General features: G+C 42.4%; 2 protein-coding genes across 2 annotated transcripts in view; one reads left to right on the top strand and one right to left on the bottom strand.

The window, feature by feature from the left end:
• Positions 1–34840: 34840 nt before the first annotated feature.
• Positions 34841–47816, top strand: LOC139473894 (uncharacterized). Its single transcript, XM_071256689.1, has 12 exons — positions 34841–35209; positions 36369–36528; positions 37948–38118; positions 38789–38880; positions 39107–39333; positions 41798–42051; positions 42195–42417; positions 42803–42898; positions 43116–43327; positions 45067–45267; positions 45728–45902; positions 46818–47816. The coding sequence occupies exons 1-12, from the start codon at positions 34920–34922 to the stop codon at positions 46931–46933; spliced, it is 2217 nt and encodes a 738-aa protein (XP_071112790.1). The 5' UTR covers positions 34841–34919; the 3' UTR covers positions 46934–47816.
• Positions 47817–53934: 6118 nt separating this feature from the next.
• Positions 53935–67442, bottom strand: part of LOC139474109 (uncharacterized) — a 15799-nt gene continuing 2291 nt past the window's right edge. The window contains exons 3-12 of the mRNA XM_071256978.1: positions 66640–66810; positions 65816–65907; positions 65357–65583; positions 64705–64958; positions 64341–64563; positions 63909–64004; positions 63491–63702; positions 61201–61401; positions 60372–60546; positions 53935–54514 (exon numbers count right to left, since the gene is read on the bottom strand). Coding sequence (XP_071113079.1) covers positions 54399–54514; positions 60372–60546; positions 61201–61401; positions 63491–63702; positions 63909–64004; positions 64341–64563; positions 64705–64958; positions 65357–65583; positions 65816–65907; positions 66640–66810 — 1767 coding nt within the window. The 3' untranslated portion in view covers positions 53935–54398. The remainder of the gene's footprint in view (positions 54515–60371; positions 60547–61200; positions 61402–63490; positions 63703–63908; positions 64005–64340; positions 64564–64704; positions 64959–65356; positions 65584–65815; positions 65908–66639; positions 66811–67442) is intronic.

Below are 67442 nucleotides of genomic sequence, written 5' to 3' on the forward strand. Positions count from 1 at the left end.
TGATAGCAAGATGGGCATACCTTTTCATAGTTCTTTTTGTGGTCGAGTCTAAGGCGTGAGATGGCTGTTTCAACTTTCCTACATTTGAATATTAGTATGGCTTAAAGGGGATCTTGGGTTCATCCGCTTTGTCTGGAGCTAGCTTCAGCAGTCTGCCTGCTTTTTCATTTCCATGAACAGCTGTGTGACGTGGGATCCAACACAGCTCCACCTGGTGCCCTTGGTCCGATAGTGTGTATATTCATATAGAATATTATTGACTGTGTTTGGTCTTGAGTTTGAGTTTCTACATCTGATGGCTTGAAGTGCACTTGCCTTTGCTTCCCGTAGTTCCAGTTTGAGTGCATGATGAACTGCCTCCAATTCAGCAGTGAATACTGACTGACCATCAGGTAGTCAAACTGAATGTGGATATGGATCCTGTAACCAGAACTGATGTTGCTAGGATTCTTGGATCCATCATTGTATATATGGGCCCAGTTGTCCCAAATGGTGTTTTTAGTATTTTAGTGATAGCGACTGATCATAGAAGGGTTGGATTTTCCTTTTTAGTGACTACGTATGTTAAAACAGTGTCAAATTAGGGAATATTTAAAGTCCAGGGAGGGTGTAAACCTTTGCAGTGACTTTCTGGTGGCAAACAATTATGACTTTGGATGAGTTCATATACTGATATCCCATATGGCTTCATCTGAGGGGTGTTTCAGTCTTACCATATCTTTGTCACTAAAGGGTTTGATGCTCGTCCCTAGAACGATAATATTACCTGCTCTCTTCTTAGTTCTGTTTCTACTTGCAGTGCTTCTAGTCATGTACCTGTTGCTGCACCTGTGGTTAGCATTAGGACTTTGTATTGTATTCTGTCGAGGTGGCTCAAGACAGTATTTGATACTGACTGAAAGACCTCACAGTCTATATTTGAAGTGATTTGTAGACGTCCAGTTGAATGTCCCTCGAGGTACCCTTAGATGTGCCTAATGCGATGTGCCGACAATACTTTCAGATCTTTATGACATCTGTTTTCCACATATTCTGTATGTTTGCTCCAAGTGAGGTATTGATCTAGGATCACCCCTAGAAATGTTGCGGATTTTCGAATTTTATTGGTTTGCCTTTCATGAAGACATGGGGTATCACAGCATCATTTCCCCTGCGTTTGAAAAGACCCCCACCTTAGTTAGTATCTATATCCTTCTCCAATATATTTTCTCTATACAGGCAAGTCTCGTTAATCCAACAATCGGCTTTATCCGACACTAATGATGGGAACCGATTAAATCAGTGCTATTCAGACCCGTTAATCCGACAGTCTCGCACTTCGACTCCGACACACCTAATTTGCAACGAATTACCGAAATCTCTGGATTTATCAGTCTCGTTAATCCGACACAGTGATCAGTGTACTCCCCCGTCATGTGCCCGCGTATACACAGCCTGTGTTTTGATGCGAGACGAGACGGCTAGTAGCTGCATATTGAAACAGCTGCAGAAATAAACTTGCTTAACAACAAACAATTAATGTTTCAAATAAACAAAACAGGATTAATCACATACTTAGATTAGCTCATTCTCATTATATTCAGATAAAAAGTTATCGCTTCCGCTGACGACATCCCTGTACAGGTCACGTCAGAACGACCTTTCGTGAACTTTGACCGACCAATTAAGTAACTAACAGGAAGTCGACATTAGCCAGTAAGAAAGCAGCTTTCTTGAGCTCTGCGGTACTAGTTGAAAAGTTGTCCGATTTTCGATCACGAATGTTGATACTACTTAATTACGATTGTCCGACACACTCGTTAATCTGACATAATCTTATGCAACCAACCATGTCAGATTAACGGGACTTGACTGTATATAATTCTCTAACGTTCATGCATATATAATCCATTAGTTGTTGTAGTTAAAATAACTGACCACTGCTTGATCTTATGTCAAGTTATCCATGTCATTTATCCCAGCTTGTCCTCCAATAATGAATCCTCTTGGGCTGTTCCAGTATAATAACAGGTAAACCTGTTTGAACTAACTGTATATGTTTTGGCATGTAAAGGTTTTGGCATGTAGATGTTTGGGGAGATAACCAGGCGTGGTGTTCTCACTGTGCCGGCAGCTATTGTTTAGGGTAATTTAGCTAATCTACCCTTTAACAATAGAAGTATTAAAATGGGGATTATCGTCCGGCAAGTTCTGGACCAATGGAAAAGGTCGAGAGCTTCGACTTCCTGCTGGAGGATTGTGAAAAAACGTTGGTAGGTGGACTGTGTCTTGTTTGGTAGAAGAGCGTAGACTAATGGAAACATCTTTCCTTCTACAAAAGTATGAACAGTGTAAAGTTGATGGAACACCAGACAGTGACAATGGTCACAGTTTACTGACCTGTCTGATGATTGGCACGACTGACAATTGGGGCATCTATCAATTGGGAGTGAACCCTACATGTTTGAAGTCAATAGGTGTCACCCACTGCTGACACCACGTCGCGATAAGTGCCCTCACGTAAAAGTGTGTTTTTTTTAACATTTATTTTTTAAATTTTTATTTTTTTTATGGACAATTATATAAAAAATACATTGATTTCGTGGCACTTGAATGGCTAGTAAGCAACCGCGTTTGTGTTTTGCGTTAATGTTTCATAAACCGAGAACTAATTAGGTCACGGCATCACTCTTTCCTGACTTGTCTTTCAGTATTGGTGAGTCAGTTGTGTTTAACACCGCTTTTAACAGTATTCCAGTTATATCACGGCGTGTCAGCTTAATGTGGGAGGAAAGCCCGAAGTGATGCAGGTCTCAGACGTTTACCACTTCGGTAAAACCCACGAGCACGGGTATGGTGCTGACAAACCTAGAAACATAATTGGGGCGAACCGGATTTGAAACCAAAATCATAGGTTTCTGGCGTTTCCAAGTGACGCAACTCTGCACAGCGAATCGCGGCGCTTTAGACGACTGGGCCACCCGTGCCCCCTTTCAGTATTGGTAGTTGGTATTGTTGTCTGCAGTTTTTGTGTGTCAATGATTAAATAAGCAGAATGTGAAGTTATTATTTGTTGACATATTAATTCGTAAGAATTGGCTTGAATATGCTTTGCGTTTATGGAGTTATATACATTAAAACCATTCTTGCTTGACAACGGTTAAAGGAACTATACCGAAACGTTGCCTTTACAGTAATTGTTGTTATCCATAAATTGTGTTTACTTTGTCAACTTCTAAGTAATGCCTATCAAACAATTAAAACCAGGGTGCACACTTTGCGTAAGTCCGTGTAAAGACACACTTTTAATCCCACTTCAGTTCAAAGGGGGACTATGCGTCAAGGTGTGGAATCTGTATCTAGCCTGCATCTACACACATTAAAGAGGGTGTTCTCAGACATTGGTGTTCTGTAATTAAGGTAATGATTAATTGCTGGTTGTGTCAAGACCAGGTGCACTGCCATTTCTATGTTGTATTAGCATCATCAAACTAACAGTAAATAGTATATAGTAGTATACAAGATGCTTGTTTTACGGCTGTTTTTGATATCTTAGGCGTGAGCATTTTTAACGTTTTTTGTGTTCTGTAATTAGGGTAATTACACTCTTAAAAAAAGGAAAATAAACATACATAAAGTTGATGACTCCGGACCCGGTTGTTTTTGTTTGGTAGAAATATAATTCTATTTCTTAAGTAATCATTACATTTCATTAAATTTTCGAGTAAACATGCAGATTGCCCGAAACGTAATGTTGTGACGTCGCGACGGAGCAATTCGCCCAAACGCAGCTGCAATGTCATAAACGTGCAGCATGCAATTTTCTGAACTGTCGTGACAATTCTTCTGTCAGCAAGGTTCAAAACGCCAGGACAATGACTGCTGACACGCACATAAGAATTTCAGGAACTGTTTGTGGCGCTGGAGCAGGAGTGGCAGAACATCCCCCGGGCCTTTTTTCGGACTTTGATCGCGTCTACTGGGGTTCACTGCCATGGGGTGCCAGCAGTTCAAGGGGGCCATAAACGTTACTGACATTCCACCTTCCCCGGACGTCGTCGCACCTGTTTTTGTTAAGTGCATATTATACAGCAATAATTTACCAATACATTCCGCTATTTATAATATTCATAAAATCTAAACTCGAAAAAAACCCAGTTGCAATTCTGATGTATAGTTTCTTTTTAAGAGTATATTAATTGCTAATTTCATATACATCATACACGATTGATGAACTTGAATCAGATTTGCTTATACATCAAATCGTCTCGTACCGCTGTGAACAATGACTTAATCTATTCCAGTGGTTAGATACTATAGCGTACAGATTGGGCAAGGTCTATAAATATTGAACAATGGATACCTTAAATCACTTGAACATGCTGAACATGCTGAATCATGATTTCTAAGTCAACGCTTGTTTACAAGTACAACTAGCCGTTCCCCAGAGACTTAACTGATTCAACCCTGCAGGTTTCCATGTTCAAATGCACGAACTTGGCCTCGAACGTTATTCCGATCACGTCAAATGATTCATCTCCCGTTTCAAGCATGTGATGTCATATATTACTCATCCATGTACAATGTACATATACTGAGTCAAATTAAAAACTTCACATTTTTGAAAGTAATCCCATATATGATATACAACGGACAAATGTATCAGAGATGGTAATTTTTAATCATTAATGTCCAAAGAAGGATTTTATTTAAGGGTGGTAACCATAATTTGTTCCAAGCACCTACTGTATTCGGTAATAACATCAACAGTTTGAATCAAAAGTCCCAAGCACGAGAATCTGATGGCACACAAGTTCAGTAGCGTGTATGGCCACCATGTGCCACACAACGCCTCCGCATGGACCTTGTGATGCTTGTGAACACATGATTGGGAAGACGACGCCATTGTTGCTGCAAAAGGGTGCCAAGATCTTGCAAATTCTGTGGTTGGTTCTGGAGAGTGCGCAGACTTCTGCCAAGAGCATCTCAGACGTGTTCGATGGGATTGAGGTCGGGAGACCTTGACGGCCAGTCCATGACGTTGACGCCCGCATTCTGAAGGAAATTCCTTTTCAAAATTGCTGTGTGGGGTCTGGCATTGTCGTGTTGGAAGATCAAACCGGGTCCATGTGCTGCCACAAAAGGCAGAAGTTCTGGTGCCAGTACCTGGTCGCAGTAAGCAGCAGCGTTGAGGTTGCCACGGATGACAAGAAGCCTGGAACGTGCATTGCCACAGAAAGTACCCCACACCATGACACTTCCGCCTCGAAATCTGTCAACTTCCTGTACACAACACTGAGCGTAACGTTCATGACGGCGCCTCCACACCCTCACCCTACCATCAGCAAATCGAAGATTAAATCGGGATTCATCACTGAAGACGATTTGATTCCAATTCCTCTGAGTCCATCGTAAGTGTCGCTGTGCCCACAATTGACTTTGACGTCTGTGTAATTGAGTCAGAATCGGCCCGCAGTATGGCCGTCGTGATTGAAGGTGAGCAGTTCTCAGACGGTTTCGAACAGTTTGCGCACTCAGTCTACCCCTAAACAGTTCATTTCTGGTTGATGTAGCCGTCAAAAATCGGTTACGGAGGTGACGTAAGACAATCTGACGATCCTCTGCATGTGACGTCACACGTGGTCGACCAGCGATCAGCGGTGGTACCCGTGTGCTGAAGACGCGTCTGTAAAATTAATCATAAACAGTCCGTCGACTACAACCCATCATCCTTGCGACTTCAGCTACGGACGTTCCCGTCTGCAACATGCCGATGGCACGTTCACGTTGCACATTTGAAAGGCGTGGCATGACAAATGGCCGTAAAGACTTTTGTTTTCTTGTGTTTTTCTTTTTTTTTTGTTATTGACTGCTAACAAGTATGGCTGAAAACACGTGCGGTATTATGGCCACGTGACCAGTTGCACGTGAAAAACCACTTTTGCCACTATAGTGCTGTGCACATGATTTTGATCGATTCACCTGCACAAAAACGGGTGTTATCTGAAGACAATACGTGGCCATTACTGTTTAAATACACAATAAGGGCCCACAATGATAACTGGTCAAAATGTTAAAATTTTAGGATTGTGAAGTTTTTAATTTGGTTCGGTATATTATTGAAGGTAGTACAACGAGAGAGGTGTATCAGTCAATTCTCCACCCCCACCTGGATACAGACACGCATACACTGAAATACATCTGTCGACTGTCCTGGGTATTATATTACATGGGACTGTTTATACCCTGGACCCTTTCCCAGGCACAGCCCCGTTTCGGAAGTGGCGTTACCATCTCAATCTCACCTATCAGTTGAACCAACAACCATTTCAAAAATTCTGCATAGATTCAGATTCAAAACCACGGCCTCGCACGAGCAAGCCTTCAGTGTATACTCTCCATACACGTAGGGGGTCCGAACTATAACACAGGGGCAAAACGACACCATTCACCTTGTTTTAATTCTGTCCATTCACTAAAACGTATCGTGTCAAATAGGTTACAAGATCAGTATTTACTAATATGGTCATCTGAAATGTTTGATTCATGAAATGTTGTAAGTTTGAAATATTTTAATCCGAACTAGTAGCTGAACAGTATGTAATGGTTCTCACTATTTCAGTTCAGAACGTCTTGTGATAGGCTTCAAGTTGAAGTGGGTTTCTGGAGCCAAGTAAGACAATGTCATTTATGTCAGTTGATTTTTTGTTTAACGCCGCACTCAGCAATATTCCAGCTGTATGACGACGGTCTGTATAAATAATCGAGTCTGGACCAGACAATCCAGTGATTAATATCATGAGCACCGATCCGCGCAATTGGGATCGATGACATGCATCATCCAAGTCAGCGAGGTAATTTATGTAATGGTAGTGATGTTGGTATTTTATGTAATAGTAGTGATGTTGGTAATTTATGTAATGGTAGTGATGTTGGTAATTTATGTAATAGTAGTGATGTTGGTAATTTATGTAATAGTAGTGATTTTGGTGATGAATTTCATGCACTTTTCAATTGTAATTATCTAAAAAGCTATAGAATTGATTTGCCACCTAGCTAAGCCAAATGTGTTAGATTTCCACAGTGTGTTTCATAGTACAAAAATAAATGTGTTAAACGAATTACCTAATGTTTTGTTCAGTTGTGCGAAACATACAAGTCCTATGTAAAAAATCAACATATATTCACTGTATTGCTTGCCGCCTCCGTGGTCTTGTGGTAGAGCGTCCGCCCGGAAAGCGGAAGGTCCGGGGTTCGATCCCCAGCCGCGTCATACCAAAAGACGTTAAAAGATGGTACTTGTTGTTACCCTGTCTGGCGCTCGACATTAAGGGGCTAAAACAAGGACTGGTCGGCTCGGAGTCAGTATACTGTGTCTGAGTGGGGTATTCATGTTAAACTGCGGCATGGTATCTCAGTGAGCTAGCACTATAAATCGGCATCAGTCAGGACTAGTACAAGCAGCCACAGACACACATGTGCATGCACGTCGCTACATAAGTGCAATAATCTTGGACGCGACGTTAAACTCAATTTCACCTCACCTCACCTCACTGTATTGCTGAAAATTGTTGTAAATTGTAAGTAATCTTAAGTATATATTGTATGATCTTCATCTACCATCTGTGGCCAGAAAAACAAATAAATATATGTATTACAAGCTGAAGAAAGTTTATACAGATTATACCCTAATCCCCTAATCCTCTATGGCCAAACTTTGGCACAGTGGGGGTTGACCAAGCCGACCTGGGCCAGGATACTCCCTCAAATTGTCACAGGGAGACAATACTCCCTCAAATTGTCACAGGGAGACTTATATACGGACCATTCCACTCCCTGTCAAGAAATGTTTGATCAATCGTTGGGGCATGACCCATTATTGATCAAGTCATCCCAAACGTTCATTTTTAACGACACACCCAAATCATATTTCTTGGTTGTTTGCACCGTCACAGGACACCCCCAACATGGCCTGTAGACTGTCATGTTACACGTTGTCCTTCCCTTTTCTTGTCCATCCATCACCAGCACTCAACACCTCTTTGTATTTCTGTTACCATGTTACATTCGAATGTGCTTCTCTTTAGGGACCTACCATTTGGGATTTCATCGAAAAAGTGAATTGTCCCCGAAAAGTCTTGAAAAGCACGATTATGCTTCATACTGTTGAAAAAAGAAGTTACCTTCCACAAAACCTACATTTTTCTTAAAAAATGAATTCTCATAGTTTTAAACTAAAAAATGTCTTGGTTCCTCTGTATCAATGTGCCTGTATGTCACGAGGTCTATATTTCATGTAGGGAGCACGGGTGGCCCAGTCGTCTAAGGCGCCGCGATTCGCTGCGCTGAGTTGCGCCCCTTGGGCACGCCAGAAACCTATGATTGTGGGTTCGAATCCCGGTTCGCTCCGTTTATGTTTCTAGGTTTGTCAGCACCATACCCGTGCTCGTAGGTTTCACCGAAGTGGTAAACGTCTGAGACCTGCATCGCTTCGGGCTTTCCTCCCACATCCCACATTAAGCTGACACGCCGTGATATAACTGGAATACTGTTAAAAAGCGGCGTTAAACCCAACTCACTCACTCACTCACTATATTTTATGTCGTATACCATTGTGCCTTTTTATCTACCGTGAGAGTAGCGGATGAAGACGTCTTCCGATGATGTTCCATTCAATGAGGAAAATATCAGGGGCTTCGTTTGCAAAACAAATGTAACCATTGTCCATTGCCTACACTGTCTGCATCATTGGTGTCGTGCTGAGATGTGGCGATCAGCCAGACGCTGGACCGGATGGTACAGTGTTTTTCAACAGCTGACGTCATTACGGTCGTAGTCTTCACGACAATGGATGCGACAACATCGGATGTCCACCCACACGTGCAAAGGCCCGCCACAGTTGGTGTACTTAAAGAGTTGTGTTATCAAACGATAACCACATGCTCAGTGGTAGTAGGATGGTACGCTATATTATCGCGATAGTTAATTTGATGATCTATCGTAATGGCGAATGCTTACCAACATATTAAGTATGTCTTACGCAAAATATTTCTTGTTTTTTGTTCAACTTTCATGACACATCAATTAGGATATATCGATGTTGATTTGCTTTACCGAGTTGGGTAAACAAAGTACCGGTCATAGCGACTCAAGGGCAGGTAACTCTATATTATCGTGGTATCACTATTTTACGGTGTGATACGTGTGGTTTATGTGGTTAACGTCACTTCCTGCTTTGGATTGGGCATAATAAGTATACATACGGCCTAGGTTGGGTCAAGGGACATCGTTCAAACAAATGGGTTCTTTTTGAACCAATATCGAACGATGGTAGGTGTAATTTCCACGCCAGAATGATATGGTTAATGTCTGAGGCCTGAATTACTTCCTCCCGCTTTCCTCCCACATTAAGCTGATGTAGCAGAATTAGGTGTGTGCATCGATAAATGATGTCAAAAACACAGCTACGGGTGTGATTCGTTTATTAGATGACGAGTGGTATACCCTTTCTTTCACACCCAGAAGTATGGCCTCTAGGTGTAGGTGACACTTTTGTCTGTCACGACTACATGGCCAGGGCTACAGTGACATCAAAGTACCTTGACTTTACAAAATTTGTAAAATGTGTCCACTTGCTGTCGCCTGTCAGTGACTTGTCTGTGTAGTGACTGAGGTGCAAGTGAGGGTTAAAAAGCATGCAAAGCTGACCCTAAGGAAAACAATAGGGTCAACCACTCAACCAGAACATTTGCCCTGGCTGACACAAAGGAGCTGATAGGGTAATGACTGGACCAAGCATAACTAAGTTAAAAGGTGTTGTATCAAATCTTCATTAAAATCCCTAAAACCCATACTGCAAACTAATACTAAATACTAAATACTAATATTAATAATAATACTAATGCCAATACTAACTACAGTATGTATTATTTACACTATATACTAATACTGACACAAATAACTAATGCTAATATTAATACTAATACTAACTACACTATGTATTATATACAATATATACTACTGGTATATTACTGGTTAGTTGACAGTTAAACAAAACCTGTAACTGCCACACTGACACGCCGTGATATACTACAAAACTGTTCACGTCAGCGTTAAAACCAACTCACAAACTCACTACACATAGCAAATGTCTCGCATCTGATTTGTCCATTCGTGTATATCAGCCTTTTTAACTATCCCACATTTTTAAACGGTTCAGTTTTGTTCAAACAACAATGCCCACCAAGGGACGGATCGTCTATTGTTGTCCATAATGCATTTTTATGGATGAATATGCATTAGGTCTCGGTCTATGCATGAACAATAGTCTACACTACATTTACTGCGTAAATAGACTGTCTGCATCCTGTACCAGTGAATAATACCACTACCAGCTGTAGCCGTCATAAACACCGATTTATTAGGATATTTAACTGACTGAAATAGATGTTCAAGGTTCACAACAAATAAAATTTGTGTTTCTGGGAATCTTTTTTTTCCAAAAAGACATTTCAAGGTCTCACTGTTTAGAGGGGTCGGTGAGGTGGCCTTGTGGCTATAGCCGGGCTCCTTTCGTCACATGGATATACGGCGTAAAAGTAATTTCTAATAATACAGAAATATTGCTAAACATGTGTAGTAGCCTACTTATTCACTAATATAATTGTTCAGAGTGTTCTCTAACCGCCCCTTGTCAGTATGAAATGCTGTCTAAGTGACCCAACAGGGTTTTCCACCAGAGCTCAATTTTCATCCCGCTTGAGAAAAATTGTCGATTCTGATTGGTCAATCAGAGGTATCAAATCACATTAACCACCTCTGATTGAAACAGATGATTTGACGGTCGCATCACCGTGGAAGCTAATATTGCAATAAGGTCTGTCAATGCCGGTATGCATTCTTAAGTGATAGTATGTGCAGTTTTAAGTTGTAGCATGCAGATTCACTGTTCCTACAATATTCAAAGTGTGCTTGGCAGTAGACTTATGGCCAAAAATCACGATATAAATCGACTATGAGAGTGTATTTCGCATACGGTTCCAAATATATTTTAGTCCGGTTAAATCTACAGGTAATCGTGATCAGGGCAAATATCAAACAGATTTTTGTTTACGTATAATATCACCACACGATATTTCAAATTATTCCAGAATACACGAATTATTGGGTATAATATTTCACAGATTCTAGCAACACCGTAAAATCATGTTATCATGGAAACGCGACTTCCGCTTTAATTTTTGTAAAGTTAATACGGCACCATGATTTGTTAATCCGGAATTTGCATAATCCGAACGATTTTTCAGGGAACGGAATCGTCCGGACTACCGGGGTTAGTTTATATGGAGGATCATCCCGCCCTACCTGATATTATCTCCGCTTACTTCATGGCTGGCTATCAACATACGCTGTTGTCACGACCGAGTGAAGGAATAAAATTATAGGACTGGCTGCACTTATTTCCATGAAGTTATCACATGCGCGGGTGTCATGCAGTACAACCGACCACCTATTAAATTCACTGCAAATGGCAAAATTAACTAAAAATGTTTTAATTTATGATCCGATTTCAAGGTGCACTACCAGCGTTATATGCATCTTCGAATACATCCGGGCTCTGTTACACGTACAATCAGTACAAATGTGTCACGAAGGACGATTGTCAGTGTGTTTTCATTTGAAATACTGATGATAGGACTGTGTGACTTAGTACAAACGTGTCATGAAGGACGATTGTCAGCGTGTTTTCATTTGAAATACTGATGATAGGACTGTGTGACTTAGTACAAACGTGTCATGAAGGACGATTGTCAGCGTGTTTTCATTTGAAATACTGATGATAGGACTGTGTGACTTAGTACAAACGTGTCATGAAGGACGATTGTCAGTGTGTTTTCATTTGAAATACTGATGATAGGACTTTGTGACTTAGTACAAACGTGTCATGAAGGACGATTGTCAGCGTGTTTACATTTGAAATACTGATGATAGGACTGTGTGACTTAGTACAAACGTGTCACGAAGGTCGATTGTCAGCGTGTTTTCATTTGAAATACTGATGATAGGACTGTGTGATTTAGTACAAACGTGTCATGAAGGACGATTGTCAGTGTGTTTTCATTTGAAATACTGATGATAGGACTGTGTGACTTAGTACAAACGTGTCACGAAGGACGATTGTCAGTGTGTTTTCATTTGAAATACTGACAATAGGACTGTGTGACTTAGTACAAATGTGTCACGAAGGACGTTTGTCAGCGTGTTATATTCCAGCAATATCACGGCGGGGGACACCAGAAATGGGCTTCACACATTGTTCTCATGTCGGGAATCGAACCCGGGAAACTAGCTGATACGCTTCCAATATGGATTCTTCACAATGTAGGCTGAGATGACCAATTGGATTAAAGTGAGCCGAGTGCCCTTTTCTAACAACTGTTTTCTTACCCGAAAAACCTGGTGCAAAATAGGTGCAAAAAAGCCTAATTTTATACATTTTACATAACGTAGTAGCTTAAAGTGGCTGTAAAGTATTATGAGATAAAATTGATACAAGTTTCGCTATACTGACTAATAAGTAGAAACAAAATATTTCTAAATGAGTACTATTAAAAAGCTTGTAACGTAGATCAGAATAGAAGCAGCAGTCAATTATAAAGTGGTGTCCATCTTCTGTTTCATCATGTGACATTGCTGACCATGTGTGGCGAAGGTCACAAATCAGATGAAGCTAAGCAACGTCTGTTTCGGAGAGGAGTTGGATGGTTGACCGGGTTCGACAGCTTGGCTCCTGAGAGTTTCTAGGGCTTCGGTCCTGCCCCACACTGAAGGACATGTAGCACATGTGGTGTCTCCTTGGGCAAGTGACTTTGTTCGAAATGTGCCTCTATTCATCCAGCATTGAAATGATTACCAGGTGTAATGAGATGGGAATGAGCCTGTTAACCTTCTAGAGCCCTACAAGGCAGATTAGGTTGTATACTCCCAAGGGAGCTGAGAATGAAAATCGGGTGCACACAGATTCAATGACCGGGGTAATAATGTTAGCGCTTCGAGCACGCACCGAGTGTATTGAGGCTAGCGCAATTTAATTACCCACGTTGTTATTATTTACAGATTAAAATTTAAAAAAACCGCAGCAAAGATTGTTTGGGTGATCCTGGCACAGTCAGGCTTGTTAGGCTCATCATCAGCTCAGGGCCCTTGCCCCCTCTTCACGCAACCCAGACAGCGAATGGGACTCCTCCCAGGAAGCGCTGCCTTGTCAAACCCACCGAGAACTTCTTGGAGAATGTGAAGACTCACCAACACTGCAGCCTTCTGCATTACCCAGATTGTCAGAAGGGCTATATTCCTGATAGCAAACCCGGGTACTCTCCCAATGTCATTTAACAGATTGGGAATTACCAAACCTAAGTCACCGAGAACAATGGGGAGTCGTACAACTATTCTAACCCGGATCTTCACGGGTCGTAACCCAGTTGAAAACAAGGCCATCGTCCCACAATTCCATAATATATTTAAAGGTAATACCCTGCACACAAGGGTATTTATATTAAATCGATGTTTCTCATTTCTCATTGCTAGAATATAGTAGCTAAATACAGCCCAGTATTATGCACAAAAAGTGTATCAGTTGATTTTATTAGCTGGATAAATGTTTCAGTTGTTGGAATGTCTGTGTGATATGGCTGTAAATACAGCTTTTTTAGACGAGTCTTGTGTTCACCTATCGTCAGATGATATTAATCTTCCAATAAGTATTTAATGTGAAGTTGACACGATATACAGCTTTTCCATTCGAAGAGAGGTCGGTCACATGACCGCGAAACTGAACTTCATAAGTGTATGAACGACACATGTTGACGTTCATAAGTTTTTCACGAGACTGTGTTCTTGAAATGCCGTAAACTCTGACGGACTACTTCCACATTCCCGGGGAAACCCCACTTGGAATTCCCTAGCATGAATAAATACAGAAACGTTGTTTCTCATCATTTGGACCCTTTGATCTTAAACTTAGCGGGGGGCACGGGTCGCCCATTCGTCTGAGGCGCCGCGATTCGCTGTGCAGAGTTGCCTCCCTTGGGCAAGCCAGAAGCCTATGATTGTGGGTTCGAATCCCGGTTCTTCCCGATTATGTTTCTAGGTTTATCATCACCATACCCGTGCTCGTAGGTTTCACCGAAGTGGTAAACGTCTGAGACCTTCATCACTTGGGGCTTTCCTCCCACATTAAGCTGACACGCCGCGATATAAGTGGAATACTGTTAAAAGCGGCGTTAAACCAACCTCACTCACTCACTTGAACTTAGCGTTTTAGCAAACATTGGGATAAGTCAGTGAAGTTGATTGCATCCTCGTTCAAGGATATCCCCGCTATAACCTATCCGAGAGAAGAAAACGGAGAAAAACACATCCAATCTATCGTGGAATCAACTCAATCCGTGTCTAGACTACACTGACAGTCTACAACAATCTATGAATTTACCTTAGTATCTATTTGACACATCTTTACAATCACCTGTCAATAACCGACCAGTTGATCAGTGATGACAAACACATTAACCGTCACAGGTTCATTAACAACTTCAGAATTCTCTCCCGTCACGTTTATCGTGTCGGCCATTTTGACGTCTTGTACTTGATGCCATCATCTGTTCAGCCTCCTTAAACCTTAACTGGATTCCATTTATACTCTAATATAAACTGAACGACTGCACACAAACGCAAAAACGAGAATGACATTTCTCATGGCATAGGCACAGTATCCCTACATTCAGAGACTGGGACATGTCACAGATAAACTACTAAAATGATACAATACATTACGATACTTATTCACGGCATGCATATATGTATATATAGCGCTCAGCGCCGACTGTGGCACGTTTGATAGAGATTATACTATGTCAAAATTCTTTGCTCATGTTCTTCATTATGAAAAGTAAACAGTTCTTATATTAAGTGGTAATACTTTTCGTAACAAGTTAATTTTCTTAGATTACGAAAAGAGTTAAAATTTGAATGCTATTTTCATTGGGAATAATATCATGCTTGTTTGAAGATCAAAATGCTTTGCATTCCTGTTTGACCCCCATGCCCCTCCCCCCCCCCCCCCCCCCCCCCCGTGGTAAATTCACGTTTTAGGTTATAGAAGTCCCAATTGCGCGGATCGACGCTCAAGTTATCATTCACTAGATTGTCCGGTGCAGACTCGATTATTTACAGACCGCCGTCATATAGCTGGAATATTGCTGAGTGCGGCGTTAAACAACAAACAAAACAAAAACAAACAAAACATGGTGAAACACGCAATGCCGACCAAAAACTATGTAAGAAATGATATTAATAATTATTATGATTTTATTTCCGGTGAATTTGTGTGGTACTATGACTAACACCAGCCACAAAACCGCGCTAATGGAAAAGTGATATTTGATATTTGCGTTTATATCATTTACGGCACTTGAGCACTTATTAATACTAGTCCGGACTGATGCCGATTTATAGTGCTAGCCCAATGAGATACCATGCCGCAGTTTAACATGAATACCCCACTCAGACACAGTATACTGACTCCGAGCCGACCAGTCCTTGTTTTAGCCGCTTAATGCCGAGCGCCAGACAGGGTAACAACAAGTACCATCTATTAACGTCTTTTGGTATGACGCGGCCGGGGATCGAACCCCGAACCTTCCGCTCTCCGGGCGGACGCTCTACCACTAGACCACGGAGGCGGTCTCTACACAATTGGGATACGGTGACATGCATCAACCAAATCAGCGAGCCTGACCTCCCGATCCCGTTAGTCGCTGCTTACGACAAGTGTGGGTTGCTGAAAACCACTAGGTCGAAAGGAGCAGGCAGACCTTGATTACGAAGATGAAATCATTGTGGTCTTAACGTCATATAAAATCTTATGTCTATAAATCTCATATTGTTCTATTTATCTCATCACCATATAACGGACTCAGAAAAACCTTTCTTTGTTTTCGATATGAGATTTTTAATGAAAGATCACTTTCGATAAAAAATAAAGTAAATAGAGTTAAGGCATTTGGAGGTAAGTGATAAAGGAGATTGTTCGTAGATTTAAAAAAATATTTTATGATTGCGCTGTAAATCCACCATTGGTAGACTTTTCTTACGGGACTGCTACATGAATCATTGCATGATTTAATGGCAAACGACCCAGGTCGGTGGATGAAGAATCCCTGACGTGGCCCCGACATCGTGGCAAGTGTATGTTCTGAAATGTTCTAAAATAGACTTCGTCATGAGATTTGTTTGTGGGCGTATTGTGAAGATTATCGCACTTATGTGGAGACATGCATGCTCTAATGTGTGCAGCTGCCTGTACTAGTCCAGACTTACCCCGGTTGCATAGTGGCAGGCCCTCTGAGATACCAAGGCACAATTTAACATGAATACCCCGGACACATGATACTGACTCATTCATTGTTTTATCCCCTTATTTCCGAGCGCCAGGCAGGGTAACAACAAGTGCCATCTTTTTAGCGTCTATTGGTATGACGCCCAGGAGATCGAACCAGTGACCTCACGGACAGACGCTCTACAAGACGGGCGGAGACGATCCAAACAGATACATGACACAGGGGAAGGGTCTACCCTGTCCACAACGTCGTCGTGTACTGGAAACACAATGTTAATTACGTCACTGAGTAACTGAGGTAAAGTAATTTCGTCTACCCTGTTGCCTTGGTACTCTTGTAAAGGTTACGTTTCTTCTGATTTTTGGATTTGGTAGCAAAAATTTAGACCACCATCCGTAGCCTAGCTTCTCATTCAACACCATGACCTCGATCCTTGCGTAACGTAGCTACACATTCGACGCCATAAACTCGACCCTTCCGTAACCTTGCTACGCATTCGACGCCATGAACTCGACCCTTCCGTAACCTTGCTACACATTCGTCACAATGACCTAGACCCTTGCGTAACCTAGCTACACATTCGACACCATGACCTCGACCCTTCCGTAACCTTGCTACACATTCGTCACAATCACCTCGACCCTTCCGTAACCTAGCTACACATTCGTCACAATGACCCCGACCCTTTCCGTAACCTAGCTACACATTCGTCACCATGAACTCGACCCTTCCGTAACCTAGCTGCACATTCGACGCCATGAACTCGACCCTTCCGTAACCTAGCTGCACATTCGACACCATGAACTCGACCCTTCCGTAACCTAGCTGCACATTCGTCACCATGAACTCGACCCTTCCGTAACCTAGCTACACATTCGACACCATGAACTCGACCCTTCCGTAACCTAGCTGCACATTCGTCACCATGAACTCGACCCTTCCGTAACCTAGCTACACATTCGTCACCATGAACTCGACCCTTCCGTAACCTAGCTGCACATTCGTCACCATGAAGTCGACCCTTCCGTAACCTAGCTACACATTCGTCACCATGAACTCGACCCTTCCGTAACCTAGCTGCACATTCGACGCCATGAACTCGACCCTTCCGTAACCTAGCTGCACATTCGACACCATGAACTCGACCCTTCCGTAACCTAGTTGCACATTCGTCACCATGAACTCGACCCTTCCGTAACCTAGCTACACATTCGACACCATGAACTCGACCCTTCCGTAACCTAGCTGCACATTCGTCACCATGAACTCGACCCTTCCGTAGCCTAGCTACACATTCGTCACCATGAACTCGACCCTTCCGTAACCTAGCTACACATTCGTCACCATGAAGTCGACCCTTCCGTAACCTAGCTGCACATTCGTCACCATGAAGTCGACCCTTCCGTAACCTAGCTACACATTCGTCACCATGAACTCGACCCTTCCGTAACCTAGCTGCACATTCGTCTCCATGAACTCGACCCTTCCGTAACCTAGCTGCACATTCGTCACCATGAACTCGACCCTTCCGTAACCTAGCTGCACATTCGTCTCCATGAACTCGACCCTTCCGTAACCTAGCTACACATTCGACACCATGAACTCGACCCTTTCCGCAACTCGACCCTCTAGCTGCTGGTACCATATCTTTCGTTCATCGTATATCACCAGCAGTTATATATCACTACAAGGGGCTACAAACTGACCGTAAAGAAAGTGTGTCAATGTGCGCTGTATTACTTACAGCGCGCTTAGGGACCGGTCATTTATTACAGGGTGGGGAGTGTCAGAGGCTTTTGATGCATGAATGTACTGAAAATAATGACCCCCTTTGCTTGTTTTATTTATGGAATTCCCTCCCCATGTCCTTGTCCATTTTGCTCAAAACTATCCTTGGAAAGACAAAATGCAAAATCACTTTATATTTTACGCGCACTCAGTAATATTCCAGCTATATGGCGGCGGTATGTAAATAATCGAGTGTGGACCAGACAATCCAGTGATTGATATCATGAGCATCGATACAATGACATGCATCAACCAAGTCAGCGAGCCTGACCACCCGATCCCGCGAGTCGCCTTTTACGACAAGTATAGTCGCCTTTTACGGCAAGCATGGGTTGCGGAAGACCCCGGATCTTCACGGGTCGGCAGCTTAATGGATCGGGTCGAATGATGTGTTATCTTGCCCTGACTGATCGTTATTCGTGTTATCGATCCCTGGATTGTCTGGTCGAGACGAGATCAGTTACAGACTGCCGTCAAATATAGCTGGAATATTGCTGAGTTTAACCGCTCAGAACAAAGAAGCAAATAACAAAACAAAAAACAACAACATAAAAATCATTCTAGCAGTTAGCGATTACCCTACGTCCACAGAGACAATGTTTCAAATCCTCACAAAGTATGAGCTACGGCGTCTGGCCCTGCACTGGAGATGGTCCCAGAGCCTGGAGTAGTCTCCCTTTAACGTGCACTGTTCCATCTGTCATAGCACCGAGGTAACCTTGAGCCCACGTGGTAGAGGCATTGTGTTACCTGTGTGTAGATAAGTGTAAGTATCTATTGTGGGACGGTCCTCGTGTCAACTGAGTACCCGTGGTCTCCCAGCGTATGTGGGTCAGGGTGATGTCAACAGACACTGTATGAGGAACACACACAGGTCGTGTGATGCGCTTGTATTCATTTATACACGTCACGAAAGCTGGCTGGTACAACATATAGTCGGGCAGGATGGAGATGGATGATTGGAAGACGCGGGACCACTGTGTGCTGATTAATATGGATCTTACTACTACTACTACTACTACTACTACTACTACTACTACTATGACTACGACTACGACTACTACTACGACTACTATTGCTTCTACTACTACGACTACTACTATTACTACTTCTACTACTACTTCTACTACTACTACTACTACTACTACTATGTATGGGGGCGGTGGGGTAGCCTAGTGGTTCAAGCGTTCGCTCATCACGCCGAACGCCCGGGTTCGATTCCCCACATGGGTACAATATATAAAGCCCATTTCTGGTGTCCCCCGCCGTGATATTGCTCGAATATTGCTAAAAGCGGCGTAAAGCCATACTCACTCACTCACTACACATAATACCACCTCTGTACAGCCTTAAACAACAAACACACAAACAAACAAACGTCGAGTACCATATTTCTATACTTGTTCTGCTTTTAGTAATATTATGACCCTTGTCCCTCCCAGATTGGGGGGGGGGGGGGGGGGGGGGGGGGGGGGGGGGACCTGCGATTCGTGGTGCAGAGTTGCGTCTCTTGGGCACGCCAGAAACATATGATTGTTGGTTCGAATCCCGGTTGGCCATACTCACTATGTGTTGCCTATATGAAGCAATGCCCAATGTGCACCTGCTATTGCTCACACAACGTCACGAGGAGTCCCATATAGCTAAACACTATCAGCGTACTGCATGGGTCGCGTGAACAGCGTGGATCGTAGTTACATACCACCAGAATCTCCGTTATCTTGTGAGCTGGACGTGTGTTGTAACACGCTGGTGAACACGTTCGTACAGCAGAGAGTCTCTAATTGCATAATCCACATGGCTCAATTAAATAAACGGAACAAATCCCTTACAAAAAGATTAAGGAATCTCCATTGCACGATCCGGACAATATCATGAGTTGGGTTTAACGCCGATTTTATCAGTATTCCAGTTACATCACGGCGTGTCAGCTTAATGTGAGAGGAAAGCCCGAAGTGATGCAGGTCTTAGACGTTTACCACTTCGGTGAAACCAACGAGCACAGGTATGGTGCTGACAAACCTAGAAACATAATCGGGGCGAACCGGGATTCGAAATCATAGGCTTCTGGCGTGCCCAAGGGACGCAACTCTGCACAGCGAATCGCGGCGCCTTAGACAACTTGGCCACCCGTGCCCCCGACAATATCATGAGCATGTGTTTATAAATCACAAATAGTGATGACACCAGGTGTTCGGGGAAACGTGAAGGTATCGTGAAGATTATTCCACACGAAACAGCAGTGTCACTTCGAATAGTCTTTAAGTTACGGTGGGTAGTGGGGCAGATCAAGCATTTGTAACCGGGGAGGGGGTCCCAAATATATAATTTCTCTCTCAGTCAACATTTTACTTTTGGTATTCACATGGGTGGGTTGGTGGAGAAGACACGGGTAGAACGCTTTGTGCTAAACATCCCTGGTGGCATAATATTAAGTTGCGTACTTACCAGGGAACCAAGAATGAAAATCTTACCTCAACTCACCTCACCTCGTCACAGTTATTAAAATCTTCTTTATGTTTTTTTAAAGTAATCAGATGGGAAGCATTTCAGTGTTTCAGAATAATTTTGAGTTCACTTAAATTCGACTTTTCAGCATAACCTGCAAACCCTTCCTCTCACATCAGGGACTGTAAACTATCACACGGGAGTGGAGTGCTCATATTGGGGACGGGGTAGATGGGGGTCGGCGGAATTGATCACAATGATATCGGGGATGGGGGGTAGGAGATGTGAGGGTGTGTGCGTCAGCAAAATAGGTCACAGTCCACCACCACAACACTTATTCACACATTTTACCCGTACCCACGACTTGAACATAATTTTTAAAAAAGATTGACCGGTCAAGTTTCCCCAGTATACGACACATTATTGTACTTGTGCGTGCGCTTTATACAGTTCTTCTTACGAGATGAGATATTTTAATGACGCTTCGTCATTCTGATTGTTTTACGGCACTAACACGGTATTACTATATTTATAAGTTAGGCTGGGAACTCGAGATTGGGCATCCCTCGTGGACCTTCTGAGAAAGTATGCATTATTCGTGAACATTTTAAAAATGTAAGGTAAAAATTGTGTAACTTATGCGGCCTTCAACAAAAGAGTGAGCGATTCGGGTTTAACGCCGCTTTTAACATTATTCCAGTTATATCACGGCGCGTCAGCTTAATGTGGGAGGAAACCCACGAGCACGGGTAAGGTGCTGACAAACTTAACATAATCGGGTCGAAACGGGATTCGAACCCACATTCATAGGTTTCAGGCGTGCCCAAGAAAGGCGAACTGCGAATTGTGGCGTCTTATACGACCCCCCAACCCACCCCAATCGTGATGGCATTGTTCCTTGTGCACAGATAGCTCCTCCGGAACGAAAGGTCCTGAAATTAATGAAACCTTGTTCCTATAAAGCTGGGCCTGGTTGAGTCTTCTTGTGGACTCTGTTCCGATTAATCTATATTTAGCCGCTAGTCATGCTGAGATTCCCTTTCATTTTTGTCAGTTATCTTCACAAAGTGCAGGTTAAAACAGGCAATACTTTTACTTCAGCTTTTCTATTTCAAATGGAAAAACGGACCGCCCCCGTGGTTTAGTGGGAGAGCGTCCGCCCGGAGAGCGATCCCCAGCCGCGTCATACCAAAAGACGTTAAAAGATGGTACTTGTTGTTAACCTGTCTGGCGCTCGGCATCAAGGGGCTAAAACAAGGACTGGTTGGCACGGAGTCAGTATACTGTGTCTGAGTGGGGTATTCATGTTAAACTGCGGCATGGTATCTCATTGTGCTAGCACTATATATCGGCATCAGTCCGGACTAGTATAAGCAGCCTCACACACACTTGCATGCACGTCGCTATATAAGTGCAATAATCTCAGACTCGACGTTAAACCCAATTTAACATCACATCACATCAAATGGAATAACAATAAAGATAAATCTGATTTTACACCTTACAAAGTAAACATTCCGTCATAAAACTGAGACACTTACAATTGCAATCGCGGATACCGGAATGTTAACAATGATATATTCTTATAACTCACATATCGGATATTAACACACTTCCGTGACCTGCCCGGCACGTGGGAGTCGTGCCTACTGTCTAGTCTAGACTTGCTCGCAGACTTCATTTCAGTAACTAACGATAATTTTCAGAATTTCTACTATTACCAGTTATAAGGTCACGTGGGTTGAGGTGAAGAGAGGTGAAATGCATTTGTGTATATGTGCGTTCGTGCGTGCGTGCGTGTGCTAGTCTGGAGAAATAGCGGTTGTCATTGTCCTGGCCGACTGAGATAGCATGCTGCAGAGTGAACATAAATACCTCACTGGGACACAGTCTTCGGACTATTTTAATCATTCATCCTTAACGTTTCATATACCAGACCCGTGAAGATCCGGGGTAGAATAGGTATTCAGCAACCCATGCTTGCCGTAAAAGGCGATTATGCTTGTCGTAAAAGGCGACTAACGGGATCGGGTGGTCAAGCTCGCTGACTTGGTTGATGCAGGTCATCGATCCCAATTGCGTGGGAGGCGGCAAGCAATACAGTGAATATATGTTGATTTTTTACATAGGACTTGTATGTTTCGCACAACTGAACAAAACATTAGGTAATTCGTTTAACACATTTATTTTTGTACTATGAAACATACTGTGGAAATCTAACACATTTGGCTTAGCTAGGTGGCAAATCAATTCTATAGCTTTTTAGATAATTACAATTGAAAAGTGAATGAAATTCATCACCAAAATCACTACTATTACATAAATTACCAACATCACTACTATTACATAAATTACCAACATCACTACCATTACATAAATTACCAACATCACTACTATTACATAAAATACCAACATCACTACCATTACATAAATTACCTCGCTGACTTGGATGATGCATGTCATCGATCCCAGTTGCGTGGATCGATGCTCATGATATCAATCACTGGATTGTCTGGTCCAGACTCGATTATTTACAGACCGCCGTCATATAGCTGGAATATTGCTGAGTGTGTAAAACAACAAACCAACCAAACCAAATCATATACCTATGAAATATAAGGGCTATACAGGCCATACCAACAATATTAAGAGAGTATTTACGAAACAATGACCTTGTCTGCAAGTTTCAATATGGCGTTCCTTCGCTCCTCTTTCTTTCTTGTCATCATATTCCTCACAATTACAGCAAAATGGCGACTATCCGTTCTGGAAAGTTTCCCCGCTATGAAAAGAAAGAGTGGACGACTTGGTGAACCGGGACTGATAACGTATAATTCCTCGTAGCTCGTTGATAGTTTTCTAATGGTAAAATTTAAAAGTTACTTCTTGCCGAGAAATAATAACATGTCAAGTTTCCGGTTGGGATTTTAAATGGGGACCAGATATTTTATTCAGCTACAGCTGCAAAAGCAGATATTTAAAAAACAAATTAAAACCATGAGCCTAAACATTTATTTTACAAAAACAACTCGCAAGAATGAATGTCCAGTGGTTTACAATTTCTTTTTTTTTTCAGTCTGAAGCACAATTATTTTTTTCTAGCATGTGTTTGAAATTTTGTTTTCAATAAAATCATGCACATTTGGCAATATGTGTTCTTTTCGAGAACACCTGGTATCATCACTGTTTGATAGTGAAGTATAAACATATGCTTATGCTATAGTCTGAATCGTTCAGTGGACACTATTCTACCAAAGATTTCTTAAGACGATCGACATGATTTTTTCACTTTCATTTTCATAGAGTAGGATTTTTTTAAAACAAAATTAACTAATGTATGCTCTCACCTATCAGCTTATTTTTAATGAAGTCATCCAATCCACAACAATATTATTATTTGTGATAATTTAAGTACCAGAAGTAGAGGTGAGGTGAGGTGAAAAGGGGTTTAATGTCGCGTCCAAGATTATTGCACTTATAAAGCGACGTGCGTGCACATGTGTGTGTGTGTGTGGCTGCTTGTACTAGTCCGGACTGATGCCGATTTATAGTGCTAGCTCACTGCCGCAGTTTAACATGAATACCCTTCGCAGACACAGTATACTGACCCCGAGCCGACCAGTCCTTGTTTTAGCCCCTTGATGCCGAGCGCCAGACAGGTTAACAACAAGTACCATATATTAACGTCTTTTTGCTTAGCTCTTAGCAACACACAAGCTGCCAATGTGTATCACAAGTTAGGGTGAAGGTCTCTAAGTTTGCGCAAGTGTGATATTTCACTACCTTTTGCAAATTAACACGATTTGTCATACAAATTTGTGAAATTTTTGCTATTGTTTTTGACATTTTCGTTTTTGTTTTTGACATCTTTTAACGTCTTTTGGTATGACGCGGCTAGGGATCGAACTCCGGACCTTCCGCTCTCCGGGCGGACGCTCTACACTAGACCACGGAGGCGGTTCACCAGAAGTAGAATATTGTTCAGAATTTATTTTCGAACTTACTGTGTATACCCACCTGATATTTCATTGCAGGTTACCACCCGAGGCAGTAGGATGACCTGAATGCCCGCCTCCAAGAAATGGCGCATATTTGAACAACCTCAAATGTACAACAGCCTCAAGTTCAACATGGCAGTCCCGGGGTCTTTCGTCTTGGCCAACACCTGTTGTTATCGACTCCAAGATGTCACTGTTTATTATTTAGTAATAAATCGATATGTTCATTGTGTTGTTTGTGTTCCAAGAAAATATATCTAGCCACCAGTCCAGTTGGATTGCGGTTTTGATTAATGCCCGCTTTGTTCCGAAAATGCTGGCTAAAATATGCTCCACTTTCATGTTCGTTTTCCTATCACAAATGGAAGAAATTTAAAATACATGACATGAAAAACCTTCCAAAATCTGATCTTTCGAAATAACCTATTCTTTTATATAACTACAGGATACTGAGTACTGGAAACGAGGTTACCGCGGAATTAACTGGAATTTACTGGAACACATATAACGGATACTGGCATACTTTTGTACTTTCCGGCACGTGGGAATAGTGCCCACTGTCTAATGTAGACTTGCTTACAGACCTCATTTAACGACCATTTTCTGAAGTTCTGCCATTACCAGTTTTAAGGTGACGTGGGGTAAGGTGGAGAGAGGTGATATGCATTTGTTGGGTTTAACGTCGCCTACAAGATTATTACACATATATATCGAGGTTTTCAAAATTTATGTCTTTACTAGTTATGAGAACATGCATTGGTATCCAAAACAAATTGCAGAACCACCCATCACAAATGCTTGTTTATGATTTATCGATGATCTGATTCAGCAGTCAAAACAATCTCTCCAATAAATGCTACGCCGAGCTGTAAAGCTGATGGTTACAGTACGGATTGTCTTCCAGAAAGCCATTGGTTACAGTAGGAGTTGTCCTTCCATAAAGCCGTGGGTTACAATGGGAGTTGTCCTTCCATAAAGCCGTGGGTTACAATAGGAGTTGTCCTTCCATAAAACTGTGGGTTACAGGAGGAGTTGTCCTTCCACAAAGCCGTGGGTTACAATAGGAGTTGTCCTTCCACAAAGCCGTGGGTTACAGTAGGAGTTGGCCTTCCATAAAGCCGTGGGTTACAATAGAAGTTGTCCTTCCATAAAGCCGTGGGTTACAATGGGAGTTGTCCTTCTATAAAGCCGTGGGTTACAATAGGAGTTGTCCTTCCATGAAGACGTGGGTTACAGGAGGAGTTGTCCTTCCGTAAAGCCCTGGGTTACAATAGAAGTTGTCCTTCCATAAAGCCGTGGGTTACAATGGGAGTTGTCCTTCCAGAAAGCCATGTGCTACAATAGGAGTTGTCCTTCCATAAAGCTGTTAGTTACAATAGGAGCTGTCCTTCCAGAAAGCCGTGGGTTACAGTAGGAGTTGTCCTTCCAGAAAGCCGTGGGTTACAGTAGAAGTTGTCCTTCCTTAAAGCCGTGGGTTACAGTAGGAGTTGTCCTTCCTTAAAGCCGTGGGTTACAGTAGGAGTTGTCCTTCCATAAAACTGTGGGTTACAGGAGGAGTTGTCCTTCCACAAAGCCGCGGGTTACAATAGGAGTTGTCCTTCCACAAAGCCGTGGGTTACAGTAGGAGTTTGCCTTCCATAAAGCCGTGGGTTACAATGGGAGTTGTCCTTCTATAAAGCCGTGGGTTACAATAGGAGTTGTCCTTCCATGAAGACGTGGGTTACAGGAGGAGTTGTCCTTCCGTAAAGCCGTGGGTTACAATAGAAGTTGTCCTTCGATAAAGCCGTCGGTTACAATGGGAGTTGTCCTTCTATAAAGCCCTGGGTTACAATAGGAGTTGTCCTTCTATAATGCCGTGGGTTACAATAGGAGTTGTCCTTCGATAAAGCCGTGGGTTACAATAGGAGTTGTCCTTCCATAAAGCCGTGGGTTACAAGAGGAGTTGTCCTTCCATAAAGCCGTGGGTTACAGTAGGAGTTGTCCTTCCAGAAAGCAGTGGGTTACAGTAGGAGTTGTCCTTCCACAAAGCCGTGGGTTACAGTAGGAGTTGTCCTTCCATAAAGCCGTGGGTTACAGTAGGAGTTGTCCTTCCATAAAGCCGTGGGTTACAGTAGAAGTTGTCCTTCCACAAAGCCGTCGGATATAATGGGAGTTGTCCATCCACAAAGCCGTGGGTTACAGTGGGAGTTGTCCTTCCATAAAGCTGTTGGTTACAGTATGAGCTGTCCTTCCAGAAAGCCGTGGGTTACAGTAGGAGTTGTCCTTCCAGATAGCCGTGGGTTACAGTAGGAGTTGTCCTTCCATAAAGCCGTGGGTTACAACGGGAGTTGTCCTTCCATAAAACTGTGGGTAACAATAGGAGTTGTCCTTCCAGAAAGCCGTGTGCTACAATAGGAGTTGTCGTTCCAGAAGGCCGTGGGTTACAGTAGGAGTTGTCCTTCCATAAAGCCGTGGGTTACAATCGGAGTTGTCGTTCCAGAAAGCCGTGGATTACAGTAGGAGTTGTCCTTCCAGAAAGCCGTGGGTTACAGGAGGAGTTGTCCTTCCATAAAACTGTGGGTTACAGGAGGAGTTGTCCTTCCAGACAGCCGTGGGTTACAATGGGAGTTGTCCTTCCATAATGTGAGATGTGAGATGAGAGAGGCACTAAATCCCTTCTAGAACGTTCTATACAGTGCTGGATTAATCTAGTTGTTCCAGAAGTCTCCAGATTACAATTGACTCCAAAAGCATCTAAACGTAGTTATCTCCACACCACTGCTTACATTAGATACTACTAAATTCCTGACAACAAACCATTATCAAAACACAATGCTGTGAACTTCTACCGCATCTTGATAATATAATTTAATACAATTGCAACATCGTTTAACTGCACTGCCGTTAACAATGCTCTCGACGGTTTGTTTGTTTGTTGTTTTACGCCACACTCAGCAATATTCCAGTTATTTGACGGCGGTCTGTAAATAATCGAATCTTGGCCAGACAATCCAGTGATTGACATCATGAGCACCGATCCATGCAATTGGGATACGATGACATGCTGCAACCAAGTCAGCGAGCCTGACCACCCCATCCCGTTAGTCGCCTCCTACGACAAGGATAGTCGCCCTTTACGGCAAGCATGGGTTACTGAAGACCTATTCTACCCCGGATCTTCACGGGTCTAGTATATGAAACTATTCTACCCCGGATCTCTACGGACCATTGTTTACATAAAATATAAATGTTTTTTTGTCCTGTTTACATGTCTGTTGTTTGTATCTTCCCGTTATACTAAAGGTATTTGCACATGTAAGGACTATATGTTGTAGTCAACAAAAGAACACCTTCTATACACCCTACATCGCACAATGTTTTGAAATTTAAAAAAGAAAGAAAAAAGAAATGTGATTATGTGAAGGAAAAATAAATCATTGCACCCTTGTCCAAACACGACACAATAAGGAACTGACATTTAGATTCAATTCGTCATGCCATCGATCACCTTTCAGCCATTAAGGACAAGACAGTGTTGCATTTACCGATTATTATAACGATTAAATAGTTGTTTCAGAAGTTGCACTTCAGGCGCCGATCAGTTTATAGGGGTGGGGACTGGGTTTAATAACAACAACAACAACAACAACAACAACATTCATAATGCGCCACATTCATGCCCTAAAAAGGCTAAAGTGCTAGATTATTACCCCGGTGAATGGATTAGTATGTACAAGATTTTCATTCTCATCTCCCTTGGAAGTATACAGCCCAAGTTGCCTGTGAGACGTTAAAAGTTTAACAGTCAGATTGCCATCTACCTACCTGTATGAAGGGTAGTGAAGGCGGGTGTGACAGTTGTTGGAGGCGGGCATGATGGCTTGCAGAGCCGGGTATGATGGCTAGTGGAGCTAAGTATGAAGGGTAGTGAAGGCGGGTGTGACGGTTGTTGGAGCCAGGCATGATGGCTTGCAGAGCCGGGCATGATGGCTAGTGGAGCTAAGTATGAAGGGTAGTGAAGGCGGGTATGACAGTTGTTGGAGCCAGGCATGATGGCTTGCAGAGCCGGGTATGATGGCTAGTGGAGCTAAGTATGAAGGTTAGTGAAGGCGGGTATGACAGTTGTTGGAGCCGGGCATGATGGCTTGCAGAGCCGGGTATGATGGCTAGTGGAGCTAAGTATGAAGGCCAGTGAAACGGGTATGACAGTTGTTGGAGGCGGGCATGATGGCTTGCAGAGCCGGGTATGATGGCTAGTGGAGCCAAGTATGAAGGCCAGTGAAGGCGGGTTTGACAGTTGTTGGAGGCGGGCATGATGGCTTGCAGAGCCGGGTATGATGGCTAGTGGAGCCAAGTATGAAGGCTAGTGAAGGCGGCTGTGACCGTTGTTTGGTATTTCCGGCATATTCTCACAATCTTCACGTCGATTACCTGTACCTTTTCTCCCAGTACCAATTGTCAAATTATCTCTCACGGTTTTGGATGCGATAGTTTGGCCATCGCGTTCATCTGCGTTGCCCTGCTACATGTATAGGAGTGAGTGAGTGAGTGAGTGAGTGAGTTGGGTTTAACGCCGATTTTATCAGTATTCCAGTTATATCACGGCGTGTCAGCTTAATGTGGGAGGAAAGCCTGAAGTCATGCAGGTCTCAGACGTTTACCACTTTGGTGAAACCCACGAGCACGGGTATGGTGCTGACAAACCTAGAAACATAATCGGGGCGAACCGGGATTCGAACCCACAATCATAGGTTTCTGGCGTTTCCAAGGGATGCAACTCTGCACAGCGAATAGCGGCGCTTTAGACGACTGGGCCACCCGTGCCCCCACATGTATAGGGAACACTCCGCTCTCAAAGATAACGTCGTCAAACATACGTCATAATAGAACAATGTTTTATCTTTTGAGAGAGTCATCATTATTTAAATTGGGGTTTTAGAAAATCTCACCCGAGTGTCTTTTCATATCAAATATTTCAACACGAGTTGGTAAAAGTGGAAAATCTCCGAGGCTTCACCCTGGACGAGATCCAACTACAAATATCCCGTGGGGGTCGGGGCCCAAAGCTGGCCCCGCCGAGTGTCTCCGGGGGACGCGGGGCTAGGGGACGCTACCTCCTTCCACGAGGCCATAGGACTTATTTAAGTAAGACCACTGAAATAATTGAACACAATGACTCATGTCCCTCATTCAGGCAAGACCATCAATTCACTTTATTATCTGCAGCGTTATAATGGATGTTCAGTACACAATTGAACACAAACATAATCAAGGTTTATGTTCTGAAGTAGGTGGTTAGAAATATCAAAAAATCTAATATTATGTCTCTCTTCAGGACAACAGCTCAATTGACCGAAGCCATGCACTGTACGCTTCTTGTAGGTAGAGCAATTCGCTTTTCAGTATTTAGTCCCTTACCTCTGCTGACTCCATCTTCCCGAGGCAAGAGAGTTAACTGACTTTAAAAGTCTAGTTTCCACCCTTGCCGAACTAGGCTGGAATTCCTGGGCTCGATCGTAGCCCCACCAGTACCTGTTACGAGTTAAGTCCCTTCTATGCCTCTCCTATGGACCAATCAGATTCCAACTCTCGTATCACTTGCATTTGCTTCAAACAAAACGGTGGCGCCCAGTCAAGACGATCTGATCGATAATCAAGGTCTATGTTGTGATAAAACATCAAATCACGTTAGCACCTTGATTAAAAACATGAAAAGATTTAGAAAATATCTGTTGACAACGAGTTAGCGGTGCAGATGCTTTGCAAATCCTGCAGTCGACCGAAATCTGCATGACACTTTACGAACCGGATTTCGATTTCGGTGCGCGATTTTGATTGGACTATGCACAGACTCGTTAGTTCAGCCAAAATGTAACTCCATAATACCAGCCTAGTTCGGCAAGGATGGAAACTGGACTTTTATAGTCAGTTAACTCACTTGCCTCGGGAAGATGACTCGCTAATCTGAGGGTTCGCTGATCCGGTTGATGACGGTTGTGGCCACGGTCTACCATTTGCGTCACTTTGGTCTTTCCTGACGCATTAGAATGATACCTTATCACATAACTGAAGTACTGCTCAAAGAAACCCCACTTACTCGTGGATATATGTTACAGGGAATATGTATAATCAGGGAATATGTATAATCCCTGAAATTTTCAGGGAATATATTTAATGTCTGATCCACTTAGGGAATATACATAATCCCTAAAAAAGCTTCAGGTATTGTACATATTCCCTGATTTAACATCAAGTTTTTTTACATATTCCCTGAAATTACTTTTGAGGCTCTTATATGGTCAAACTTGATAAAAACAAAACAAATTATTTATGAGAAGACAAATTTATTTGACATGATGACAAATACCTTTCGCTTAGCTAAACAATTCGTTTTCACTGTAGTCACAACAATGCTACATCAAACATAGGATAGACTTAACAAACCAGAACAATTTAGCTTTTGTTGACACATGTCAGACTTGAGTGGCACCTTGAGTTACAAAGCAGCTTAGCCTTGAAACATCTACATCTGTTTTCTTTGTACCGGGACAGTTACACCGGGGGAAACCTTGGACACAGTTGGATTCCAACTTTACAGCCTGGCGAAGTGAAATGTTCTTGTAAGTGACAAGGTCTTCAGTCGAGTACAATGCTGTAGCACAAACATCAAACTGGTTACGAGAGAACTTCCCATTCAGTATGCCACCTTTCACAGCTATTGTGTACAAGTCATTGTCACTGCATTCAATCACAACATCTATGGTATTTCTAGGATCGGAACGGCCGCGATCAACATGGGGAATTGTGACAGTAACAATATCGCCAATCTGCATTGACGACAGAACACGTTTACTGCGCTTCATCATTCGTTTAGCTTGCTGCTTCTGTGCTTCGTTTGTTTGTTTTCGCTTCAATGTGATGGCATCTTGACGTGATTTGTTTACGGAATCAGGAGTATTCCCTGATTATACATATTTCCTGTAACATATACACAGTGTCTTTGCTTGTGTCTTTAAGTGGATTAATTTCGAAGCAAATACAGCATTTAAACACAGACACCAAGACTACTGGTACAGTTATGATGAGCAACAAGTGTGGGTTCGAATCCCGGAATGGACTCAACCCAAAACAGTACGAGAATCTGTACTTTACTCAGAAAGTGTTACCCCAAATATAACATTTGTTACATTTGACCACTTTCTAAAAGGCATTGTGTGTTAAAAGTGTGATCAAATATGAGTTCATCACATTATTTCTCACAATGTAGAAACCTATTTTGAACATTGTCATATTTTTCACTTTGTATTCCTGTGATTTTGTTTTGGTGAGGACGCACAGTAAAACGTATTCATGCAGTTCGTATTGAACTTTATTCGAACATATATGATGAATACATATTTGTGGAAATAAATAAGAGCTCACTTAGTATTAGACACAGTAAAATGATATGCCATCTTTGGATCCCAGCCTTGTCTCCCAAATACGCGCCGGAAATACACACAAATGCACACAAACGCATCTTAACATTTGATTCTGATTGTATTGAATTTGTAAGCGTGCTATTTCAAATGTGCATGTACTTTCAATAAAACTTATTTCCCTATATTTTTCATTGTTTCCTTATTCGTTTCCATCAGTATAGGGGCGGTCGGGTAGCATAGTGGTTACAGCGTTTGCTCGTCACGCCAAAGACCCGGGTTCGATTCCCGACATGGGTACAATGTGTGAAGCCCCTTTCTGGTGTCCCCAACCGTGATATTGCTGGAATATTGCTAAAAGCGGCGTAAAACCAAACTCACTCACTCCTTCAGTAAATAATCTAATAATGAATCATATACAAACTATGTGACCCGTGAAGATTCAGGGGTAGAATAGGTCTTCAGCAACCCATGCTTGCCGTAAAAGGTGACTATGCTTGTCGTAAAAGGCGACTAACGGGATCGGTTGGTCTGGCTCGCTGACTTGGTTGATGCATGTCATCGATCCCAATTGCGTGGATCGATGCTCATGACATTAATCACTGGATTGTCTGGTCCAGGCTCGATTATTTACAGACCGCTGTCTTATAGCTGGAATATTGCTGAGTGCGGCGTTAAACAACAAACCAACCAACCAAACCAACAAACTATGTTATTATTGATTATTCTTTTCTTTATGCCATATCTTTGTTTGTGTACATAAAACACTATTAATACGATCTCCGCATGTTCCACTGTGGCCGGTGTTATTATACTAATTAATAAACAGCTGTATTGTGTAGTGATTATCTGAAAATCTTTTATTCTATTCTATTCTATATCTATTATTGATATTATCCGGATCATTTTTGTAGAAATAAATTGCACATCTAGAAAATACCGAGTACTCATTACGCTTCAAGTATCTTCAAGTATATGCAATATCATACTTAATTTATAAAATCCCTGCAAAGAATATAATTGTTTCGTCCCTTGCAGCAGCCCTGATCTGATATTCCGGGTAGCCCAGGCCACGGGTGTGGAGGTGAGGGCCAAGTTTAATGACTACATGAGGAAAGAACAACATGGCGAATACACGGGTGTCAGCTGTTTCGGCCCAGTCATCAACATCGCGAAAGACACCAGGTGGGGCAGGAATCAGGTGGGAGATTCCAGGTGGGCAGTTATCAGGTTACTTCAGATGGGCCAGCCTTGGCCTTTTTCTTGTGAAATGCTATGCCGTTCGAGGGCGTAATTATCAGTCTATTCACTTTAATCGTTTAAACCTGGGTGAGTGAGTATGGTTTTACGCCGATTTTAGCAATATTCCATCACATTGTCAAGCCAGGGAATCGAACCCATGTCTTCGGCGTGACCAGCGAACGTTTTAACCACTAGGTTACCCGACCGCCCCGTTTTGAGCTTGATGAATGACCTACACATTGTCACACCTGATACGACCTTATAACACATGTGAACAATTTCAGTCCATGCCGACAATAAATACCCTTTCATTTGTGGATAAACATGCAGTTTGTGATAAAGGCAAACATCTTCGGAAATGGGAAATCGTTGGTAGTGTTTCGTACACAATGCATTTTGATTTAATATTTAAAGTGAGTATCGTGCATGAAGCCGAGGAACCGTAAGTCCCCATGATCCCCACTGAGGTGGCCTAGCTTTGGTTACTGGTGGTCTTTCGCCCATGTTTTAAACTGTATCAATGATATTGATCAGCGGCCGCTTACCATATACATGCCCATGTACCTGCAGATCTGATTTTTATTTTTCTACAGGAAACATAGGGAGGGAATCCATTCCTGACAGGAGTCTTTGCTACCAATTTCGTGAAGGGCCTCCAGGGAAGCGATCCCCGCTACGTAAGAGCCAACGCCGGTTGCCAACACTTCAATGTTCATGTTGGTCCAGAGACTATATCTGTGTCACGTTTCTCACTTGATGCAAAGATACGTTAAGGTCAAGGATGGATGCGAGGTCATGCCAAGAGATGAACCATGCAATAGAATTCCCTGGCATCATGCAAGATTTATGTTTGTGGCGGGTGCCACCGGTAGTGGAGGATACGCTCATCTTTTCGCGAACACCTCGTGTCATCACTATTTGATAATGATTCATCAATACATGCTCACGATAGTCAGGATCGTCGAATCGACACTTCTTTTGGTTGCGTCTTGTGAATATGGAAAGCGTCTTTATACTTATATTTACATGCATCCTGTTGTCACTAACTTGTAATTCCGTACTCATGACATCCTTACTCGTCAGCTGGACGGGGATAACCTCTTTGGCGTCCGACCTCGGACCAGAAGGTGCGTGGTTGGAATCCTGTCTATTGAAGCTACTCACAAGTCGGAATGAGAACATGTTGTCGTTTCATTCAGCCATTATGTTTTACTATCGTGTGCTTCCGTACTATAAATTAGTCTAGGGAAATAAATTGTATTATGCTCTTGACTATCTGATGTAGGATATTTACCCCAGTGAACCATTTAAGGGTCATCCAATTTCTGTATCATATAATGTCATTCTAAGAATTCATATTTTAAGGCGTAATTTCACTCATTGGCGTCACTTTTGAAAATGTCCATGAAGAGAATGCAACAGAGAACCGTCCAAAATATCATATAGCGCAAAGTGAGTGGAGTTTTACATAAAAGGCATACGCATCAGGAGAAATCTGGTTCCGAAATGGTTTGTCATTCAGTATAATCTATGTTATCTAAAAACCAAGCAAACGGGCCACGATACATATTCATGCTGCCATATGTAGATAAAATGAGTCACGTTATGCCTCTGTAACATATCCCGACGAAGTCCTCACACAGTCATTCTCTCCGTGTCGTCCCCACACAATGCTCCTCCTTCTCTTCTTCGTGCCCCTGGTGGTGGGGGACTACCCCTTTAGAAATACCTCTCTCCCCTGGGAGGACAGAGTCAACGATCTCGTTGGGCGCTTCACCCTGGACGAGATCCAGCTACAGATGGCCCGTGGGGGTTCAGGACCAAACGCTGGCCCCGCCCCTGCTATATCCCGTCTCGGTATCAAGCCCTACTCCTGGGACACCGAGTGTCTCCGTGGGGATGTGTCGGCGGGTGCCGCTACCTCCTTCCCCCAGGCTCTAGGACTTGGAGCCTCATTCAGGTGAGATACCTACACAAATTCAAATTCAAATCTTAGCTATCATAATACGTGGACTACCTATTCATGGTTTCTAGTTTTGCATACAGTGCGGAACCTTTTCGCGAATTTCTGATATGATCACTAACTGATAGTGTTTCATAAAATATGCTTGTGATATACTTGTATTGTTTGATAGGCATTGCTTAGAAGTTGACGGATGACAAAGTTGACACAATCTACAACTTCTCTTCAATATTGTAAAGGCGACGTTTCAGTATAGATCCTTATACCGTTGTCGCTTGAAGCAGCGATTTCTTATGATAATGGAAATGGGTTTGTCGCTTTTATTCGATAAACTACAGTAGACTACGGTTATAACGAACTCGAGGGGACCACTAATTTTAATTCGTAATAACCGTAGTTCGTTATAAGCATACATTCAGCATATGTACAACAAATAGTCGGGACTAAAAATAAGTTCGTTGTATCCGTCAGTTTGTTATAAGCGTTTTCGTTATAAACGTAGTTTACTGTACGCAGTATGTTATTATGTATGTATTTTAACGTTATTAAAGTGTTGATTCTGAGCTTTAAAGTTTTTTATGACTGACAACATGTTCTCCAACTCTCCAACGTTCATGTGAAGCGGCACAATAACACACAACATGGATAAATACAAACTTGGACTCGTGTGTAGAAACTACAAATTGTTATTCATGTATATGATATACTATAATAACTTAATAAACACAAACTAATTTATTATTGAAAATCTGGAATTTTTGGAACGTTATATACACTAAAGTCTTCTTAATGAACTCATACACCGAGTTAGAATTGATCCCCAATTGGTCGTCAGAAGCGACTTAATTGATCAGATAGATTTGCTCAATTTCGTTTTATCGTACTCCGATTGCGGGGATCATAACATCAATCGCTGGATTGTCTGGTCAAACTCGAATATGATCATTCTGCCGTCATTTAGCTGTAATATTGCTGAACAAACTTAACCTAGACATGCTGAAGTATTGCAACTGACATCGTCTCTCCCATATGCAAATCACTCACCAACTGATGTTTTCATTTCCAATAGTTAAATGCAAAGAACTATATTAGCTAAACATTTAAATGAGTATATTGACATCCAAGCAAAATGTTAAATGATTCGCCCTTCCTGCAGCACAGATCTGATATTCCGGGTAGCCCAGGCCACGGGTGAGGAGGTGAGGGCCAAGTATAACAATTTCACAGCGCATGGGATATACGGCACTCACAAGGGTATCAGCTGTTTCAGCCCGGTCATCAATATCGTGAGAGACCCCAGGTGGGGCAGGAATCAGGTGAGAGACCCCAGAGGCGACCGGAATTAGGTCTGCCTTCGGCTGGATCATGTGCGATTATGCTGCCTTGCCCTATTCAGCCTTGTCGCTATCTTATAGATCTATTTCGATGTCGTCTTTATGATACTCGTTCAGTTACAGTTCCTTTACAAACGTTCTTTGAAACATATTACCTAGGCAATGACAGCAAAGGCGAATAGCGGCAATCATATATGCTTGCATAATTGAATAGAATCCAGTCTTTGGAACATAATGGCCATCTGCCATCTGTCAAGCATATCTGGGACGTCTACAGAAACTAGGCAGGTGATCAACACGGTGTCTACTTCTCATGTCTTGTATAAAGTATTAATATGCTGTGTTACTATTTACTCGAGGAGCTTGTCCCTGAAACGTGATAGCTGTTACAACTGGTTTCATTTTGACACGGGCGGAACACATGTCTAGCATTGAACAAGACGCATCATACACATCACTTGATTTCACGATTCATGGAGTATTGATTTGAAGTCCCAGAAAAATTATTCCCATTTGAATACAACATAAACTTGGCAGAAACAATATAAGGATAAGTATAATTTACTAATGAAACTGGTTATTTTGGCACAATATAAGGTTTTGTTAATGTTTTCTGATTTATGACCCAGAAATGAAATCAAGTCTTTGAAAGGCACATAAGGAAGAGGATTAATGGATGTCAACTTCTATTTTATGAGGAACACAATGTTTCGGAGAATATACTTACTCCTTTATCAGGTGATGAAGGAGTAAGTATATACTCCAAAACGTTGTGTCCCTCATAGTAAAGAAGTTGACATCCATAAATCCTCTTACTAAGCGGCGAAATGTCTGTCAATTATGCGAAATGACCATGATCAGGGAGGGTCTGTTGCTTTGGTTGGAATAGATGACCTCTATGACATACATACTCCTTGATCAAGAACAGGTTGGTGAACTTTAAGCTAAAATAAAGAAACGAAAAAGTAGACCACAGTGACCTGCTTGTTTAATGACAACTTTTCATTTTGATACACATTTGTAGTTTATCTTGTTGTTGTTTATCTTATTAAACCACTGCATACATAAACATATTAAAATATCTGCAGAAAATAGCAAGGTTAAAAAACGGTACGTTTACATTGACCTTATCTTTATACAGAGGTCATTCTTATATGTTATCACGTTATCTGTATAATCTATAACCCTAATCTAAGGCGAACAGTACAGTGCCCTGAGTTACAATGTCACCAAACCGTCTTCAAGGGTATGGACATGACTTTGACCTACTACCACACAAATAAGAAGGAACAACCCACGTTATGTACGTTAAACAGTTGAGAGAATGTCCTGACACTAAAAACAACAAAACCATTATTTGTCGTTTCGGTTCATACAGTCCCTATTGCTCAATTTGTACAGGAAACATATGGAGAGGATCCACACCTGTCAGGTGTCTTTGCTGCCAATTTCGTGAAGGGTCTCCAGGGAAGTGATCCCCGCTACATCAGAGCCAATGCAGGCTGCAAGCACTTCAATGTCCATGGCGGCCCCGATAATATACCGTCGTCGCGCTTCTCGTTTGATGCAGAGGTCAGAAATATAAGGTCACGTCACATAACAACACGTCACTTCACAGTGACAACAAAATCCATGCATTCTAAAAGTTCCTCTTCTTTATTCCTTGTCGTTAATTGTCATTGACATTTCGTGTTCCGTAACATGAAGGGAATCTGGCATATTCCAAAATTGATTGTTTTCTGACAAATATGATTCGGATATCTCAACTTTTGTTGTGATGTAACTGAGAGATGACGAAAACTTATTACTACCAAGAGTTGCACAGCTAGTGTACTGGCCCTGAATGCAATATAGGATTCTATTTGTGGCCATTCCTTTCTTGGTAAATCATAACGCCATTTCCATAATCATACTAAACCTATGTCAAAAGCATGTTCAGTACAGAGATCGACATCAACGTAAATCTAATTCAGTTTATCATTTGTCAACTTATTTTTAATGTTTAGGAAGTACCTGGAATTTACAAGTACATGTATATGGCACCACTTATATTGCCTAATTGAATTCTTTCATTGTACATTTGGGGCGGAGGGGTAACCTCTCCGTAGACCTAGTTTGTTCGATTCCCTACCATGTGTGAAGCCCATTTCTGGCTAAAACCTCATTCACTCACCCACCCACCCGCCCGACCGACCGCCACTCACTCACTTACTCACTCACTCACTCTGACTTGTTCCTACAGGTGTCTGAAAGAGACTGGCGCACTACATTTCTCCCAGCATTCCGCACCTGTGTTAAGGCCGGGACCTACAATCTCATGTGCAGTTACAATAGGTGGGTAGTTAAAATGAAAGCTTCTACTCAAAACGAAACATTACTCCTTAATCATCCGTTAAACCAGAACTGCCGAGTTCTACATTCTACAACGGCAATTTCTATATCCATAAATTTGCGTCCTGCGGTCCGTTCCACAAGCTGGAAGACAAACTGTGTGTTGCTGTCGGTAAAAGTGGTATGTTTTCGTAAGAATCCAATCTTATGTGTATCCCTTATTTTCAAGAATCAATGGAGTTCCAGCATGCGCCAACAAGAAGCTTCTGACGGATATTCTGAGAACCGAATGGGGTTTCAAAGGTTACATAGTCAGTGACGAAGCTGCCATTGAGAACATCATCACTCAACACCACTACCTCAACAACAGCGTCGACACCGTCGCAGCGTGTGTGGAGGCTGGATGCAACCTCGAGTTGTCAGGAAACTTAGCGCAGTCTGTTTTCATGTCACTTGGTACGTTTATAGTGTCCACGGTTTAGAGTTTACCATCGAGAAACGCGTTCATTGTTCATCTGATTGCCACACGATGGCTTGTGCACCCGACATCCATACAAGTGTTCATAGTTAATAGAGTAAAAAATAATAATAACACTATTTATCACATAATGGGTAGGTTTCTCGGCAGGATAAAGCCAACGGATAAAACCGATATCCGTTGGGGTCATATGCGGATAGAGATGCAAATATCAAAGGTCAAGTAGCGACTACTTTCACTGTTTATAACCAAACATGGCGTCGCCCTCGTCATTCGGCGATCGAGTCAGAATTAACCATCGGGAATCTGAATAAGCTACAGGGATAATTGCTATCATTATCAAAAGAACAGTCGAATATACTGAAAATCAGTGTCTAACTGTGACGTAGCTTAGGCATTTTATAAGTTTTGGCAACTTTGGAGATGTAAATTTCGAAACAATTTTGCGAGGGCACGAGACCTAGCCAATCGGGATTAGTAGCCATATCTGTGCTTGTAGACCTCTGCGGATTGAAACCTTCTCCACAAATTAACATAGTTGGATTTGGCCGAAATATGTTTCAGTTGTTACCTTGTTTCGTTTTGTCGCTGTGTGTACATCTGACTACACTTCCTAGCGTTATGACAGGACAGACCGACTGTCAACAACGTCTGACCGTGGCCGTGACGTCTCATAGACTAGGGTTAGAGTAGCTTCCCTTTCTCAAAGGGCAGTTACTCTAGTAGACAGACCGATTGATTGCCGCAAAATGCAATTAAAAACAATTGTTGTTTTGCGTATATGTTGCTTCTCCAGTGTTTAAGGAACAGATTTCAATTGGAACTATATTGGCTCCTGTCACTGTCCGACTGACACATCACTTACCCTGTGACGTAATAAATATTAATGCGCGCATCGGTTTCGGTAATGATTGTGAGAGAGCGAAAGCGATTGTGGAGCACAGAATTAAAGAATGACATTAGATGATACATAATAATAACACTATATATCTGCAAAATGCACATGGATGCTTGTTTGCTTGAGTACGGGTGAGTTGCAATGGGGTTTAACGTCGCGTCCAAGATTATTGCAATAATGCGACTTGCATGTACGCGCGCGCGTGCGTGCGTGCGTGCGTGTGTGTGTGTGTGTGTGTGTGTGTGTCTGTGTGTGTGTGTGTGTGTGTCCGTGTGTGTGTGGCCGCTTGTACTGATGCCGGACTGACGTCGATTTATAGTGCTAGCTCACTGAGATACCATGCCGCAGTTTAACATGGATACCCCACTCATACTCAGTATACTGACTCCGAGCCGCCCAGTCCTTGTTTTAGTCCCTTAATGCCGAGCGCCAGACAGGGTAACAACAAGCACCATCTTTTAACGTCTTTTGTTATGACGCGGCCGGGGATCGAACCCCGGGCCTTCCGCTCTCTGGACGGACGCTCTACCACTAGACCACGGAGGCGGTCTTGCTAGAGTATAATATACGTCATTAAAGCAAACGGCGTGTGACCAAGGTATATGTCTGTATCTGAATTTGGTTGAATGTTTCATATTTTCATGGTGTGGAGCATTAGGGCATTGGTCGTTATTCTGGTAACTTTCGACTTCTACGTTACGGGAGCTTGATCAACACCGGTCAGGCGCTTTGTTTTTGTAGGAGCGTTAGCTGACTTGTTGAAATGCATTTACGTGATTTACAGTAAAGCGTGTCATTGTCTGATTTAGCACATTGCCAAAGATTTTTATCGATGCGTTCATAAAGGGTATTGTAAACCTGGCACACATTATTTATCCTAAGAACTGAAGTTCATCTGTGCCCGAAATGACATGGCTTCCACATTGTTAGGTCTCAATATCCTTATGATTCTGTTAAACTGAGTCCGCCCGAGTGTCAAGTACAGAACCTCTGCACGGAGACATTAAGTTCGGTGGTTCGTCAAAAGAAAAGACGTTTTTTGATGGGAATTTTTATTCCTCTACCTGGAGCTTGGCACAATGGGGAATAAACAAGGATTGTTCGGTCGGAGTCTGTATACTGTGTCTGAGTGGAACATGCATGTTAACTGCGGCTTTAGTCTTGAATACCCAGCATTAGTATGTGTGTGGTGTGGTCAAATAGGGTTTAACGTCGCGTCTAAGATGTTTGCACTTGTATAGCGACGTGCATGCACATGTATGTTTAGCTGCTTGTTCTAGTCAGGACAAATGCCGAATTTCATGCGCTAGCCCACCGAGATACCATGTCGCACTACAGGAATACCACACTCGGACACAGTATACCGACTCCGAGCCGACCGGTCCTTGCTTTAGCCCCTTAAGGCCAAACGGGTAGGGTAACATCAAGTACCATCTTTTAACGTCTTTTCTTATGACGCCACGAGGAATCGAAACTATCAGAATCAATGTAGGACTCTGAATTGCACCATGTAAGCTACAGCAGTGGTGTCTGCTTTCTTGCAGTTGATGCTGTGAAACAAGGCAAGCTGACTGAAGACGTGGTCAGGACCAGAGTTAAGGAACTTTTCAATGTCAGAATGAGGCTTGGAGAGTTCGACCCACCGGAAATGAATCAATACACAAAACTGAACGTTTCAATAGTTCAGGGAGAAGCTCACAGGAACCTGTCTGTTGAGGCAGCACTGAAGACATTTGTGTTGCTGAAAAACCAAGAAAATGTGCTTCCCTTGAAGCCATCGATCTACAAGAATGTGGCGGTAGGTGTGTGCTATTGAACAAAATAACATAGATTTGTTTTGACAGGGTTGGGTGTAATAAGTGTCATTTACCTGTAATAGATGAACGCGGCGTTAAGTATAAAAACAAAAAAACATAATGAAAGTGGATTCTTGTCCAACAGGTTGTCGGACCAATGGCCAACAATTCTAATGCACTGTTTGGAGACTACTCCCCTAACATCGACCTCAGATACACCACCAACCCTCTACAAGGCGTACAGTCTATCTGGTCTACAGTGAGGTATGGGGCAGGCTGCACGGACACCAAATGCACTGAGTATAACTCCCAGGAAGTCCAGACAGCAGCAAAAGGCAGTGATCTACTTTTTGTGTGTCTTGGGACAGGTGAGGCCCTTAATCTTAATTGAGCAACATTTTTTTTCTGTTTAGGATTTATTTAGTGAAGACATACCGTGTTTATTTGCAAATAATAAATCAATATCTCACTGGATATGAAAAAGAACAGACTCCCTAAAGCTCTTTATGGTTTTCAGAGTATGATCATGTCGGTCACTAAGATCATAAGTAATGCATAGAAAATTAGATATTAATTTATGCTCGCTTGCCGGTTAGGTGGGCACCTTGGTTTTTCAGTACAATTCCGATATATACTAGTACTTCTTCAGATTAAACACAAAAAAACTCCATGAAAGGTAGATGTGGAATCCTGTGACTTTTTAGAATTTGTTCAGAGCCTTGTTGCTGATGAGAACCAAACGTTTTCTTTCAGGTACGGAGATAGAGGCTGAAGGCAACGACAAGGCCAATCTGGACCTCCCTGGACAACAGCTGCAGCTGCTGCAGGAAGCTGTCACCGCCGGCCAGGGTAGGTGGGAGTTTGACAACACATTTAATAACATTGAACCACTGTGGGGATGTTCGGAGATTCATAATACAAATGGCCATTTCTCTGTCATCTCTGTTAAGACAGTGTTGCTACCTTCTACAACCAGAACAATTTAAACAACGGCTACACCAACCAAATTCACACTTTTGGATAGTATTGTCGACACGACAAGTGATCAGTTCGTCTTTCCTTCCAGTATCGGGTGCGAAGGTCATTCTTCTTCTCTTCAATGCTGGACCACTCAACATCACATGGGCTGTTGAGAGTCCAAAGGTTCACGCCATCATGGAACTATTTTTGCCAGCACAGGCGACAGGCGAGGCATTGCGACGGGTGCTTTTAGCTGAAGGACCCAACTCAGTTCCAGCTGCCAGACTTCCGGTCACGTGGCCAAGGTATATGGACACAGTAAGTATAAATATTGTAGTTATTACATCAAAGCCTCTAGTAAAGCTTTGAACGTCATACGAATCTTTCTCAATAGTTGTTTGATCAAGGTTACATCACGGTGGACATGTGAAAGGTCAAGGTCACTGTGAATGTCGTTCGTATGTTTCTCATTTTGATGACTTTCGTATTTTGTTCACATTATCAGCATTTAAGTGTTCATCAGACCTCGGTATTTCCTCAGAAACATTTGAATGTCAGTGCCGACAGAACATTTTCGTAAGTGACAGTACCGTGACACTTTTGTTTCATACCTAGTTTGCCGCATGTGCCGTGAATAATGTTGATGTTCTTCCTTAATATATATATTTATTAGGTGGAGATAGTTCCTCAAAAAGGCACTGAGGGTAATGAAAGTGAGTCAGTTGTCAGTTCATGTCAGTGTCAACTTGGTATAAATGATATATAAAAACATGGCAGATATAAGGCCAGTATGTTAACTGAGGAAGAGATCTGTCCAAGCCATGTATCAGAACTGTCAACATTTGACTTGACTCTAAGACCTGAAGACATGTCCATTCCCCTTTTGTGCTGGATTTCAAAGCTCCAACGAGATGACACACAGTAACATATCTATCTTCTGGGGTTCAGGTCAATTTGTCAAAAATGGAAGCAAATGCCATCTGAAATTTGAGGGCTAAGATATATTGGCAAGAAGTAGGCATCCCCATGGTGTCTACATTTCACAACTTTTCAGATACAATCGAGCATGCTCTTTCTTCCATGTTTTCAAAGAGCGTAATGCAACTCTTGCTCAGAAATGGTTTGATTAAGGTAACAACATTCAAGGCCTGAGCCTTTAAATCTTTTAAAAGCTTTTGAAAAGCGTCATGGTAGACAGGTTTGGGAATTTTCCACATTCGACACATCAGTGACAAAAATGATGTCCGATGCAGTTCTCTATCTTTACTTGTACCATGTGTATTTTAATGTGTTTGTGATGGGTACCATCGGTGACAGGATATGCTCACCTTCTCGCGAAGCCCTGGTATCATCACTATCTGATACACACCTGCGCATGATATAGTCGGAATCGTACAATGTTTTTGACATTTCATTTGGGTGTTGTCGCTTTTATTTGTTTAAAGAAATACCCGCAAATTGTATCGAGTACATTCCTTGTTTATCTCACTGCTCAGGGCGTGGTAAATCATGAATCTCGGCTAACCATCATCGAAACTGTCTGGTAGGCATGAGTGAGTGAGTTTGGTGTAACGCCGCTTTAAACAGTAGTTCAGGTACTTCCCGCCGTGTCAGCTTTTCTGAGAGGAAAGCCAAGAATGATGCGGGTATTAGATGTTAACTTCATTGGTGACGACCATGAGCAAGGGTGTGGCGCTGACATAATTATAAACACTATCAGGACGAATCTGCCTTTAGATAACACGATCTGGCATATCCTGGTAATAATCATAAACACTATCAGGACGAATCTGCCTTTAGATAACACGATCTGGCATATCCTGGTAATAATCACAAACATTGTCAGGACGAATCTGCCTTTAGATAACACGATCTGACATATCCTGATAATAATCATAAACATTATCAGGACGAATCTGCCGTTAGATAACACGATCTGATATATCCTGGTGATGAACATGTTCATCTGTGGATTCTTATATAAATAGTACCCGGACCACATCAAATGTAACAGATTGATGTAAAAGTACGATTAATTACCTTTATTATTCCACAAGGTGCCTGACATGACAAATTACTCAATGGTCGGACGCACATACCGGTACGCCACGTATCCAGTTCTCTTCCCCTTCGGCTATGGTCTCTCCTACACCAGCTTCTTCTACAACATTTTGGAGTATCCCACTCAGGTGACAGCCGGGGACGACCTGACTGGTTCTGTCTCACTTATCAATCGAGGATCTTTTGATGCTGATGAGGTATGTATCGCCGAAAGTGCTATGTAATTGTTTCAGAATACAAAGAATTACCGACTTTCCTCCTTCCTGAAATATCAACAGCAGTATCTTGAAGGAAAACATTCTTCATCTGATGAAATGTCTTCTGCATATGGATATACCAGCACGGCAATGCCACTACCAGATTTTCTCACTTCTTTACCCACCATTTCATGTGCGTTAAATATCTTTGAAACAGCTCGAGAGTATCATTTGCTGTTTAAGGGCGCACTAAAAATATGCCAACTATATGACGGCGGTCTGCAAACAATCGCGTGTGGACCAGACAATCCAGTGAGTGATATGATGAGCATCAATCTACGCATTTGCGATACGATGACATGCATCAACCAAGTCTGAAAGCCTGCCCACTCGTTAGTATGTCGCGAGTATCAGAACAATACTTCTATTATTTAAAACGCACAACGTTGCTCTATTTCAGGTCATCCAGGTGTACATATCCTGGTCTAACGCCACGGTGACGGTTCCACAGCTTCAGCTGGTGTCCTTCAACAGGATGTTTGCAACACGGGGCGCCCAGACGTCATGGGAATTCACCATCTCGGCTGAGTCCATGGCAGTGTGGACTGAACAAAATGGATGGGTTGTTGAACCAGGTAAGCCGATCGTGCTACTTCCAAACCACACGATGATTGATTGTGACTTTGTGCGAGTGTACGACCGATGCACTGTGAGTGGCATGTGATCAAGACCAGAAAACCCAATGTTTGATGTCATAAATAGGTATCGAAGAGAGATATATTATATCCATCTATTATTAACTCAGCTATGTCATAGCGCTCAGTACATAATAGAACTGGGCCTGACAAAGCAATCGTGGATAGCACAACCTAGGTGGTGAGGTAAAATGGGGTTTCACGTCGCGTCCAAGATTATTGCACTTATATAGCGACGTGCATGCACGTGTGTGTGTGTTTTTGGCTGCTTGTACTAGTCCGGGCGGATGCCAATTTATAGTGCTAGCCCACTGAGATACCATGGCACAGTTTAACATGAATACCCAAATCAGACACAGTATACTGACTCAGAGCTGACCAGTCCTTGTTTTAGCCGCTTAATACCGAACGCCAGACAGGGTAACAACAAGTACAATCTTTTAACGTCCTTAACGCGGCGGGGGATCGAACCCCGGACCTTCCGCTCTCCGTGCGGACGTTCTATCTGGCTCCAAAGAGGAACTTTCATATATCGACGGCCATCATTGGATTGTTTGATGGAGATGTATTATGTACTGTTGACTTCTGATGATATTAAGGGGGAAAGGGGCAAGAACGGAATTAGCAGCGTCAGCTTGTTTGAACAATATTGACAATAAGAAGGAAAATTGTTTTTCGAATACTTCTTTTGGGATAATCGTAGATCTAAAACCATTACTAAAACAATTTCCTCGACAGTAGTTTGTGGGTTTCCGATTGACACATTGAATGATCAATAAGTGAAAGCAATTTCAATATTCAAAATTAAAACTGACGTAATAGTATATACTAAATCAATTTCATGTTTCCTTTCAGGCGTCATTTCAATATGGGTAGGGGGTCAGCAGCCTAACGCCAGCCCCGCTGTTGAGTCCAATGTCATTGCTGGCAAGTTCACGGTTACAGGGAAAAAAGTACTTGGTCGATATTAATGAAAAGCCATGCTAACGTTTGTTTACTTACTTCAAGTACAGTTGGACACTGGATTTTGTCTGGCTATGTTCTAAATATGGATAAAAGTAAAACAGCTTATATGTGACCAATAAAACTAATATTGACCTGTGAGCGATGGAACACCATGTGGAGCTGCGGTGTATGTAACCAAATGGTAAAATGTGTTAAATCGGTAATCAGTATTTTTAAGTCTATTTTTGGAAACATTTTGATTACATGGTTTACGTCAGAGGCGACTGTAGATATCTGGGTTAGAATTGATCTTCAGCAACCCATGCTTGTTGTACGAGGCGACTAACTGGATCGAGTGGTCAGGCTCGCTGACTTGGTTGATGCATGCCATCGTAACCCAATTGCGTAGATCAATGCGCTCATGATGCAAATCACTGGATTGTCTGGTCCAGACGTGATTTTTTTACAACCCGACGTCTTATAGCTGGATTATTGCTCCGTGCAGCGTTAAAAAGCAAACAAACAAACAAACAAAATGATGTCAGGGCTGCATGTTGTCTTGGTACAATTACAACAGCAGCATCCTTACTGTGTTCCTTTGCTGTTTGTTTCCTTTATTTCATTTTATGTTACTCAGAAATTAAAGATTTAAAGAGCCCCTGTTGGTAACGTAAATTGCCCAAAATGTCATTTTAACATGTTAATCGGCTAGCGCAAAGCCTCGTCCTCGTACTGAGCTCACTACTTCAATCAAAACTGTATGTAGTAATAACAGTAAATAGCACGAATGATCATTTATGTAATTTATTTATGAATTAAAGTCATCCAACTTCGTTTTTGGTACGGTGTTAGTGGCACTGAAACAGTATCTTCGTGATAAGGTATAAGGTGTTCTTGTGTCCTTTGAACAGTCGTGTAACAATAAAATATCTTCTAAAAGCGTGTGTCTCGTCAATCTCTATTTATATATTTTGCTTGTCAAATACGTTGGAGACATGATGATCATTGAATGTACAAAAAAACAATAACACTATGCGCATCTTAGACCTTGAACATCGAATGCACATCTTCGACTTTTATCACGTTGGTGAAATCCACGTGGACATATATGGTTCTGGCAAACCAAGAATCTTAATCACAGTGTAATCAACAAAGGATTCTGGCACGCCTAAGGGACGCAACTCTGAGAATCATCTTGCGCTGCTTTAGACGAACTACACACAGTCTAGCCCTCAGCTTACATTATATAATCAAAGAATTACGAATACATAAAGATTAATATAATTCAGTTCTACCTGGTCTACTGCCATTAACGTCGCGATCGGGTTAGACCACATTACATACACAATTCACCGTGCATGAACCATTATTTCTCGTCGTTAGATCTTTGTTTATATTTAGCAACATACGTCCATTTCGATACATCTGTAAGCTTGTCAAAATCGCCAGATGTTCCCGTGGTTTAGTCAGGGGAACATTGACTTGCTAAAATAGCAGTGAAAACTCTACGCATGGATCACTGAAAATCAGTGCTGAAATCTGTCACGGTAGAATTTAAAGATGGAGAAAATGCTCCGATTTGTAGAAAGAATTTCCACTTTGAGGTTTTTGTGTGAAAAGAATTACCTCAAGTCGTTCACCAGTTTGGAAACTAATGACACACTGGAGGGTGTTGTATGTGCTGTTGGCGACGGTAGGCGCCTGGACCCGGATGTCAACAGGGGCCAAGTCGGACATCTGAAATACTGAAAGCAACAACATATACCCCTGTATATCAGCGAGAGAGAGAGAGAGAGAGAGAGAGAGAGAGAGAGAGAGAGAGAGAGAGAGAGAGAGAGAGAGAGAGAGAGAGCAGACCAATGTTTGGCTGAAGCCAGAAGTATATACAAACGTAAACGAATAACAAACATCACGCAGGTAATGAAGCCAGATTAGAAAGATTAAAAAGTTGTGAGAAGCTGATTGGATACTCGTTACAAATGCCTATGCTTGATAGGCTCTTCGTAGGCACACGAGATGTAATATCCTTCATCACAGTTTTGTGTCAAACGCCAGTTCAACTGCTCTAGGAAATATATAAATAAACAGTCTGAACATAAGGAATTTTTTTTTTTCAGACTCGCAGTCCAATCTTCAAGCAATAAAATATACATCGTGTCAACATCCAGTTTTACGTGACATAATTGAATTACAAAATAATCTTGCGACTGGCCATGTTGGGATCGTTGGCAACACTTTGGCTGCTGCTGCTAAGGCAAAATCTGTGACACCACTTCTTATACCCTACAGTGACTATAAACCTGTAATTAGATGTTATATCGGAGATCTATTGCAGAATAAGTGAGAATAAGTAGGTAAATAAATCACATGCAGTAAAGCCAAATACCGGTTACACCTACCTGGGTTGCCAGTCCAGATTTGAAGCGGTCATATTAAGAAGATGTCGTTTTGTTTTTAATTGCCTTTCGCGGCAATCGATCAGTCTGTCCGCTAGAGTAACTGCCCTTTGTCAAAGGGAAGCTACTCTAACCCTAGTCTATGAGACGTCACGGCCACGGTCAGACGTTGTTGACAGTCGGTCTGTCCTGTCATAACGTTAAGAAGTGTAGTCAGATGTACACACAGCGACAAAACGAAACAAGGTAACAATTCAAACATATTTCGGCCAAATCCAACTATTTTAATTTGTGGAGACGGTTTCAATCCGCAGAGATCTACAGGCACAGATATGGCTACTGATCCCGCTTGGCTAGGCCTCGTGCCCTCGCAAAATTGTTTCGAAATTGACATCTCCAAAGTTGCCAAACCTTATAAAATGCCTAAGCTGCGTCACAGTTAGACACTGATTTTCAGTATATTCGACTGTTCTTTTGATAATGATAGCAATTATCCCTGTAGTTTATCCAGATTCCCGATGGTTAATTCTGACTCGATCGCCGAATGACGAGGGCGACGCCATGTTTGTTTATAAACAGTGAAAGTAGTCCCTACTTGACCTTTGATATTTGCATCTCTATCCGCATATGACCCCAAAGGATATCGGCTTTATCCTGCCGAGAAACCTACCCATTATATGATAAAGGATTTTATATAAATGGTGGAATATATTTCGTAACTGAGACTGTAAGTGGCTGTATCCTCGAAGTAGTGTAAAATGATTGTCCCCCAGACCACGTCATTCAAAGTATATTTATTTCTGCCTCGTTTTTATTCGTAGACTATGTGTTATTTTAATGCTTGGCTAAATTTGTCATTCATCGCTAACAACTGAATGGGTCATGAAAATCCTGCTGAGGTCCATGCAGATGGATAAAGTTGTGAGACGTTGTGATAACCAGCATATTAGTGGGTGAGTGATTATGGTTTTATGCTGCTTTTAGGAATCTTCCAGCAATATCACGGCGGGCGACACCAGAAAATGAGTTTCACACATTGCATCCATATGCATGTGGTGAATCAAACCCGGTTTTTCGCTATGTCGAGCGAACGCTTTAACCATTAGGCTACCCCACCGCCCCTACATGTGAACGATCACTGCACAGTAATGAATATATGTTTACAGGTTTACGTCTGAGCAGCCAGTCCCACATTCAGCGTACAATGATACACACCCACCGCTCGCAACCTGAGTGTTGTAGCACAAGGTGGTCCACTCATAAACTACCCATAGCCGGCAGGATGTCGGACCGCCCAGTACCGTGGTGTGTTCGTCTGTATTATATAAAATCACTTCATCAGTTCTGAACACCAACAGCAGCAGTAACAACAGCATTCGTTAAACTGAATAGTTTGATCATATAGGACCCGACTGACAGCATGAGCAGCAGCAGATTTAGGGATTTTACGACCGCTCAAGCCGTAGGCTAGCTATGTGGCAGTCGGGGATCGGAAAGCCGGGTTTAGATAAGTAATAATTGGGAATAATTTATTAAAGGTCAGGACCAAAAAATTATAAATGAGGGTGAGTAAAGTTAGGAAATAAAAATAGTAAAGTCGGGGTCAGTGACTGGTGGCGGGCGAGCTATGTCCTTGAACTTGGAGGAGTGAATGGATTAGAGATCTTTATGTTGCTTTGCATGGATAATTTTGCGCGCGGACGTCGAAGAAGACAGTCGGCGCTTAGAATTTCGATCTCGATCCGAATCTTGAAAAGTGTAGATTTAGAGTTAGTGTTTGTTGCTTGTAATTTGTTCACGCCGAAGACCCGGGTACAATGTGTGAAGCCCATTTCTGGTGTTCCCCGCCGTGATATTGCTGGAATATTGGTAAAAGCGGCGTAAAACCATACTCACTCACTCACTTTTCCCCGAAACGCCGAGCGTGAGGCCTAGTAACAACAAGGGCCATCTCTTTACAACTTCTGCGTGTATGGCTGTTTGTACTGGCGCTCAGCAGTAAGGGGATAAAACAATGAATGATCGACTCGGAGTGAGTATTCTGTGGCTGAGGACTAGCATAAAAATACTCAGCATTAGTTCGGACAAGTACAAGTAGCCACTTACACTCGCGTGCATGCACGTTGATATATAACTCCAGTAATATTTAACGCGACGTTAAACCCCATTTTACCTCACCTAGTTCTGTGTGAAAAGATATGTAGGCGCGTTTGAACAGTGTATGTTTCTTATAACGCCATAACTGCATCGAGTACCATATTGCCTTCAATAAATAAGAGCAACAAAACCCTTTCCATGTTCATAAGAAATCTCCACCGAAAGAACACTCGGTTATACAATTCCGAGTATATCATGACCAAGTGTTTATGAAGCACTATGAAATAGTGATGATACCAGATGTTCGCGAAAGGTTGTGCGTATCTGCATCACTGGTGGCACCAGTCACAAACACATGCAAAGGCAAGTCAGTGGTTCACCTGAAATAAACACGGCAACATTTTGTATCCTCTCGACCAAACGTCTTGACTTTACTAAAAGAAAACTGCCAAAAGCAATTATTTTGTAGAAATCCGCCGTCACAAAACTGTGACCAAGGATATTACATCTCGTGTGCCTACGAAGAGCCTATCAAGCGTAAGCATTTGTAACGACTATCCAATCAGCTTCTCACAACTTTTTAATCCTTCTCATCTGGCAGCATTACCTGTGTGATGTTTGTTATTCGTATTCCTTTGTATATACTTCTTTCTTTTGCCAAACATTGGTCTGCTATCTATTACCGTTGTTATCAATGTTATTCTGTGTCGTGTTAAATATCACGTGTGTGTGTGTGTTTGTGCATGTGTGTGTGCGTGTGCATCATTTGGTCGTCTCCAGCTTGTTTCCGGTGTAAGAATCTACATCCAAACGTCGCTATGAGCAATAAACCAGAAGTTGTTATTCATAAAGTTGTACGTTATGTTGTCGCCTTCGGGTTCTTTTTGTAACTTGTCAACAAGCACATTTGAGTGAAGGAGTTTTATACAAGGGTATGTGTTGATATACAGAGGTATGTGTTGATATACAGTGAGTGAGTGAGTGACTTGGGTTTAACGCCGCTTTTAACATAATTCCAGTCATATCGCGGCGTGTCAGCTTAATGTGGGAGGAAAGCCCGAAGTGATGCAGGTCTTATGTTGATATACAGAGGTATGTGTTGCTGTAATATGGTGGCATTGGATGTTGAAATGCACATCAATCTGTTGAAGTAAAGGGATACGAATCGATACGATACGAAAACAGTGATTCCAATTGCATATAAAGTAGGATACCTGTTGTCTACCGGTATCTTTATAGATATATCTCTGTTGTTGACACAGAAAGATCTGCCTCGTTGATACACATGGGTATATGTTGTTGCTTTCAGTATTTCAGATGTCCGACTTGACCCTGGTGACATCCGGGTCCAGGCGCCTACCGTCGCCAACAGCACATATACCACCCTTTAGTGTGTCATCAGTTTCCAAACTGGTGAACGACTTGAGGTAATTATCTTCACCAGGAAAACCTCAAAGTGGAAATTCTTTCTACAAATCGGAGCATTTTCTCCATCTTTCAATTCTATCGTGACAGACTTCGAGTTGAAGGACTTGGTTTCACTGATGTACCACTCAACCTGGTGTCATCACTGATTTTCAGTGATCCATGCGTATAGTTTTCACTGCTATTTTAGCAAGTCAATGTTCCCCTGACTAAACCACGGGAACATATGGCGATTTTGACAAGCTTACAGATGTATCGAAATGGACGTATGTTGCTAAATATATACAAAGATCTAACTACGAGAAATAATGTATTATGCACGGTGAATTGTGTATGGTCGTAATGTGGTCTCACCCGATCGCGACGTTCATGGCAGTAGACCAGGTAGATTCACCCCTATAAGGGCCGCTTAAACTGAATTACATTAATCTTTATGTATTCGTAATTCTTTGATTATATAATGTAAGTTGAGGGCTAGATTGTGTGTAGATCGTCTAATACAGCACAAGATCCTGCTCAGAGTTGCGTCCCTTAGGCGTGCCAGAATCCTTTGTTGATTACACTGTGATTCAGATTCTTGGTTTGGCACCTCGACGCGCATAGTCTTATTTTTTTGGTACATTCAATGAACATCATGTCTACACATATTTGACAAGCAAAATATATAAATCGAGATTGACGACACATACGCCCTCAACAGATATTTTTTTTATTGTTATACGACTGTTCAAAGGACTCAAGAAGACCTTATGCGTTACAAAGATACTGTTTCAGTGCCACTAAAATCGTACCAAAAGCGAAATTGGGTGACTTTAATTCATAAATAAATTACATAAATGATCATTCGTGCTATTTACTGTTTTTACTACATACAATTTTGATTGAAGTAGGGAGCTCAGTACGAGGGCGAGGCTTTACGCTAGCCGATTAACAAAAAAACATTTTGGGCAATTTTCGTTACCAACAGGGGCTCTTGTAAATCTGTAATGTCTGAGAAACATAAAATGAAATAAAGGAAACAAACTGCAAAAGAACACAGTAAGGATGCTGCTGGTGTTATTGTACCAAGACAACATGCAGCCCTGACATCAATTAGTTTGTTTGTTTGTTTGCTGTTTAACGCCGCACTCAGCAATAATCCAGCTATATGACTTCGGGTTGTAAATAATCGCGTCTGGACCAGACAATCCAGTGATTTGCATCATGAACATTGATATACGCAATTGGGATACGATGGCACGCATCAACCAAGTTAGCGTGCCTGACCACTCAATCCCGTTAGTCGCCTCGTACAACAAGCATGGGTTGCTGAAGATCAATTCTAACCCAGATCTCTACAGTCGCCTCTGACGTAAACCATGTAAGCAAAATGTTTCCAAAAATAGACTTAACAATACTGATTACCGATTTAACACATTTTACCATTTGGTTCATTAACTGCAGTTCCACATGGTGTTCCTTCGCTCACAGGTCAATATTAGTTTTATTGGTCACATATAAGCTGTTTTATATTTATCCATATTTAGAAGATAGCCAAAAAATCCTGTGTCCGACGGTACTTGAAGGCTTTTCATCAATATCGACCCAGTACTTTTTTCCCTGTAACCGTGAACTGGCCAGCAATGACATTGGACTCCACAGCGGGGCTGGTGTTAGGCTGCTGACCCCCTACCCATATTGAAATGATGCCTGAAAGGAAACATTGAATTGATTTAGTCTATACTATTACGCCCGGCTTATTTTTGAATACTGAATATTTTCCCTTATTGATCATTCAATGTGCACGTGTCAATCAGAAACGCACAAACTACTGTTGAGGAAATTGTTTTAGTAATGGTTTTAAATCAACGATTATGCCAAAAGAAGTATACGAAATACAATGTTCCTTCTTATTGTCAATATTGGTCAAACAAGCTGACGCAGCTTATTCCGTTCTTGCCCATTTCCCTCTTAATATCATCAGAAGTCAACAGTACCTAATACATCTGAAACAAACAATCTGATGATTGCCGTCGATGTGATATATGGACTATATTGCAAGACTCACCACTACCCCACTAGTCATATCACCGGCGTAGGGATATCGATACGGGTCCTTGTACCGCCATTGCTATACAGTAAACATGTAGACTGAACACGCTCTCGTTATTTATGCATAGACTCACGATATTAGAAGCCTCGATAGCATAGAAATATTACATGGTGGCAGCTAGCGAAACGATCTACGCCTAAATGGGAGACGAAACATGTCAAGAAACGGCGAATTCAAGCTTCGAGTGCAAAATATCAAACGGCAAACCGTGAGTGCGAACTATTCAGTCTGATGTAGAAAACGGGACAATCTAAAGATTTCGTCACTCTGTGCTTCGGCTTAGGAAAGTGTCGTCATCAAATCAACCGTTCATTCTATTCAAAATACGAATCTGCATCGCCAATCAGCTCAGCCAAACGATATATATATATGGGAAGATAGAGGGACACCGTAACCTTATCACACACCACGTGCGATCCAAGATGGCGGCGCCCATAATGTAAACATCCGCTACATAGCGGCAAGCATCTATACCCACCTGTAAGCAAGGCTAGCGGTATCTAAACAGAAACATGGATTCGGTGGCCCTTCCCAAGCTCAACTGGTCAAGTGACGAAATAGCAAACGACTTTAGGCTTTTCAAACAACGATGTGAACTATACTTCTCGGTGAAAAACATCAAGAATGACAAACAGGTCGACCACATTCTTCTGTTCACCGGAGACGACGGACTCAAGGCCTTCAACTCATGGACACTAACTGAAGAGGAAGCGAAGGACCCGAAAGTAATTTTCAAGAAATTTGAAGTCCACTTGGAGCCAAGAAGTAACTTCAGAGTGCAAAGATTCTACTTACAAAGAAACAGGCAAGACACATTGGAATCAGTCGACAACTATATGACTAGATGCAAACTACAGGCCTTTAAATGTCGTTTCGGGGAAGCCGAATTAAAAGAGAGATTAATTGAACAATTAATCATTGGGACAAGGATTCCGGAGTTGCAGAAGGAATTATTAGGCAAAGATGAACAGATGTCATTGGATCAAGCCATGGATATAGCTAGAGTGCATGAGGCATCCATCAACAACATGGCCCAACTGCAAGGGGTACAGACAACGAAGACCAATATTCACCAAGTAAGGAAAGAGCAGCCATGCAAATACTGTGGACGACAACACCCACCGAATCGCTGTCCAGCTTATGGCAGTGAATGTGAAAACTGTGGCATAAGAAACCACTGGAAAGTGATGTGTAGAAGGAACGCCGCACAGCACACACCATACAGGGGTAGAGCAAGAGGCAACAGTCGAGGTAGAGGCCGTGGTCAGCCTCACACTAGAAGGCCACACAGAGGAAGAAGTAGGTCACGACAAGGACAACGTTCAGTGAATAGCATGACAGGCAATGATGACCTGGATTTCGAAACAGCTTTCGAAACACTAACATTCGAGTCACTTTCAATTGATGCTATACTCAACGACAGAGACACTAGAGACGAGGTTTTCGTGACCCTCAATATCAGTCTAGAAGACAGACCACAGCAACCAGCCACCCTCAAAGCCAAAGTCGACACAGGAGCCCAAGGCAACCTCCTACCCCTACGCATATACCAACGTATGTACCCAAATACACTGGACAGCAATGGGAAGCCCTATGCCAACTCAACTAAGCAGAGCAGCACCATACTGAGAGCCTACAACGGCACACGGATAGCCCAGTATGGTAAAATATCCTTACCCTGCACCTTCAACGGCCACACATCTCAAGCAGACTTCTTCATCTCAGGCGAAGAAGGACTGGCCATCCTTGGACTCCCGACGTGTAGGCAGCTGAGAGTCGTAACCCTCAATTGCGAAATAAAAGACACCTTCAAAGCAGAAGGTTGACGGGAAAGAAGACCTAATAAGAAGCTACCCAGACAGATTTCAAGGCATTGGCCAATTCAAGAAAGAGTGTCATATTACAGTCGACCCCTCAGTACCGCCAATGATACATGCGCCAAGAAGATGCCCTATCCACCTCAAAGACGAGATAAAAGCCGAACTCGACGAGATGGAAAAAATCAAGGTCATCGCCAAAGTTACGGAACCAACTGACTGGGTGTCAAGCCTGGCATACAGCAGGAAAGCTAGCGGCAAGCTCAGGGTATGCCTGGACCCGAAAGACTTAAACACAGCCATTAAGAGGCCCCATTATAAAACCCCTACTCTTGAGGAGATAACCCACAAATTCTCAGGAGCGACAGTATTCTCCAAACTGGACGCAAGGCACGGCTATTGGTCTGTCAAACTCGACGAGGAATCCAGCATGCTGACGACCTTTAACAGCCCATTTGGCCGCTACAGATTCCTAAGACTCCCCTTCGGATTGAATCTGAGCCAAGATGTGTTCCAAAAGAGTATGGACATGATCCTAGAAAAGTGCCCTGGCACAGTCGGCATAGCAGACGACATCGCAGTATTCGGCAAAAATGAAAAGGAGCATGACAACAACTTGGTCAACCTCATGGAGGTCGCCCAACAAAGCGGCCTGGTATTCAACCCTGGGAAATGCGAAATCAAGACCGACCAGATCAAATTTTTTGGACTTGTATTCGATGCAAAAGGTGTCCACGCCGACCCAGACAAGGTAAAGGCCATCAGGGAAATAGGATACCCAAGCGACGCCAAACAGCTCCAAGAATTCTTAGGCAGCGCAACATACATGGGACCATTTATTCCCCACCTTTCCCAGATAACGGCACCACTCAGGGAACTGATCAAGAAGGACGTTGAATACAAGTGGTCAGAATCCCACCAATCGTCGTTCAACAAGATCAAAGAGACCATCTGCAAGGAAGTAACGCTGACTTACTTCAACCCCACAATGGACTCCACTCTCAGAGTGGACGCTTCAATGAAAGGTCTCGGAGCTGTCCTGCTGCAAAATGAAAAGCCGATAGCATTCGCCTCAAAATCTCTAAGCGAGACAGAGCAAAGGTACGCAAACATAGAGAGGGAGATGCTCGCTGTTGTATTCGGGTGTGAACGCTTCCATACATACCTATACGGGAAACAGTTCGTCGTGGAAACAGACCACAAACCATTGGAGATGATCCACCTCAAAAACCTGTCAGCAGCGCCCCAACGACTTCAAAGAATGCTACTACGGGTACAGCCTTACGACGTGACCATCAAATACAGACCGGGAAGTATGATGGAGGTGGCAGATGCCCTCTCCCGATCACCTGGCAAGACCAGCAAGACAATTGACTTGGACATCCGTGTAGACCTGACACAGTTCTCCGACAAAAAGATAAGTCCCTAAAAGAAAAGACCAGTAAGGACGCTGCACTACAAGCTCTTAAAGAGATCATCTTGGAAGGCTGGCCTGAAAGACCAAAGCAACTACCAGCCCCCATCAGGCCCTACTGGGCATACAGGGACGAACTATCCATTGAGAATGGATTACTACTGAAGGGGGATTGTGTCATCATCCCAACAAGTATGAAGCAAGAGATACTAGGAAAACTACATGAAGCACATCAGGGGATAGAGAAGACCAAACCCAGAGCGAAGACATGTGTCTTTTGGTGCGGCATCGGGACCGACATTGAAAACATGGTAAAAAGCTGCCATGTGTGCCAAGAGTTCCAGAAATGCCAACCTGCAGAACCCCTGCTCCAACATGAACTTCCCACACGGCCGTGGCAAGTGCTGGGAACTGATCTATTTTACATGGAGGGAGAAGAATACATCATAGTAAGTGACTACTATTCTAAATTTCCCATAATCAGGAAGATGTCCGGAGGCAGCAGAGGTACCATCTCAACACTGAAAGCCATATTTGCAGAACAAGGCATACCAGAGAAATTCATTAGCGACAATGGGCCACATTTCTCAGCTGAACGATTTCAAGAATTTGCCAAAGCCTGGGGATTTACCCATATAACATCCAGCCCACACTACCCCCAGTCGAACGGCTTCATAGAGCGGCAAATCCAAACAACCAAACGAACACTGCAAAAAGCCAAGCTCTCCAACATCGACCCCAACATGGCTATGCTCATATTACGTGCAACCCCAATCGATCATAACCTTCCATCACCAGCTGAACTCCTAAACACCCGGAAAATGAAGTCGAACTTACCAATGAGGGTCAAAAACCACAACACTACGCGGGAAGACGTTAGACGCCATCTAGAAGAACGACAACTTCAGCAAAAGGAACACTTTGACAACAGGGCAGGTGAGGAGCTTCCGCCACTTATCCCTAACCAGCCTATCAGTGTCAGAGACCAACAATCTGGAAGGTGGAAGAATGCCACTATAGTAGGAAAATCACCAGAGCCAAGGTCGTACATAGTGGAAACCACAGAAGGCTCCATCCTACGTCGCAATCGACGTGATCTCAGGGAGATCACTGAGGAAAAGAGAAACACCAGCGCTGCCCCACTCGAACCACTGAGACAGGGAAACCAATCTAACTCGCCCCACCAAAACCAGCGGCGGGTCTCCTTCAACCCTAAGGACAACAAACCATCAACCAACAGACAGCTAGACAAGTTCGAGAAGCGCCCAACCACCACAACATCGCAGGGCCATTGTGATCCCAGCTCAGAGACAGTTGTATGTCGAACAAGAGCCGGAAGAGAAGTGCGACGACCAAAGCACTTGAATGAGTGACTCTAAATATAAATGTGAAATATAAAAGCAGACTAGTTACGCCTAGTGTGCCAAATAGGGTAGCTGACTAGAATAGCTCAGCCAACAGTTATGTTATGTTATGTCATGTTATGTACAAAGTGATCTACCTCAACCTGCTGTGCCATGAACTGCTCAAGAATACCAAAGAACCTTAAAAGTGCAATTAGTTGGAAGTGCATTTATCTTATGCACAGTGAGACCATCCGTCAACTTTCTCATCAATCATAATGTAATCAATTCCATGTTGTCCATCATATACTACTGATATCCACACGTCGTAAGTACCTTGTCAAAAGAAGGGGGATGTGATATATGGACTATATTGCAAGACTCACCACTACCCTACTAGTCATATCACCGGCGTAGGGATATCGATACGGGTCCTTGTACCGCCATTGCTATACAGTAAACATGTAGACTGAACACGCTCTCGTTATTTATGCATAGACTCACGATATTAGAAGCCTCGATAGCATAGAAATATTACAGTCGATATATAAAAGTTCCTCTTTGGAGCCAGATATAACAACGGATATAAAAGAGGAAAGGATGTTTACAATGTGTGAACTGATTGTACACCTAGGTTGTGCTATCCACAATTGCTTTGTCAGATCTAAGATCTACTGGGCGCTATGATATAGCTGAGTTAATAATAGACGGAAATAATATATTTGCACATAGGCTGTGTTCTCTCTTCGATACCTGTTTATGACATCAACCATTGGGTTTTCTGGTCTTGATCACATGCCACTCACAGTGCATCGGTCGTACACTCGCACAAAGTCACAATCATTCATCGTGTGGTTTGGAACTAGCACGATCGACTTACCTGGTTCAACAACCCATCCATTTTGTTCAGTCCACACTGCCATGGACTCAGCCGAGATGGTGAATTCCCATGACGTCTGGGCGCCCCGTGTTGCAAACATCCTGTTGAAGGACACCAGCTGAAGCTGTGGAACCGTCACCGTGGCGTTCGACCAGGATATATACACCTGGATGACCTGAAAGAGAGCAACGTTGTGCGTTTTAAATAATAGAAGTATTGTTTTGATACTCGCGACAGGCATGGTTCACATCTATTTTATATTTATATTTAACAATTCCTTTCCGACAGACCCTGACTTCTATATTATTGTTAATAAACAATGGTCAAAATATAGGTATCCCACTGACACATATCTCTTTTCTTTTACTCTCAAAGACCTGTAGAGATCTGGGTTAGAATTGATCTTTAGCTTGTTGTGAGAGGCGACTAACGGAATCGAGTGGTCAGGCTTTCAGACTTGGTTGATGCATGTCATCGTATCGCAAATGCGTAGATCGACGCTCAACATATCACTCACTGGATTGTCTGGTCCAAACGCGAATGTTTACAGACCGCCGTCATATAGTTGGCATATTTTGAGTGCGCCCTTTAACAACAAATGATACTCTCGAGCTGTTTCAAAGATATTTAACGCAAATTAAATGGTGGGCAAAGAAGTGAGTAAATCTGGTAGTGGCATTGCTGTGCTGGTATATCCATATGAAGAAGACATTTCATCAGATGAAGAATGTTTTCCTTCAAGATACTGCTGTTGATATTTCAGGAAGGTGGAAAGTCGGTAATGTTTTGTATTCTGAAACAATTACAAAGCACTTTCGGCGATACATACCTCATCAGCATCAAAAGATCCTCGATTGATAAGTGAGACAGAACCAGTCAGGTCGTCCCCGGCGGTCACCTGAGTGGGATACTCCAAAATGTTGTAGAAGAAGCTGGTGTAGGACAGGCCGTAGCCGAAGGGGAAGAGAACTGGATACTTGGCGTACCGGTATGTGCGTCCGACCATTGAGTAATTTGTCATGTCAGGCACCTTGTGAAATAATATAGGTAATTAATCGTACTTTCACATCAATCTGTTACATTTGATGTGGTCCGGGTACTATTTATTTAAGAATCCACAGATGAACATGTTCATGACCAGGATGTGTCAGATCGTGTTATCTAAAGGCAGATTCGTCCTGATATTGTTTATAATTATTACCAGGATATGCCAGATCGTGTTATCTAAAGGCAGATTCGTCCTGATAATTTTTATGATTATTACCAGGATATGCCAGATCGTGTTATCGAAAGGCAGATTCGTCCTGATAATGTTTGTGATTATTACCAGGATATGCCAGATCGTGTTATCTAAAGGCAGATTCGTCCTGATTATGTTTGTGATTATTACCAGGATATGCCAGATCGTGTTATCTACAGGCAGATTCGCCCGGATAATGTTTGTGATTATTACCAGGAGGTGCCAGATCGTGTTATCTAAAGGCAGATTCGTCCTGATATTGTTTATAATTATTACCAGGATATGCCAGATCGTGTTATCTAAAGGCAGATTCGTCCTGACAATGTTTATGATTATTACCAGGATGTGCCAGATCGTGTTATCTAAAGGCAGATTCGTCATGATAGTGTTTATGATTATTTCCAGGATATGCCAGATCGTGTTATCTAAAGGCAGATTCGTCTTGATAGTGTTTATGATTATTTCCAGGATATGCCAGATTGTGTTATCTAAAGGCAGCTTCGTCCTGATAGTGTTTATGATTATGTCAGCGCCATACCCTTGCTCATGGTCGTCACCAATGAAGTTAACAGCTAATACCCGCATCATTCTTGGCTTTCCTCTCAGAAAAGCTAACACGGCGGGAAGTACCTGAACTAGTGTTTGAAGCGGCGTTACACCAAACTCACTCACTCATGCCTACCAGACAGTTTCGATGATGGTTAGCCGAGATTCATGATTTACCACGCCCTGAGCAGTGAGATAAACAAGGAATGTACACGATACAATTTGCGGGTATTTCTTTAAACAAATAAAAGCGACAACACCCAAATGAAATGTCCAAAAAAATTGTACGATTCCGACAATGTCATGCGCAGGTGTGTATATCCTGCGTCACCGATGGTACCCATCACAAACACATTAAAATACACATGCTACAAGTAAAGATAGGGAACTGCATTTCTGAGCAAGAGTTTATTACAATCTTTGAAAACATGGTAGAAAGAGCATGCTCGATTGTATCTGAAAAGTTGACACCAAGGGCTGGAGCTGCTGGAATATTGCTCGACCTGAAGGGAAAGTGATGAAGCGGTCTTGTCCTGATTACCTTAGTTTTGACTTTGCCAATCCGAGCAGAGATTCTGATTCATATGTATAAAGAAACAGATCCGCAAGAAGGGGAGGGCAGTTGGTGTCCATGGGGATGCCTACTTCTTGCCCATATATCTTAGCCCCCAAATTTCAGATGGCATTTGTTTCCATTATTGACAAATTGACCTGAACCCCAGTAGATAGATATGTTACTGTGTTTCACCACGTTGGAGCTTTGAAATCCAGCACAAAAGGGAAATGGACATGTCATCAGGTCTTAGAGTCAAGTCAAATGTTGACAGTACTGATACATGGCTTGAGCAGATCTCTTCCTCAGTTAACATACTGGCCTTATATCTGCCATGTTTTTTATATATTATTTATACCAAGTTGACAACTGACATGAACTGACAACTGACTCACTTTCATTACCCTCAGTGCCTTTTCAGGAACTATCTCCACCTGATAAATATATGTATTAAGGAAGAACATCAACATTATTCACGGCGCATGCGGCAAACTAGGTATGAAACAAAAGTGTCACGGTACGAAAATGTTCTGTCGGCACTGACATTCAAATGTTTCTGAAGAAATACTGAGGACTAAGGAACACTTAAATGCTGATAATGTGAACAAAATACGAAAGTCATCAAAATGAGAAACATACGAATGACATTCACAGTGACCTTGACCTTTCACATGTCCACCGTGATGTAACCTTGATCAAACAACTATTGAGAGAGAATCGTATGACCTTGCAAAGGTTTACTAAAGGATGTGATCTAATAACTACAATATTTATACTTACTGTGTCCATATACCTTGGCCACGTGACCGGAAGTCTGGCAGCTGGAACTGAGTTGGGTCCTTCGGCTAAAATCACCCGTCGCAATGCCTCGCCTGTTGCTTGTGCTGGCAAAAATAGTTCCATGATGGCGTGAACCTTTGGACTCTTAACAGCCCATGTGATGTTGAGTGGTCCAGCATTGAAGAGAAGAAGAATGACCTTCGCACCCGATACTGGAAGGAAAGACGAACTGATCACTTGTCGTGTCGACAATACTATCCAATTTGGTTGGTGTTGCCGTAGTTTTAATTGTTTTGGTTGTAGTAGGTTGCAACACTGTCTTAACAGATGACAGAGAAATGGCCATTTGTATTATGAATTTCCGAACATACCCGCAGTGGTTCAATGTTATTAAATGTGTTGTCAAACTCCCACCTACCCTGGCCGGCGGTGACAGCTTCCTGCAGCAGCTGCAGCTGTTGTCCAGGGAGGTCCAGATTGGCCCTGTCGTTGCCTTCAGACTCTATCTCCGTACCTGAAAGAAACGTTTGGTTCTCATCAACAATTAGGCTCTGCACAAATTCTAAAAAGTCCGCCGATACAGACACCATCGGGCGCAAAACTGCGGTGAAAATCACAAGAATGGGTGACTGAAAAATCAAGGTGCCCACCCAACCGGCAAGCAAGCAAAAATTAATATGAAATTTTCGATGCATAACTTATGAAAATCATAAAGAGCTTTAGGGAGTCTGTTTTTTTATATATATAATGAGATATTGATTTATTATTTGCAAATAAACACAGTATATATGTCTTCACTAAATACATCATAAAAAGAAAAATGTTGCTCAATTAAGATTAAGGGCCTCACCTGTCCCAAGACACACAAAAAGTAGATCACTGGCTTTTGCTGCTGTCTGGACTTCCTGGGAGTTATACTCAGTGCATTTGGTGTCTGTGCAGCCTGCTCCATACCTCACTGTAGACCAGATAGACTGTACGCCTTGTAGAGGGTTGGTGGTGTATCTGGGGTTCATGTCAGCGGTGTAGTCTCCAAACAGTGCATTAGAATTGTTGGCCATTGGTCCGACAACCTGTTGGACAAGAATCCACTTTCATTGTGTGTTTTTATTTTTACTTAACACCGCATTCAACTATTACAGGTAAATGACACTTATTACACCCAGCCCTGTCAAAACAAATCTATGTTATTTTGTTTAATAGCACACACCTACCGCCACATGCTTGTAGCTCGATGGCTTCAAGGGAAGTACATTTTCTTGGTTTTTCAGCAATACAAATGTCTTCAATGCTGCCTCAACAGACAGGTTCCTGTGAGCTTCACCCTGAACTATTGAAACGTTCAGTTTTGTGTATTGATTCATTTCCGGTGGGTCGAACTCTCCAAGCCTCATTCTGACATTGAAAAGCTCCTTAACTCTGGTCCTGACCACGTCTTCAGTCAGCTTGCCTTGTTTCACAGCATCAACTGCAAGAAAGCAGACAACACTGCTCGGTACTGTCGCTTACATGGTGCATTTCAGAGCCCTACATTGATTCTGATAGTTTCTATACCTGGTGGCGTCATAAGAAAAGACGTTAAAAGATGGTTCTTGATGTTACCCTACCCGTTCGGCCTTAGGGGCTAAAACAAGGACCGGTCGGCTCGGAGTCTGTATACTGTATATACTCAAGCAAACAAGCATTCATGTGCATTTTGCAGATATGTATTGTTATTATTATTTTTTACTCTGTTAACTATGAACTTTATGATGTTTGTCAGGTGCTCACGGCAAATGACGTCCAGATGGGATCGTGCGGCAATCAGATGAACAATGAACGCGTTTTTCGATGGTAAACTTTAAACCGTGGACACTATATACGTACCAACTGACATGAAAACGGGCTGAGTTAAGTTTAGTGACAACTCGAGGTTGCATCCAGCCTTCACACACGCTGCGACGGTGTCGACGCTGTTGTTGAGGTAGTGGTGTAGAGTGATGATGTTCTCAATGGCAGATTGGTCACTGACTATGTAACCTTTGAAACCCCATTCGGTTCTCAGAATATCCGTCAGAAGCTTCTTGTTGGCGCATGCTGGAACTCCGTTGATTCTTGAAAAATACGGGATACATATTAGATTGGATTCTTACGAAATCATATCTCTTTTACCGACAGCAACACACAGTTTGTCTTCCAGCTTTGTGGAACGGACCGCAGGACGCAAATTTATGGAAATAGAAATAGACTCTCGTTGTAGAATGTAGAACTCGGCAATTCTGGTAGAACGGATGATTGAGGAGTAATGTTTCGTTTTTAGAAGAAGCTTTCATTTTGACTACCCACTTATTGTAACTGCACATGAGACTGTAGGTCCCGGCCTTAACACAGGTGCGGAATGCTGGGAGAAATGTAGTGCGCCAGTCTCTTTCAGACACCTGTAAGAACAAGTCAGAGTGAGTGAGTGAGTGAGTGAGTGAGTGAGTGAGTGAGTGAGTGAGTGGGTGGGTGGGGGGGTGAGTGAGTGAGTGAGTGAGTGAGTGAGGTTTAAAGTCACTTTTAGCCATATGGCGGCGGTGGACATCAGAAATAGGCTTCACACATGGTAGGGAATCGAACAAACAAGGTCTACGAAGAGGTTACCCCACCGCCCCCAATGTACAATGACAGAATTCAATTAGTCAATTTTAGTGGTGCCATATACATGTACATGTAAATTTCAGGTTCTACTTCCTAAACATTAAAAATAAGCTGACAAATGATAAACTGAATTAGATTTAACGTTGATGTCGATCTCTATATTGAACAACGGACTTTGCTTTTGACATAGGCTTCATATGATTATGGAAATGTCGTTATGATTTACCAAGAAAGGAATGGCCACAAATAGAATCCTATATTGCATTCACGGACATTACACTAGCTGTGCAACTGTTGGTAGTAATATGTATTCGTCATCTCTGAGTTACATCACAACAAAAGTTGAGATATCCGAATAATATTTGTCCGAAAACAATCAGTTTGGGAATATGCCAGATTTCTTCCATGTTACGGAACACGAAATGTCAATGACAATTAATGAAAAGGAATGAAGAAGAGACACTTTTAGATGCATGGATTTTGTTGTCACTGTGAAGTTATGTGACGTGACGTGACCTTATATTTCTGACCTCTGCATCAAACGAGAAGCGTGACGACGGTATATTATCGGGGCCGCCATGGACATTGAAGTGCTTGCAGCCGGCGTTGGCTCTGACGTAGCGGGGATCACTTCCCTGGAGACCCTTCACGAAATTGGCAGCAAAGACACCTGACAGGTGTGGATCCTCTCCATATGTTTCCTGTACAAAATGAGCGATAGGGACTGTATGAACAGAAGCGACAAATAATGGTTTTGTTGTTTTTAGTGTCAGGATATTCCCTCAACTGTTTAACGTACATAACGTGGGTTGTTCCTTCTTATTTGTGTGGTAGTAGGTCAAAGTCATGTCCATACCCTTGAAGACGGTTTGGTGACATCGTAACTCAGGGCACGGTACTGTTCGCCTTAGATTAGGGTTATAGATTATACAGATAACGTGATAAGGATAAGGTCAATGTAAACGTACCGTTTTTAAACCTTGCTATTTTCTGCAGTTATTTTAATATGTCAATGTATGCAGTGGTTTAATAAGATAAATTACAAATGTGTATCAAACTAAACAGTTGTCATTAAACTAGTAGGTCACTGTGGTCTGCTTTTTCGTTTCTTTATTTTAGCTTAAAGTTCACCGCTATGTGTGATATTACACATGTTCTTGATCAAGGAGTATGTAAATCTGTCATAGAGGTCTCTATTGAATAACATATTCCAACCAAAGCAACAGACCCTTCCTGATCATGATCATTTCGCATAATTGACAGACATTTCGTCTTTGAGGAAGATAATTTATGCATGTCATCTTCTTTATAAGGAGGGACACAACGTTTCGGA

Source organism: Haliotis cracherodii, unplaced genomic scaffold (genome assembly GCF_022045235.1).
Source record: "Haliotis cracherodii isolate W230 unplaced genomic scaffold, xgHalCrac1.p SCAF_3, whole genome shotgun sequence".
Classification (NCBI taxonomy): Eukaryota; Metazoa; Mollusca; class Gastropoda; order Lepetellida; family Haliotidae; genus Haliotis; species Haliotis cracherodii.

Bases quoted from the DNA above. Each gene is read 5' to 3' on its own strand.
- LOC139473894 (XM_071256689.1), top strand. From the start codon at position 34,920: ATGCTCCTCCTTCTCTTCTTCGTGCCCCTGGTGGTGGGGGACTACCCC. The intron at 43,328-45,066 runs GTAAGTATAAAT...TTATTCCACAAG, and splicing joins GGCCAAGGTATATGGACACA to GTGCCTGACATGACAAATTA. The intron at 45,268-45,727 runs GTATGTATCGCC...GCTCTATTTCAG, and splicing joins GATCTTTTGATGCTGATGAG to GTCATCCAGGTGTACATATC.